Source organism: Perca fluviatilis, chromosome 10 (assembly GCF_010015445.1).
Source record: "Perca fluviatilis chromosome 10, GENO_Pfluv_1.0, whole genome shotgun sequence".
Lineage (NCBI taxonomy): Eukaryota > Metazoa > Chordata > Actinopteri > Perciformes > Percidae > Perca > Perca fluviatilis.
The window spans coordinates 31,704,407-31,776,495 of record NC_053121.1 but is presented as its reverse complement, the minus strand read 5'-3'; the positions used below and the strand labels follow the sequence as shown (position 1 = coordinate 31,776,495).

Genomic DNA, 72,089 nt, shown 5'->3' with positions numbered 1-72,089 from the left:
CAAGTAGCAAGATGTTAAAAAACTAGTAAATAGTCAACTTCCCTCTTAAAATACAAGCTTTTTTAATGTATTTCAGATGATTATAAACAAAACACAACTGCTCACCTTTAATGTGGAACACTGGTTTTTCAATCTTGACAGACAGGCGAGACATTTTGTAAAATGAGCATAAACTTATATGCAGGACATAAACAAACATTAAACATGGGATTTTGCAACAATACTAAAACTTGGGCGAATTATGTTCTGCTCGTCATCTCCTGAAATGTTTATTATTACGTTTAATGAAAACAGCCACGGCAAAGCTAAGGGTGAGATGTGATATTAGTCAAATTACGAAACAGGTTAATATGTTAAAATTATTTTGCATGAGGTAAAACCTATCCACCAGTTTACCAACCATAATACCGTAATAATACCGTTATTTTCACTTCATTTTCAGGTGTGTTTCCTACTATGTAATCACAGTGGAGCGACTTTTTTTCTTTCAGGTTTTGTGCATGGAGTTTGTATTTACATTTTACGAATTTGTGCTCAGTTTCAAACATGTCAAGAGATCAGGCTCGATATACTGAGGACCACACCAGAGTCAAAATACGTTTTTCTTCCTTTCTTTTTTGTCTCTGTAAACCTACATATTAAAATGAATACCACATTACAATGTATGTAACAACATATGATAGGCTGCATACTGTACTATAGTGGGTACTTGAATAGGACAGGGGGTGTAAACATGAAGAGGTTGGCAGGGACCTTCATTTGATTTTTGCCCAGAGTCTGCACAAAGGTCAAAGAGATAGAAAACAACACACATAGCATGGCCTGCCTACAGCAAGATGGCAAAGAAGAGACAACTGCATTATTCCACAGGCCAAACTCAGACCATTTGGTCCTTCTGTCGGGTTAAAACTAATGCAAAGAAGTACTGGGGGCTCTCTGGGTCAGACAGAGAGGAGGAAGAACAGTAGGAAGTAAGAGCAAAAGAAGAAGAAAAAACACTCATGTAGACCTGAGGTCAAAACACAGGGTCTCTGCTGCTAATCTGACATATGTTTTCATGAGCCAAGACAAGCAACCCTGCCATGGTGGCCGCTCTCAAAAACTAATGATGTCAAGTGATTCCCTCTCACAGAATCCCTTTTAAAACAGAATGAAAGAGGCAGAGAGCGAGGGAAGTGCGGGGGCTCTGGGGATTCAGCGAGGGGATGGAGTTGAAGAGGAGGAAGGGGGGACAGGTTGGAGCAAAGAAGAAGCCTGAGACCACATTGTCAAAAAACCCAACATGGTGCCGCTCAAAGACCCTACCATGCTACTTCCTGTGCCAAATCTTACCCCTCGCCACTATCATATCATTGTACAAAGAGAAAAGGGCTCACTTTTTATTTACGCCGTTGTTATTGCCAGAATATTGCTTTTAATTGCTGTCCTGGATTCCCCGCTGCGGTATAGGACGAGTCTGAGACGATTACTCAAAGTAATGGAGCATAATGATGTCTCGGAACGGCCCCTGAAGCTCAGGTCAGGGGTTGGACAATGTGAACATTCAGCTACTTAGCTTCCTTTGCAACTTTGTGACAAAATCTGTTTGCCCAACACCAATTAAGATGCCTCTCTGTGCGCTTTGGTCAATGGGTTTGACGGAGGGGGTCGTCCAACGAGTTGACATGTCCCTGAGCACGAACAAGCTGGCCTGTGTCCTCGCCTCAATAATTGGTGTCCCTTGCAACGTGCCGCTTCCCAGGGCTGTCCTTTGTGTCCCCATGGCAGTCCTAAATGAGGGGAGTCAGGGCTTTAATGAAACTCCTGTTAGTTTTAAACAAACACAGGGTGACCCCCTACTGTTCAGCATGTTGCATAGAACAGCTGGGAGTCCACAGGGCTCTCACTCGGGAGCCGGCGACCCCCACGGGGGGCCCAAGGGCTCGCTGCCTACTCCCTATTGTGCCTCTGATGACGTCCTCTCAGGAGCTCGACACTAATTCTTTTCAGACACTTTTCAGTGGCCTGATTGCTAGGTGTGGTGCCAACACAGTCACAGAGAGAGGCAGGACATCATGCAGTACTGGAACGTGATTGGCTGCCAGAGGGTAATGTCTACCAAGAGTTTACTGTCATACAAGGAAAAGGATGCATGTAGTGAGCATGAGCTGTGGCTCGTCCTGCAATAGTAGGATGAATTTTAGCTGGAGTGAAGTTACAGGAACCAATTTCTTACAGCTTTTTCTGTCCTTCCTCTGCCACCACACATAGACAAATATGGAGGCACATACATGGCTTTTGACCTTGAGGCAGGAAGTGTATTGTCAACTCCTCCTTGGTCAAGTTCGGCTTTTAAACAACATCTTAGGCTGTGCAAACCTGCAACTGTGAGGCCAGCAGAGGTAGCGGACAGACAGCAAACATGACAACGCACAAAAACACCTTAAAGAACCCTTTTAAACATGCCTTATCTACTGTTTTGATCTTATGTCTTGTCCTACCAGCGGAAAGCTAAGTTCAATCACGTGATGAGTTTATACATCAAAAACACTCACTGACTGATGATATAAGCATCTTATTCAGTTATTGTTTGTTTTAAGATTATAAATTCTGCCCACTGTAGCTTAAATCGTTCTTCACAGCATCTTGAAATACAACATTTGAGCTCCTTGATTTGCTGGGAAAGGAACATCGTGGCTCCTCGCCTGAATTTCATTGAGAAAGCAGGGAGGATTTGTCAATGGGGCTCTTGAGTGCAGTGTTGATGTTGTGTGGCTAATGTGTTTGCGCTGGCTGTGATAGAGGGGATTAGCTCCTTTGTGGTGGTCTGCTGGGACCGCAGACTACTGGACTTTGAAAGCATACTTGCCAACTTACTCACAGACAAATCAAAGCCTGTGAAAAATTGTTCCCTCAGCACCTAGTTCACTGGTTGACCTCTGTGTCAGAAAAGGTACAAGCGTAAACACACACACACACACACACACACACACACACACACACACACACACACACACACACACACACACACACACACACATACACACCGCCTCATTAGAGTCTGCACCTCATAGTGTTTGTGGAACGACGGCTGAGGATCAAGGTGACAAATGGCAAACACCAAATATATCTTCTCAGAGGTGACCACCGGCTAACTAGTCAGCCAAAAATTAACCTGCCTCCCCTGATAGGTCACTGATAGCTGACAACAGTTTTTTCTCCTATTGCTATTTGTACCACTACCATACATCTGAAACCAATATTTAGACACAGTTTCAAGCGTTTTTACAACTGTTGTTTTATGCCATTTCCAAATGCTACAAAAACGTGCATGTTGAATTCTGTCTTCTGCCTTGACTATACGTGTAGGTGCACAGCTCCTGTATACAGTGACACATTTCCAATGTTAAAAGGTAGAGCACAGCAGTTAGCCTCTGTAGTTGCTGCTGGAAGCAACAGACCCTATTCACAGCAGACATTTTCATAGTAGGAAAAGCACAGGTGTAATTGATGACATTAAAATGACCGCATTCCATTTAGGTGAGCTAGTTCCAGGGTGCTTGTATTGTGCATGCTGGCTCACTGTCATGGCCTATTGGGACACTATGGAACTGAGCAAATGTTTAAGGAATTAGTTTCACCTATGTTTTTCTGACAATGACAAGTCACAATGTCTGTCAGTATCTGATAAAACACAACAGATTCAATGAGATTGAATCAGAAAAAAGAGGTACCATAAACAAGTGTTTGACCATACATATTGTCAAAATTAATAAGTTTAGTAACAAAGAAATTGGATTCACAAAATTGTCCCTGATGAAAAATAAAGAATGACATTAGGTCCTTCTATATATACACATACATATATTCAGTATATATGTGTATATATACATATATATATATATATATATATATATGTGTATATATATATATATATACAGTATATACATATATACATATACGATTCCACAAAAGCCTAATCATGTACTATACTTTATACAAATTGGAAATTCCCAAATAATCCCCATAATATTTTAGTCTAGTCCAGTAGTCTAGTCTAAACACTACATGGAAAAAGTAGAAATATCACTATTTCTTTCAAATATCAAAATACTAAAAATAAGATCAGAAATTATATATTACTTTAAATAATACATTTATACACTAATACATTAATAATACATTCTCCAGTTTCCAAAGAGTTCTTTTCCCCATCTTTTCATCCTCCATCACCAACTGCCGCTTAACTCTATGAAAGCACCGTGACAAAAGGCTCCACACCCACACACAAACACTCATATGTGACCTCTGCTGTGGCCCTGCCAGTGTGTTTACAGTAAACTGAACCAGTCCTAAGTGTACCCACAAAGTATCCTGCAGCCTTTGTTTCCTAGCATGCTCCCCGGAGACTCTGTGAGGATGAAACAGAGATATGAGCAGCTAGAGTTACCTCTTAAAGAAACGTATCAACACCACCAATCACAGCAATGACTGCCAATAGCACTTCTTCGCCACGACTGGACGAACAATGCAAGGGCGAGAATGAAGAACGTCAGCAACACAACAGAGGAGGTATTTATCTACTGTGATCAGTCCAGAGTAAAAAGGTGTTTTAGAATTGAGAAAACATTTTTTTATGCTGTGTTGTCTAAATATGCATATTGCTGTGTATCGAGTACAATTACTTTATGCACACTGGCTGCTGTAACTTGGTGGCTCCATACAAGGAAACAAGGATTTTATTTGGCTAAACTAGCATGAATCCACAGCATCTCATCTGGTGGGGATGGACGTCTTCTTTGTTGCAGCCCCACTTTGTGTTTCAAGATTTTGATTTTTAATTTAAGCTGAAGTTGACAGCCTTTTTCAGCAAAAAATCTCTGATGAAAAAAACGATATGCTCGCTGCCCAGCACCAAACAGCAGACAGACAGTTAGCGGCTAACTACAACATAATGGGGGTATTTAGTATCTATTTCCCTTTCCTCAGGAGTTAGGTGGTGACAAAAAGAGCTACAAAGAAAAGTGCTGGATGTGCAAAAAGGCAATTTTTACCAAGACTATTTGTTAGCCACAACAACTTTATGAGGTGATAATTTATCAGTGTTGTGTTTAAAGCTTGTTCTGCTGCCCTCAAGTGGCCACAAAAAGCAGTTAATGCTGCTTTTGTTATATCAGTGTAGTATTTAAGATCAGGGATCTCTTTTTTGGGAGGGTCTACTTTTTAACATTTACAGACAATATTTATAAAAGCACAGGTGTTACTAATAACACTAATGATAACTCTGTGTGTTTCGTAATGTCAAAATATCTTCCATAAAAAAAGGCCAAGAACTGTATTTACCAGCTGAGCCAGCTTCCTGAAAAGGATATACATTAAAGCAGGTGTAGGTTTTTATCTACAACAGTTAATCCTTATTGAGAGCCATTTTAAATTTAGATCAGTGATGTCATCAGTGATGTCTTCAACCCTGGTCTACTTTTAACGAGACCCGTCACCTGTGTTAGTCCTCGTTAGTGAGGGCATGTGCTGACAGCACAGCTTGAGGCTGCTCACCTAAGCTCCAACAGATCACTAAAATCCTACTGGTTAACCAAATGATTTTAGTTCCCTTACCTTGATCATATCTTTACTGTGTTTTAGTTGCCATGAGCGAAATTAAAAAGTGATCACTAAATGTTTTGCAGCAATCTTCAATAAAGCATTTTTAACATTTTGTTTGCATGCATGAACACATAAGGCGAATTCTTTAGTGTGTTTTTTGTAACTTCTGTCCGGAGAGCAAGGGTCAAGGACACAATGTCCTCGCAAGATATGTAACAAATATTCTGGTGTATAATCATACATAGCCTAAGAAAAAAACACCTTGCTGATTTTGGCAGCTTATGTGAAACATTAGATAGTGAGATAAAGAAAGGAACGCAAGTGTTTATTACTATAGCAGCTAAATCATCTGAAAAAAAGTTGTCTCTACCTTTACCAAAGACTTCATGAATTCTTGCGGCTTAATAATATTCTGCAAGATTCCTTTGGGAAATTCCCAAACAATGCTGAAATCACACAGTCTGTTGTAATGGGACAAGAGTTATTACAGCCATTTTGCAGCTGTGGGACAAAAACCACAAAGAAAAGAATGAGAAGAATGCTTATTTTGTTATTGACATTCAGGAGGTTTTGAAATAAATACAGCAGCGTTTGAACAGGTTACAAGGCCATGAGGATCACAAAATTTCCTCAGTACATAAGACCTTGTGAATTTCCCCTCAATATTAAGATTGAGAAAAGCAGATTAAAAAACAGAAGTTTTCCATATGACCTGACATAAAAAATGCAATTGGCCTAAACCCCTCCGAGGGTGTACTCCTGCTATGACTGTTATAAATTTGTTTATTTGTCAGTCTTTCTTCACTGGCGTGTGACTCATTTTGTATGAATATATATTTGTCATGCATGCAAGGAGTTTAAAAAAATATATGTTTTTTATGGATGCTGGCATGTCAGCTGTTACGTGACTTCATTGTAACCCTTCAACTGAATAGCTACGCCTTGACAGTACTAAATACACTCCTGAACATTACACAACACATACTTTAAATCGCCAAGAAAGTGTTATTTACTGATGGGTGCAACAATAATGCAGAATTTTTTTTTCAGGAGAGTTGTACATTTTCTTCTGACTTTTAAACGTTGTTGCTCATAGTTATCACAGCAAGCTGGTTACTAAGTTACATTTTTGATAAAGTACAGCAATTCAGTGCATTGTGAGAATTACCGTTGGATGTTGCATAATAAGCTGTGTGGTCTGTGTGGTCTGACTGAGCATATTAGGATTCATACGGGAGGAAAATGGCTCTGAAAGTATGACAGGTATGATAAACCTTTTTGCTAAATGTAGTCCAGTTGGAATGCACGTCTAAATAAAACACAGACGAACATGTTGCTACAGGTGACAAATAAAATAAACCAGTGAGAGTTTAGCCAATATGAAGAGGTTGTTTCCAAACAGCTCTGTAAGAAGTCATGGTTACTATCACAGGCGCCGACTCCAGAAATACCAGCGACTTTTTATAGTTGAAGATGATGATTTCATATTTAACTGCTGTAACTCTTCAACGGTAAAACATCCACCGAGCGTTAAAACAGGTCCTCCCTGTGTGGTGAAGCTCTGAAACAATAGTGTATGCCTACTGGAAGTGTCAATATATAGATGACTAATTGAGCATGTTGTGGCTTTTATAAGAACAGCTTTAAAGTTAATTTTTAGGTTCACATAAGGGAACGGCCTGTTTGCATGTCACCCAGCCAACCTGTGTTTAACGCCAGGACACACATGAAGAGGCTTTTCTTTACTGCTCCAGTGCTAAACAGAAATCTCCAAACCTGTCTATGTGGGACTTTCCACCATGACTATAGCTACACTCATTAATCAGCCCCATAAAGCAATGTCAAACCATATTTGTCACATTTTTATGATTCATTGCCTTGCGAGAGGAGGAGAAAAACTCACCCCTGAAGCTGGTATTTCACCCGTAACAAGCAATTCAAAGGTGTGTTGTTCCTTTGTCATGTATAGGTTGCACAGATAGTGACGGATTACCCGTCAAAGGGTTTTAGTTTGCACAGTTGTACTAAAAGTTGGAGGAGACTGTTTTCATACAGCTGTGATGTATGAGCCCGCAGATTATCTATGATCAGATTACAGCAGCTCCTGCTGACCTATCAGCTGCTATAGATGGTAGACCAGACTGCCTCAGTCCAGGATGATTTGACCAAGCTGTGAGGAAAATGATGTATGACTGCAGTAGAAAAAAATAGTAATAAATAGGATCTTTCCTTTAATAAGTAATTATTTGACTCAGTTCCTCAGTGTATCCAGATACAATTTTACAGTTAGTTTTATTAAAAACACTATCTGTACAATGTTATATGGTGTGACAACCCTGTGGTTTTCTCTTTGCTGTTCTGTTTTGGTGTGTGTGTGTGTGTGTGTGTGTGTGCCTTTGACTTGTGTGTGCCTGTAGGTCACACACAAGTCAAGTCCAGGGTCGCCACAGGAGATGTGGCACACCTATATGGCCTAGCTCACCTGTATTTAAGATGGCTGCAGACTGTTCTCTTTTGTCTCTTCACCATGCACCACCCCGGGGACATATTCCAGCTCTTCCCATATCCATTATATTTAGATTTTTACTTTTATTTACACCCCACAATACACTCACCCATACACTCATGGCACTACTAATATTATTGATTTCCATGTTTTCCTTGATGTTTATATTCATTTGTACTTTGGCTGAATAAAGCCCTTTTAATTGATGTTTGGGTGAGCTTCTCTTTTTTTGTAAGAAGGAGCCAACTTGTGGTTATAAAATTATTAAAATTATTTTGATGCCAGTTTTGTTTGGAGAAATATTAAACAGTTGCTGTGGAAATTGGTGCAGTGTATGTGTCATCTCAGAGTTGAATTCACAGTTGTCTACCACAGTGTTTTTTTTATACTATCATGGGGTATTGACTAAATGTTTAAGCCCCTTTGAAATGATTCTTAGTCAGCTTCTTACTATAATGTGACCCAAATTGAACAACTACTGGCTGGCAACTACATACATATATCGGAGAAAAGACGTATCTACACCTTCACCAACAGTGCAACAATAGGAGTTAGCAGTGACCACAATGCACTGTGGGAAAACAGCAATCCTTATAGCACAATAAGCATGGATGTATTACGCTTCCCTCAAAGCATAATTATATTACATACTGTAATGTATTAATGTAATGGAGCTGCAGATAGAGTGGTGAGAGCCTTGCAGTTTGTCACAGTGACTAACTGTGGTACTGCACAAAAACCTGGTTCAAAAACAGCATCTTCACTGTAGACTGCCATCGCAAGACAGGGGCACGAAAGTAGATACTATTACTTTTGGGCAGTGAAAAATGCATGTAGTCTGGTATCCAGTTCTCATAATATGTCCTAATATGAACACTCAAAGTGAAGAAGAGTTTAAAAGTTTAACACTGAATCAAATGACTCCATGTAGTGTGACATTATTGTTAGTAGATATGTAGGCTGACAACCTCCAATTAAAAATTGTGATGATGTGGCAGAGATATCCTGAAATACTGACTTTTTATAAAAAAAAAATCTTTAGACAGATGGAAAGACAATAAATTTTACTCTATCTTATCCACAATATAAAATCATGGTCACATTACATATCCTCCTACTATCTTGAGAATGCATGTTCAAATACTTTCTCACAGATTCTTAAGCATAAATATAAGGATAACCATAACAATGTTTAAAAAGTATCACTTGACAGTGTCAGAAAAGCATTGCAGATGTGTGCATGTGTTAACTCCTTCTGTCTGGTGAGGGAAAATATAATATAAATGCGTTCACAGATTTGTGACCCTTTGTTTTGAATGTGGCCTTCTTTTTTCCCACAGATCTTTGTGTGTGAAGTGTCTGGTTTACATTGAAGAGTGCACCATACATGTAAAAATAAAGGGGCTAAATAAGATATTTAGTTGCTTCCAAAGTGTTTTGGTCTGGTTATTTTATCAGATTTTTATGGATGAGAGGAGGAGGGACAAAACAAGTGGAATGTTTTAAAAGTGCCAAGAGTTAATAAAAGAAAATGTCTTGGTCTTAAACAAAGCTTATCCTGTAGATGATAAAAAAATTGGTCTGTCATCAGCCCCAGTGGAGTTGTGGTGCTGAGTGTCTACTGAAAATGAAGCTCCATTCGAAGTGAAGTGGTGTTCTCAGTCAGCAGTTGCCCCCAGGTATCGCTCAGGAAAAGCTCATCCATTTTAAAGTCACTAAAATCTAATACCTAAAACTTGTCATTTAATTTAGAGAACATGTTGGCATGATGAGTTCCACTAACTAACTAAGTTAGCGTACTGATTTGATTTAGGGGAAAACGCAATAAAGTTACAGTACAGCAGTGTGTTCAACTTTTGTGATTTCAGTATTGCTGCATGTAGTCATTTTGTACCACCACAATCATTAAGAAATCAATCTAAAAGTCCCATTGGAGTTCGTCCTTTGCTTTCCGTTAAAGAGCCACAAAGGGGAACACTGAGACCCCAGAGACAAAGCATCAGATTCCTCCATCTAATAACTTGTGGACAATTGCCAGTAACAGCTTATAGGGTGGGTGATGCAATGTTTATACAATATAGGAATATTTCACATCTCCTGTCAAAGCAGTAACTCACCTGCGTTTATTCAATCCCCAAAGAATCCTTGGCTGCTGCAGAGGTGGAGAGACAATGATCGGCCTGTCACCGAGCAGGACGGTGGGCGGGGCGATCCACCCAGCTGAGGCCTTGATTTGAGCTGGGATGGATCTTCAGTCGCTGACAGTGGGGTTAATGGAGCATGGTAACCACTTAACCAAACCTGGCTTCAGCTAAACTGAGCTGAATTAAACCAAGATCTGTCTGCAGTTAGAGGTACTGAGACAAACAAATCGTAGGTAGTTCAGATATAAGGTAACCACAAATAAAAACACTCAACCCTCTGGTCCTTGTACATGCGGATCATACATTGTTTCATCAAACAAGAGTTCTTTTGTGAAAGGTAAGTATCTGTGGAATCTATAGATGCTTCAATCACACACACACAATTGTTATGGTCACTAAAGCTACCTACACATGATCCGCGGCAAAACCGCAAAGGTAGGTGCAGAGCAGAGGCAAAGTGCAGCTCAGGATTCTGGAATTGGTTGCGCCTTGAAAGGTCAGTGGCAACAAGGTCAAAGTTGAAATAATTTGGACTTTGAGCACAGTTTTAGTTGAGCGGCACCACTCTCCCTATGAGAAATCAATGAAACGGCCAGCGCAGAGCAGTTTTACCATGGATCATGTGTAGGCGGCTTTTGAAGGACATTGCATTGACTTACATTCATTATGTGAAAGTTTGAGAGGGCAATCCACAGAATGTTTTTTGCATCTGTCAATACGCACATACTCTGAGACACTTGCATGTGATGCAAGGGGACCACCCACATTTTTTACTCTTCGATCTTTTTTCATCTGGCGTGCTTAGCAAATTGCAGAAATCTCTCGCTGTTTTTATGTTATGAACTTTAAAAAATTTATCTGTTATAATGAATCAAGACCGCCTCTTTCAAAATGAGCTATCTGGCTTTATCGTAGGCTTCAGTCCCCACAATGTGTGTAAACTGGTATGTCCCCACAGTGTGATTGATACAAGTACAGATACACATGCTCCAACCCTGTTTTCTTAAAAGATTACATATTAATACAACGAAACTGCATTCTCAGTTACGTTAAGAGAGAAACATATTCTCCAGCATCCACAGCACATTGTGAAACAAAAAATTATCATGCTTGTATTCTCCTGTTCAATACATATAATAGAGAGACAGTCGCCACAAGGAGATGGTATAATTGTCTTGTGGTGCAAGGTGCCAAAATACAAACTACAGAAAAAAATGTTGAGCCATGCAATCACTAAATGGCTCAAGTAATCTTGTCGATTTTAATTCCCTACAGGCCATAGAGAGACACTTTACACTTGAAAAGGCATTGCTAGATCAAAAAATACAAAACTCAAAACAAGAGAATCACAGAGTTTTCAACTTGGTCAGTGTTGTCATATTAACAAATACTTGCATTGGAATCATACAGGAAAAAATCACAAAGCAGTCCAAGCCACCAAACCATAGCTCTTGTGTTCACCATGTGATACTTTAATAGCACCTGTAGTCGTGACTTGTACATTTTCTGTGTGGAGGAGCATGTCAGCCGGTTGTTTAGGCTGGTAAATACTTGGCAACTCCATGTGTGTGGTTTGATTTTCAATCTTTTTGTCCTCCTTTTTATGTCTCTCAATCTTTAAAACTGCATCCCTGTGCTGTCTTGATATTTTACATATTCAGAGTGGCAGTTACAAGTGCATGGGTAACTAAAAACAATATTAAGTGATATGACTATAGCTACTTCACTTGGCTTAGCTCCATCAAAAATATGCAAAGAGTGCGGACGAGAGCGCCATCACTCTTAACAACACTAGAACCGGTGACAGCGATGAGATTTTGATATTATTTGATTCAGCAGAGCAGCGTGTTGATCTGTGATTAAATAAGTGACAGGAGGAGAGATGTGAGAGGATGTCAGAGGAAGAGTAAGATACAAAATAAATAGGATGAGAGAGATTTGAGCATACAGTATCATGAATATGGTACAAGTGTACTGCCTGTACCTGCCGTACAGAAAGTCTCAGCAGGCAGGAGTAAAAAGGGAAGCCATACTCAGAAACAACAGGATGTAGAAGTACTTCTACTAATACAACTACTGCAACCACAATTCCCAGCACATTTTGAATGCATATTTGTAAAGAATTGTTTTTACATGGTGGTATTGCTACATTTTCTTAATTCTTCTTCCACAACTGCTTGACGTTAATGAAAATCTCAAGAACATCCCTCCAAAATAATGACAGGCAACTTTAAATTTGAATACAGCTGAGCTGTTAAAGAGGAAAAAGAGAGGAAGAATATATTGAAATGGAGAGAATGAGGCATGGACAGGGTGGTTGCAGGGTGATGTGGGGTATAAGTGTAAGTGGGGTCATGGATTTAGCATTGCTCGGTCATGTTCTCATGGAGCGTTGTTACAGGCGGACAGTGCCAAGTTGAGGTGGAGTGCTGAGCTCTGCTCAGAATCAAACCCGCCTTTGTTTAACAACACACCCACTATCTGTGACGTTGGAATATTCATCTGTTTGGATGGAATCGAACGCTGTCAGGTAAACTCAATGCATCTGAAATGTTTTAACTGATTCCAGGGTTACTGAGGTATTTTGATAAGAGGCGGTGCAAAATATTTTGATAAGCAGGATGCTGTGATCTAAAATGTAAGGCACATTGTTGAGCTGGTCTTCAGCTTTCTGTTGCTGCAATGGTTTGTGAAAAAGTCATGTTTAACTGCCATTAAATCCAGGCCCATCTGTATGACATAATCATTACATCGAAGTCCACTATGTATTTAACTGAGATAGATAAATCATACTGTATGGTGTTTCTAATTGCACCTGTGCCAGCCCTGTCTCATAAACACACAACTAAACTGCAATTGTCAATCAATTTCGAGGGAAACTTATTTTCTCCCGAATTCAACACATCCTTGTACCAAGAGGCGCATGTTGTTAAATGGTCTCAGTTTTAAACACATGGTTAATGTTGTGAATTTAAACAAACCCACTTGGGTAGACTTTAAGAAAAGATGATGGTTTGAGTTAAAATAAATATTTTAATGTTTCTAATGTGTCGCTGGTACTAGGACATGTTGAATTTCCTCAGAATGTAATTGAGAATGCCGTTTAGTTGTATGGGAAAGTCATTTTTAGGAGACAGCTGGACTGCCTGTGCTGAGTCTGCATGGTTTGGCACAGAATGACACCGGTTAATGCCCTTTGGTTTTATGGTACAATTTTGAAAAAATACCCTGAAAGCATTAAAACATTAATGTAGGGTTTAGGAACAGGGCTCTATCTTGGTGGCTGTGCTGTACAAAGTTAACATCACTTTGCAAATGTAAATTTGGCCAGTAATTGGGGAATCAATTATTAGTAAATATAAAGTACAATTTCAGAAATAAGGATAATTTTGCACTTTTTTGAGGGGTCATTTTGTGAACAAGTGTATTTCTCTGATGTCCATTTGTATGGATAGTTTCCTTGTTATTTTCTAATATTTGGCCATGTTTTCTTAGTATTTTTCTGCTACCCTCTAACTAAATCAAAAGTGTCTGAAATGGCGATAAGCAAATATGTTGGCTTATTTGTGACTTACTGAACCTGCTTGCGGGGATACATGAGTATAACTTTGCCAACAAGTCCTCTAAAAAGTCATAGCCTAAATTACCCATAAAGTTTTTTTTGACCAGGCACCCCAGGATGAAATTGTTTGTCAGTGCCTTCCAAAACCGTTACAAATGATTGTTTCAGTGGTAGGTTTAGGCATTAAACTATTGAAGAAAATCAACACTGGACATTGGTAGGAGACAAGATGCAACGAGCAGTCTGCCATGTCAGAGTCAAATCCATCCACCTTGGCCTCCTCTCTAAGAGGTTTTGCAGAGGTAATAACAACATGCTATTTTTGCCTTTGGTCCTGACAGACAATAACTCAAAAGAGAAGAACTGTACTATACATAAAGTGCACTGAAACAAAAATAAATAAATAAAAAGGAAAACATATTGTGCAGGGAGAACATGTGTCCAGGATAACAAAATAGTCCAGTGGAAAAAGCCTATTTGAGCAGAGTGCTGAAAGTCCCAGTGAAGTTTAAGCACACATTCTTTATTATAGCAGTAAAATCCAAGAGAGGCTTCTTCAACATGATGTTGTGTTCAACAATGACGTGGTTTCGTACCATTTCTTTAAAACAGTCAGTGTAAATAAATTACAAATATGAGACTTACGCAGTGTGAAGCAAGACGGATTGTCTTCGAGCTCCCTCGTTAACATGAGTTAGTATCGAAACCATTTCCATTTTTCATAACATCTAGCCAGTGCATTGTGGGATTACTGGCACGGCTGGAACGCATCAGTGACCAATCAGGTGGCTTGGCTGCAACTATCTGTTGTATAAAAAGCTGTGTGGTCTCATCCTGAGAATGTGACTGAGCTTATTAGGCTTCATAAGGGAGGGAAATGACTCTAACAGAATGACAGGTATGATAAACCTTCCTCTAAATGTGGGCCAGTTGGAATGTAGGTCTAAATAAAACACAGGAGAGACAGTTGCTACAGGTGAAAAATAAAATAAACTGAAGTGCATTTCTTAAATGCCATATCTATTTTTGTAGATGAAAGTAAAAATTCATTATATGAATTTCATTATTCATAGTCTCTAAAATATGCAAGGTCCAATCTGTGAAAGTATTCAAAGCCTGAAGTCAGCTATTCTGTAATAGAATATGGTGATTTTAACATTGATATCAGTTTCTCAATGCCATTAAGAATCAAGAACTAATAACGTCATCTCTTATTTTTTTTTCCTTGTTGAAATACATGCATTGTAACATAGCAAGCCAAATCTATACTAAAATCCTGTAATCTCACCCATCAAACCTTGACAAGGTGTATGCTGCAACACTAAACTGTGTTGATAGAAAAGAACTTTATGAATGCGGCGGTACTTGTAAACCACATCCTCGGATCTTATCTGTCTGATCATTTAATTCTAATTTGTAAGTGATTCTTTTTCCTCAGACTGATTTATTCCGCTTAAGTGGTAAGTACTGTTAAAAGGCACAAAGCTGCAGAGATTTCTTTCTGATGAAGATAAATGTCATCCCATATTTCTATGTGAAATTTGTCAAGAAGGGATGTGTTCGCAGGATAAACACTGGGTGATAAAAAATGTATTAAAAAAACTCAGTCTGCAAGAATTATGCTCCTCTAAAAGCAACATAAAGCATTGAGGATTTATCATGGAGGTGGTTCTCAACAGACATAGAGGACCTGAAGACCTGAGGGAAGAAATATGGGCTAGCTTGACTGCAATTGCTCATATAATGAAAAACTGTTTAGGTGGGGGAACTTTTAGATGTTTTGGTCTCAAAGAGAGTGAAATTTGATGCTGACTTCTTGCAAAAAAGAGATAGTTGGAGGTATACCTTCATAATATCTTGTGATTATATGAAATGGTTATTACAATAACAGTGAAAAACTGTAGGAAAAGTGTCAACATACATTTCCTGGGCATTATGTTGGGCTATAGTTTTAAGACACTGACCCATGTAATTGTAATGTCATTTTAAGTGATGCCTTGACATTCATTTTGCTAAATCACATGGTACCAAGTCAGATCCATAAGTGGTTAGTTTTGATCCATTGTGTTGTTTACAGGCCGATGTTTTCTATGGGAAGCATTATTTCTGTCATTGAGGTAACTGGTTGAATTCCTCGGCACACTGGCAAACAGTATCTTTTGTGTTCACTGTGCTAGATCACTGAGCAAGGAGAGGAAGGGAGAAAATGTATTCTCTCCTCTCCCCAGTTCGTCTTTTTAGCCTGTGTGGCATTCTCCTCGCTACCTCATGTATGGAACCTTTTCAGAAACGAGGCTGCCTTTGCTTTGGGAAAAGACACAGACTTGTTTTGCATATTGCACAGCTATTACCAGACACAAAGACTTTTCACTGGCTCTTTGTGCTCTTTGCTGTACGAAGAACACTGAATGTTTCAGATTTCTGGATTTCCATAAAAACTGATCTCAGTTCAACTTTAAAATCATCACTGTAAAAAAAACAAGTTGTAATCCTCACAAACCTGTGAAGAAGGGATGATGGGCTGTTATAGATATTTTCTGAAGTTTCTTCACTCTTAAACTTAAATTGGTCCTTTCAAAGTAAACCACCTCCATGCACACACAATGTAAAAATGTACACAGTTTCATAGATCATTGAGTGACTTTGTGTACCAGGTGCTTTCATGACAATATCATTTAAGGGGTGTTATTTATGATATAAATGAACTAGCTAGAGAGAGGATAGATGCTTGCTAAAAATATATATTGTATTCTTATTGTATTTGATGGAGAAACTGAGAGTAGGCAGTACATGATGTCATAAAGTAGCGACCAGCGACCCACCTTAGGTCATCGCTATGCGCACGGTGGGCGTAGTGAAGACGTAACTACTAATTTTGTAATTTTTTACATGAATAGCGTACGTGAGGATAAGTGCATAGATAATCTACACACGGACCTACATTCGCCACTAGGCATGGTTTAATTTTGGAGCAAACTTTCAAAATTCTGGCACCTCTTTGTGTCCAACAGCTGAGGGCCCTGAGTGATTCCTCCAGCGACAAAAAAACTGTATGTTGAGTGGAAGCCTCTAATCTTGTTGGTCACGGATTAGAAAAGGCTTCAGTTTCTTGATTCCAGCTTTAGTTAATTTGGTGACCTTATCACTGCATGGTGTTATTCAGTGGACACTGTGTCTCCAAGCAGGGCAGTTCCTGATTAGCTGAGAATGTGTGGAACACGGCAGTGAACGCCCTTTTGTTTTGCTTCACAACATCGTCCACCTCCCTTCCAAGTCTGGGTCGAACGTGATCTGACGGCAAGTGGAGCACATCGGCGATCTCAAAATGGGCATATGTGCAGTGTCACTGTCAAATAGTCAGGAGCTGCCCAGCAGCTCAACGCTTCAACTCTGCAACCGCCCTCAAACACACACTTACAGATGATGATGTCTTTTTCAAACAGCAAAGTGTCCATGAAAGTTTGTCATGTAATTATCTGTTTTAACACAAGGAGTCTGCCAGAAGGTTAGTCTTTTTAGGAGTGGTATAATGTTCCGCCTTATTGAAACCTCCTGGAGAAAACTAAATAGGTCACACCAAAACAGCTTCGTCCTACCTAGTTTAGTGTATTTGCTTTGTTGGGATCATGACATATCATCACTGGTCTCAGAAGGTCCTGCTTTTGGAGAAGAAATTTAAAGGAAGAAATATCTATATGTTTCTATAGTACTTTTGCTTAAGCTGATTTAGATTAGAACACCAAATAGACAAAAACAAATGAATAAATGAAAAATGAATGACTTTCATGAAGTAAAATGAGATAAGATGATATGCAATGATAAAATAAGCTGGATGACAGAACTAACAAACAAAATCTGTCTGTTAACAGTTGGAAGTATTGCATGTGACTGGTTTTCAGATTTTGAATGCAGGGTATAGAGCAAATATTTTTTGCAATGTGCAAGTCATTTACAGCAAAATACATGAAATTACACATTATTAGTTGCTGGCTGTGTGATGATGATGAGCAGGAGAAATTATATAAACAGGGCATTGCTACATGTTTCCCTAAGCATGGGGAAAATTCATAGTGTTTTCAGCTCTGCTCATAGTGTAGCAATTTTCTGATATACAACAGGAGGGTGTGTACATATTGTGTGTCCAAATGGGTGGTGGTCATCAAAAGCGAACAAAGTAAGTTATGCATAAAGTCAAAATTATGCCTTTTATTGTCCTCTATCTGTATCCATTTGAAACTGTAATAGTTGTCACAGTTTAGGATGGTTTCTGCATGACACAAACAGTAAAGTCACCTTTATATCACATAGACGAGTCACACAGGAAGACTGCTGCTCTCTGCAAACCTTTATTAGTTCTCGTCACTGGCATTATCTTTAGAAAAGCTTTACTTTGCAGTTTTGGATCCAGAACACACTGCAGCACCATGGTTGCGTACATTCTTTTAAAGGGGTGGCCCCAGAAGGAGTTAAACTCCTAATCTTGGCAGTGTTATGCTCCCTCTCGTTGATTTATATGTGTCATACAGCTTAAGATAACTTCTTAGGGTATAAGGGTGTACTGTAGGTATTAGACTGGTTATCTTGTGTAAAAATATGTATTTATCCTTCATGGTTACACCTCTCAGACTTGCCTTAAATAGCATTTAGTTTAAGCAACTGGGGAGCGATACATCAAAGATTGATATCACTATAGATATGCATCGACAACTTACTTTACATGAGATAAACTGTTTTTCTTTTTAAATACCACCTATAGTAACACGTTACACAGAAAACAGACTCCTGCAGCTTCTTTTTACTCTTTCTCCCCCTGAAGCACACTGACTGTGATTGATTGTTGGGAAATAGTGGTAATGTTGCTGCGCTGGAATGCCCATTACAGCAAGATTCTCACACCCCTACGAAATTCCACCACGCCGGTGAGTCAAGGCGTCAAAGACAGACTTAAAATACGCTTGGAATCTACATTAATTCATGTTTAAAAGCACAGGGAGGACTTGTTGCTTATTGTTGATCTTCAACGAATCAGTTGCATCTGTTTTACTCCATTTCTCTTCTTTCATTTCTTCTTCTCTCCACTGCTCTGTAATGGGTCCATTTAAAGGCAGCAAAGCAAACATGCTCTCTTTTATGTACAAGCTTTTAGGCCTCTGTTCTGAGCCCGTCCATCTCATAAAGGTTGATGACACTTCACGGACCGCTGGGTCACATGAGAGAGGAGCCTGGAGTGCAGCGCTGCAGTGTAATCAGCTGAGGAGACAGGGATACTGGGATGTAGCAGACGGTGAAACCTCCTACACTAAGTTTACCCACCTTTTTATTTGTTAATTTATATATCCCTTGGGTTTTCTTTCCTCTAATTTGCACAATCTGTTATTATTCTCTCTTCTACATCTGCAAATAAACAAACTAAGCTGCTCAGTGATGAATGGTAATGCCCTGAGCTTTGTCCATGATCCTTCTGTCTGGTTTTAATTAGCACTCAGGGGCTGAGGTTGACCATGACGTGATACTGGGTCTGATGTCATGGAGTCCAGCGACCTCGCAGGTCAGACGCCACATTGCACACTGCGGCTTTGATGCTCAGAATTATTGAGTCATTTGTTAAGTCCTTGGGTGGCATTGGATATCATCTTCCCAGGCGTTGTGCAAATGTTTGTTCTCTGGGATGACGATGGAGACGCGAGACCGTTACCCTTCGTTTGGCTTTGCCAGGTTGCAGGAGTGTGATTCCCCCAAAACAGACAACAGATTTTATTTGTTTTCCCATCTGAGCGGAGAACAACAGGGCGGCCGTAGTCACAACAGAGCTGGGAAACAGTTCTTCATCGTCTTGTAGCGTTTAATTAGAAGACAGAACTTACTTAATTATGACATTGTTGGGTCAGTTATTTAATTTGTGTAACAGACAAAGCTGGACACAGCTAAGAAATAAAACAAGTAAACTTCCCCAAATTAATCAATTAAATACATAATTCAAAATCTGAGTCAATCAAGTAAAGCACTCAATCACCAGTTTTCATTTGCATTAAATGAAAGGAGCGAGAGAATACATTGTATTGCTGTACACCTACAAAAGGATAAATTTCAACATTTTATAATAATAAAAAAAAAAGTGCGGAATTCTTCTTCATACAATAAATACATTTAATATCCTCCTTTTCTGTTAAGAATCATGAGATGTCTCAGACACACACATGCATTTGTGTACACATTTTCTTGTGAAACACATTTCTCAGTCTACCTTTGCATGGAAGCCTTTCACTCTCCCTGCGTCTCCACACTCCCTGGAATCAGTTGCCTCTTGTTGACCCACAAAAGCCCTGCGACTCTGCCAACGAGCCAGCACATATCTGCTTGCAGACTATTTGCAACATTTTTTAATCAGGTGTCTGCAGTGACAGCACCACTGTCTCTGCTGGCAAGTCGGCTTCAACGTGTATCAGGGAGCAAGCATGAGCATGTGCAAAGGTACCTGATCAGCGTACCAGTCAACTGATGTGTCAGTTGTACAGAAAAGGATAAAAACAATTTGAAAGAACGCAAAAGTGGTGTCAGCTTGCCATGTAGGAGTAAGGTTACACGTTGGACAAGATGATTGACTGAAACATGGCATATGCATTTGACTGTGACAACTCATTTGGACATTTGTATTGTTTGTCTCAGAGAACATTTGTACTGTCAAAAAGCAATGCAGGAACAGAAAACTTACAGAGAATTGTCAAACATTTGCCAGCATTTGTTTGGTAGCAGCCAGGTATATTTCACCAAGGAGAAGTGCTTACAAAAACACAGTGAGTAACAGAAGAGTTCAGGGCCTCAGACATAATAAACTATAACTACTTTGTCTATCTTTTATTTCTTTGTAAGTGACATGAAATAGCTGTGAAATCATAATTCTTATTCATAGTTGTGTTTCTGCATGAAATCCTGGCTGCATATTGACATGTGACTTGACTTTTGGAGAGACTTGGTTTGAAAGGCTGGCCAAAAACTGCAAAATGGTAACCGACATAAGTCAATGAGGATCTCCATCACCCTTACTTACAGACAAGATGGAGAAAAAAAGAAGATGAGGAAAATGTTTTATTGCTGGGGATCAGGATGTATGTTTTAGCCTTTGCACATGTGAAAAAATGTCCGATGTCGTTGCCAACTGGCAAATACCACACACATTTGACCCATATTGATGCTGCTAGTAAGCAAGTTATTTCAGCAATAACAGATTTTGGGTTTTATAAGAGGGGAAAGATTGTCTGAATTGCCCCAAAATTATCAATATTATTTGCATTTGGCCTGAGTACAAAATGAGTAATTGGTTTTTGCACAGTAATGTTTTGACAGACTGCACTGCATTATCATGGAGCAGTAACATAACCTTGCCAAAATTGTATTCAAAGACTTTATGTCCATACTGTACTGAAATGAATGCAAATGTATGATGTCTGATAAAGCAAAAAAAAAAAATATATAAAAAATCCTAAATCTAATGATTTGGAAAATAGTTGGCAGTAATTTTAAGTCTTAAAACATTTGGAAACTAGAACTTTATACTTGTCTGGAAATGTGAGACTGTTTGCAAAATATGATGCTGATTCTAATTTAGTTACATTACAGTACAATACATGTCATTTAACTGACGCTTTTATCAAAAGCGAATTACAATTGCTATTTCTCCCACACCAAAGGCATGTGTCTTATCCACTGCGCCATCACCACTATCCTTAACTAAGAGCTAACTTAGTTAAGGATGAACTCTTCTCAATATGCAACTCAGTGTTTTGGAAGGGAGAATGAAGGTAAAGTTGAGAGTTCACTGTGCATATCAACTAAGAGCTGCTGAGTTAAACACAGAGCTCATGCAGTCTACAATCCCTTGTCAATGTCTGCCTTTTATAATACTTTATTGATCATTTTTGTGCAGACAACTTCTCCAACATGTTTTTTCATTCAGGTAAAGTTCCAGTATGGGCTGCATTAGCTGTCTCTACACGCTAACACAAACTTTTGACATCAAAGAGCACCGCGAGGACATTAGATTCAACGTCATCCAAACAAACTGAGAGTTTCTATTTTTCCCTGATGAGCATAAGAGCCACGGACAGAAATATGTTAATATTTTCTTTAGCAAAGGTCAAATATTTAATCTATCCCCACCCATTTTTGTATATGACAGTTGAGGTATGGTTTCAAGTTTGCACAGTAAAGATAAATGAAAGCATACTATGTTTGACAGGCTTTTACATTGTTGGGTCAAATTCTGTCAGAGGACAGTTTTGATACAATGACACTGTAAGAGACGAACAATGAAGCAGTAATGAGAAGGACAAAATATTTTGAATGTCAAAACTGTTTTATCAGTGCTTGATGGTGGGTTGCTGCAATGAATGATTCTGAATTATGACTTAGAGTAAATTTGCTGTGGTGAAGAATAAAAAGAACCAGCTGATGACGGGAAAAAGAAGTAGAGGAGTAGAAGAATGAGAAGAACAACAAGAGGTGGAGAGTTATCAGGTTGAGACATTTCCCGTTCTGTCTTGTGTTTGTTAGAACGGTGGATGTATTCAGAGAAGCTATCTTCAAAAATGGCACCTCATTCAGTACAATAAAAGTTGCCCAAAAAGCTTCTGCGTTATTGTGTTCATAGAGCATGTGCATCACAGTCCTTCCCCGCATCCTGGTAGCCATGGTACAAGAACAGGAGAGTAAAGTTTAGGAAAAGATCATGGGTGGAGTTCTGTGACACGTGGGACAAGAACGGGACACAAACCCCAGTCTCCTGTATGCTGGTCCTAGCAGACTCTCGTACATTTCATTTGTACAGAGAGTCTGGCCACTCTCCATTGACAAGTGTTTACTTCCTTGAAGGCGGGTACATTTAAAAGTACAGTTTAAAACTATTGGATCTGCCCAGAGCCACTCTGGTAGCCTGGTTCCGCCCTCCTACGTACTGTCTGGTAGGACCAGGCTAATAAGAGGGTTGATGACACACAACAACTATCGGCTTAGCATCGCTAGCCTTAGCCAACTCCTTCACCACTAACGGAGCGAGCTGGAAAATCTAACTTTTCCTGAACCCCGTGGGGAGGAGGTACACAACATCATGGCCACCAACACAACTCAGCAAATACTGTTCTTGCTCGGGCTTTAACTTTTGGATATTCGGCATAATGGCTTCGCTCGCATCTTTCTCCGCCGCCATTACGGAACTACAACTCAAATTAGCGCACAACCTCAACGTCATCATTCTCAGTCACTCCCTCTGTTCGATGATTGGACCGGTAAAGATTTGGTCGCAGAAAACCCGCGAATATTCCGCAAACCCAGATGGTGTACTGAAGGAAAATAGAGTGGAGTACGTAGGAGGGCGGAGCCAGACTAGGTCTCCTGGGTGACAGTCCTGTGTTGTTAGACCCATCCGCCACCCCAACTAACCTCCTTACGCTGCATTTTGGTCTTTCATACTGCTCGCGACCGTTGTCTCTCTTAATACTACATCATCTTACAGCACCGCGGTCGAGCTGCTGCTCTGCCCGGTGCGTTCCATACAGACGCAGAAGGGTGATTTTTGCTTCGGTTATGTTGTCTTGTGAAAAAGGGTTTTGATTTCCTTGCAGTTTTTTGCCTGCCTTAATGCTAACACATTCTTGTCAGCTCTTAAAATTACATGTTTGGAGGAAATCTGCTTCTTTATGACCAACCAAACATTTCCATCAATTGCTTATGTCTTTGTTGTTGTGTTTCTATTTAAAATGATTTTCTTAACCCCCTAAAACCTCATGCACCCCCACTGCTATGGAGTTTGAATTAATAAAACTATATAAACATTTGCTTTTAATTGTGTTTTTGTTGTGGGCAAGCAGACTGACGTCGTCATACTCAGATTCTAGTCAGAATATGAGTCTGATACTGCTCCATTGGGCTGTGATTATGGGGCGTGTTTCAACCGAACCAGGAAAGAAAATGTCTCTGAAATCAATTGGATAGACCTACAACCAATCAGAGCAACGGAGACGGACGTCACAGAAGCTACAAGTCAAAGGCAAGCTTCGACAGAGCAAAGACAGTTTTCCGTGTCGTGCGGACGGGTGTGGCAATGTGTATACATACATGATCACGGTTCTCTGTTCCTCCTTTAAGACTGCTGTCGATGCGCCGTCGATATCTTCTATAACAGACGTGATGGCAGAATCTACACATCTCAATTCTCCAGTGGCAGACATCTTTCTTGTAAACAAATTCAACCCAAGCGCTCTTTGGTGACGTGGTTGATTATGTTACTGTTGATCATCTGTCCATCATCATATAAAGCCTGCCCTGACAATTTGATTGGTCCGAACAGCTCTGGTTCGAGCATAGTTGTTTCCCCACGGATCAAGTCCAGACCGAACTTCCCGACCTCAAATGTTGTGGGCGGGGCTAAGTTCGGCTGGCATCCAGGCTAGTGGGCAAGGAAAAGCCATGAGTATATCATTGACTTTCCTTTCATCTACCCTACAAGAACCTTTTTAAAAGCTCATAATTTAAGAGAATATTGACTTAAAAATACGGTGTATATATCTCCACTTTGAAATACCTGGAAAAACACAGATCAAAGATCAAACAGGGCACACAGTCAAATACATATAAAACTGAGAAATTGAAATAAATCATAAAATAATCTCAGAAGGTGTTTTTCTTCTCTCCCTTCTCCTGTTTGAAACAACAGGTGATATAACTGTTGATTTAAAACCCCTGACTGTTGCGGCACCAATTAGTTTGGTGTACATTTACATGTGTCTGGGGCTCATGGACACTCGTAGATCATACTGACTCAAGTGGGAGCTTTTTGGCCTGGAGCAGAACGGATGAATTATAACAGTTTCCAGCTCTAGCTTGGAGGGCCCCCGTGTTTTGGGGATGAATCAAGTTCCTACATCGCCAAACTGTCCATCTTAGCAAATCACCTTGTAGTCAGCTCTAAAATCATATATTTCTGCAAACAAGACGTGGCTGTAGTGACACTTGCAAATTTAGTTTCAGCATAACAAAAACGGAGTGATCATTATTTTAAGATGACAATACTGATGGATATTGTGATTTAAGCAATTTTGTACATTATTCTTGATTTCGCTCTCTGAAAATATTGTTTTGTTTTAATTAATGCCACCAATAGGCAGCATCAAATTGAAACGTTAAGATGATGATAGCACCATAATTTAATTTAGGGATCACCAAAGTTATTACAGTTTATCATGTGGCGGAGATGAAGGTTTGCACCAACTCGGCTTAAAGATAAGAAACACACAATGGTGTAGTTGTCCTGTATCTGACCTCCAAGATGCCAGGTGCATACTGTCTTTTAAAAGAGTCTGCGTGTGTGTGTGTATGTGTGTGTGTTTGTGTTTGTCTTTGTGTGTGAGTGTATGCGCAACAAGTTAAGGAGAAATATGAGCCTCCTAATTGGATGCATTTGTAGCATGTTTTCAGAGTTGTAGATTCATTGCAATATGAGGTAACATTTCAGCAAGTCCCTAATTTTGAAGGAATCTAAGAAAGAAAGAAAGAAAGAAAAAAATATGCAGTAGGCGATTAGAAGTATAACTCTTAGAAGTTAAGACCCCAAAATAGCTAAGAACTTAAATGCACTACTTTAAAAAAGTTTGACTTTCATGTCTGCAAATCGATTCCTAATGGTGGGTGGGTTTTATTTAAATAGCAGAAATCTTTTTTTGGAATCAGTCTATTTGTCAAAAGCTCAAACTGGCTTCTTGTGAGGGATGTGGCACCATGACCCCCACTTTACTGTAAGTGCTCTCATCGTCAGACGTCCAGCACATGTTGCAGAACCCAAGACTTACTAATCAGACGGGGATGTTGAGAAGAAGCCTCAAGACATGATGTGAGATAAAGACAAGGGATAGAAAAACTCTCTCTGAACTAAACATCCTGCTCTTCACAAACCAAGTGATCTTTTTTTCCACCTCCACACTATTTGCTAATGAGGACTTGGGGTCAGTGTAATTGTTGCAGGAAACACCGCGCTGATCAGAGGTGCAATTTGAGGGAAAATTTGGTTCTGTCGGATGACCTCATCTCTTTGGTCGGGCAGGCCGAGCCCCAAGGCTTTTCTGATTTGTCTTCTTGGGTCAGCACCACCACATATGTGGGATGTGTGTGTTTGTGTGTTTCAGAGACTCAAGTGAATTCATGATGAAGAAATGCCAGTGAAGATGAGTGTTGGTGAGGAGCTGAGATGAATAGACCACCTACAGATGATTCAGCGCCCAGTCGAGGAGATTTACTGGGTTCTCAGCGAACTTGCTGGTCTTATCAAAGTTCTGGCAGCAGAAGTGCTGATTATGGATCTTATTAAACAGGAATGTAACATGATTTAAGTTTAGTGATAAAGTTTTGAGTTATTGTATAATTCTTGTTGTCTGTGAAGACTCGTAATTTGGAGTACGACCAACTACCCAGTGCTAGAAATCAGAGATAAATGCTTAATCATAAGGCATGAAACCAGGGAACTATGACTTATACGCATGGCATCATCAAAATTTAACTGGAAACTCTGTCTACAAACATGAGTACAGTAACTGTAGCGTGAGTTTCATTTAAGTGAGTATTTTGTGGGATCACAAGATGCCCTGCTCACTTTCTGAGGAGCAGATTCACATGTGAAATTGCATATCAATATTCACTGATAAAATAACAAAAAAACATATGCATGGTATGTTAAGACAGGTTAGGTAGTGAGGCAAACCAGGAACACTATGTAATCAGAAACATAGAAAAATAGTATGTATGTGTATGCTGTTTCTTAATAGTTATCTTATACAAGAGTATGTTGATCATTATCTATGTTGACGTTTCTCTCATTTCTGCTTTTCTCTTGTGAAATACTAAATATCTTTACGGATCCTGAAAATTATTCAAATGACACAATTGAAAGCTTGAGTGCATAACTTTTTTTATATTAATGAAGGTCCATTACATTCAAATCATGGAAGGTTTGTATGATGTGGACGTGCCGACAGTTTGGTTGTCATTACTGTCATTACTCCTCACGGGGGCGTCAGAAACTACGCACTGTAGCTTTAAGAAAGAAAAATCACTCTTTGGTTAAACTGCTCACCAATCACGTCCACACTATGGCAATAATCCGTGATTGTCACAATTAAGCATTGATTCACTTTAGTTTCACAAGCCAAAAGGTTTGGGAACCACTGGCCTAAAAACTGGCAACTGTACAGTATTTCTGATAGCTTGATGTAACATTGGTTAATTGCCTCTTATTGATCTTATTACACCCAAATAGCTGTCACTATCTCAGGACTCACATTTGTTTAGCTCTATTAAAGGTGCCATGACATGGTGCTCTTGGATGCTTTTATATAGGCCTTAGTGGGTCCCCTAATACTGTATCTGAAGTCTCTTTCCCGAAATTCAGCCTTGGTGCAGAATTAAAGCCACTAGAGCCAGGTGGAGGGTGGGGGTGTGGCCTTGACCAACTGCCACTTTGCTCGTTTGAAAGCCATGATGTCTCTCTCTCATGGGTGGGCCAAATTCTCTGGGCGGGCAAAGCAGAGAAAGGGGAGGTAACCTTGCTCCTTATGACCTCATAAGGAGAAGATTCCAGATCGGCCCATCTGAGCTTTCATTTTCTCAAAGGCAGAGCAGGATACCCAGGGCTCGGTTTACACCTATCGCCATTTCTGGCCACTGGGGGACCATAGGCAGGCTGGGGGAACGCATATTAATGTTAAAAAACCTCATAAAGTGATATTTTCATACCATGGGACCTTTAACAACCGAATACAATGATGTTTATATAAAAATAAAAGAATACATTTCAATAACTGATTAAAACCACTGAAAAAAGCACTTTTTGCTATAATCTCACTTGTTTCAATATGAGCCAGTCCTCAGTACATAAAACAAAACAAGTAATGGAAGCTTCTGAAAGAATCCCTTGTCCACACATTTCACATGGATCAGCGTGCGTTTGTTCTTCTTTAATCATATCATATCTTTGATCCACCCACCAATCGGAAAATTAAAGACAAATTCTCCATTAGTTGGGAAATGTGTGCACTGGACTGGTTGTCCTCGCCAAACCTCCACCATTACCATCTGTGGCCAAGCCTTACAGCGGAGGAATACGACCAGACAATAGGTACGCTCAGTCTGACTCCAGGTCAGAGGCTTGGTTCAAATCTGGCGTCTTTTGATCTCTGTATCATTCCGTGACAAACACAGTTTTATATCAAATAAAGGAAAGAGTTTATTTGATCATTTAAAGAGACACAGATGACATGCAAGAAGGATCAGAGACTAGATCTGAACACAGGATGTTGTGATTATATGGTTGCATTTAAGACAATGTGTTCTTTTTAAGATGTTTTTTATGGAATTTCAACTCCCAGAGACAGATAAGAGATGGGAATGACGTGACAAAGATCCAAGTCCCCCAGGGCTTAAAGACACTTCAACAAGATACAAAGGTAAAAGGTAATTGTGACTTCTATGAAAGGACAGTATAATGGTTAGCTTACCACCTGATGTACTGTACTTCTTAGTTACAGTCAAACTGTTAGAAAAAGAAAAAAGTTGAACAAATTCCAGTTGGACATTTTGACTCTATTCAAAAACTGTATATTTGGTTAACTACTCTAACTTAATGGCACATCTTAAGTGATAATGTAACTGGTGAAACTGTATCCATGTGGATTGCACAACATGTTATCCATGTCCAAATTAACCACAGGTAACCCAAGTGCATATAGGGAGGAAAACCACTTTGTTAGGGTTATGGAAAGATTATGATTGGGGTTTAGATTGCTGCTTTTTCAAGGTTAAGGAGCCCTTTACTGTCAGTTTAAAACAAAAGTGAACAAGGAACCTCCCAACCCGAACGGCTATTTCAGTGGACGTTTTCGCACTATAACGTCACACTACTTCCTTCTATGCTCCCGACGAACAAAAGGTCTTTATCACCTGAACATGAAGATAACTCGTTAGTGAGCATTTGCTGAAACAACTGTTGCTTTCGATTAGAAAGCATAAAAAGAGAAGAAGAAAAAAGAGATTATGATTGAATTTGAGTATTTCAGTAAATTGCGCAAAAATCCCAATTTTACACAAAAAAACACATTACAGTTTAATGCTAACATCCCAGTTATCGACTGCTCCTTTTTCATGTGCATTGCACCGATGGAAATCGTGCAGCCGGTTGTGCAGCCGCTGCAGCCAGTTGATAGACAGGAACATGTCAGTTTCCACATCTCAACACTGAACAAACATACAAAACCTGAGAGCCGCCAAAACTCTATCCCTCTTAATCTCTCAGCCTACATCACAGACCAGGAAGCAGCCAGACAACCCCCAAACCAAAGCCAAGGGCAAGCAAGAGAGCACACCTTAGGCTGTGGAGAGCAAACAGGGGAGAAGGGAGATCTATATTTCACAAAGCGGGCCTCCGCACTCAGGGCTTGGCAAAAGTAAACAACAGCACTAGCAAGCCCATAATTGATGGCACCGTTCCTTTTTATACAGTAAATAGATGTCAAACAGTGGTGGAACGCAGCAACCAGATTACAAAAGATTTGCAACACCCCAGGATTACAGAAGAATGCCTTCCTTTGATCTTACACCACTTAGTCTTTGATTCCCTGTAATTACTCGAAGCAGCCGCTTTCTTAGCAGAGCCTGACAAATAATGTATGTAGGAATTAATGACTGGGCTCTGGTTTGTGCACATTATGGTGTCCTAGAACTAAGGTAAGACATATGTTAGCTGGTTTTAAATGTGGACATTTAAACCCATTATTGAAAAATAGCATGTATCTTCAATATTGTTTTTTATCTCAGGTTACACTTTATGTTTTGTTGCTTTGATGTTGTTGAATGAAAAACAAAACATTAAAGTCCCCCTCAGGATGATTTGTAATTACTTCAGTGATTCCTTGACTTTCACTTGTGGCACCATCAGGTCAAAATTATTTTTGTTTGTCCAATACTTGGATTTAATGGCAAATACTTGCAAAACTAATGTCCCATCAGCCTCAGCTCTATTTTGCGTTTATTGCTGATATGCAAATGTTAGCATGCTATCACGCAACACTATGATTGTGAACATACATGGTAAACATTATACCTGCTTAACTTTAAAATTGTCATTGTGTCATTTGGCTCAAAGCAGCGCTGTTGTAACACACACATCAGCTCCCATCCTGTGTGTGTCACTGAGAGTGAGCGCTGAGCGTCATCAAGGCGACTTGTGCAGATACGGTAGCTCTGCTTCCTCCAAGAGGTGGCGACGTGGGTTGGCCGATCTCAGTAGTTGCATGCTACGAAAGAAGATAGCAAAGATAGATGAAAGACTGCCTGCATGTGAGGCTGGAAGGCAAGAAGATGAGACGGGGGTGAAGTCTCCAAAACAATTCCATTATTGACACAGTAAGTGCAGGCAATAAGGGCCTTCTCTTCTGGTTCCTCATCAAAGCTCTTTACAGAAGGCCAAAAGAGGAATAATGCACCAGAGAGCTTGAACCAAATCACCCTTGGGCATCAAAGGATTACCATTATCTCACACAAATACACACACACACACACACACACACACACACACACACACACACACACACACACACACACATAGGCTCACGGCATATTCAGAGGCATCTTGGATCACCACAATGCTTTGATGTACATTTATCTGGATGTTGCAAACTGGTATTACAGAGCCTTGTTTTAAGCAGTCGACCGAGTTACAGTTGAAGAAGACCGATATTTGTGTAGACAGCATAAAAAAGACAACCTTGTGCAGAGCAATATAGACATGCTCATCAGAACTTGCATACCGGTATAAAATTGTGTCCTTAGGGGGAAACAATATCCTTTTACAGATTGTCTTGGTCTTGGGCATGTGGATGCAGCTAGCTGGCATTGTCTTTTGTATGAATATATCCACCGGTTCGAGTCCAACTGGCGACCTTTGTTGCATGTCATCCCCTCATCTCCTGTTCACTCTCAACTGTCTTTTACTGTATCTTTTAAAATTCTGAAACCTTGATACCTGAGACCAGTCTTCTTTTTCACTGCATTTGGCTGGTCCAGAACTATGTTTCTACCACCACCAGTGAGTGGAATGTGTATCGTGGCGTTTGAAACAGTTAATAAAATATGACTAAACAATCAAGACAATTATATTACTTGTTTATCTTGTTGTCAAGAGGGAATATTCATCATACTTTATAACTGGCAAATAATGTCAGATTTATTACAAGTTTAATTCTGACAAAAAACAACATATCGGTCTAACCCTGGCCTAGACAGCCTGTAACGGTGGCACTCGCCTAGCCTGCATCCTTCATTGGGATTTAGGCGACGCTTCCTCTCTGCTGAGTTTGTTATCCCTTTACCCTTATTCTCTTAAATGGCCATGAAGATAAGATGGCTGTGTGATAAGCGAGCGTGCACCTCCCTGCACTGAGCAGATACAGCAGATGACAAGACGAGCAAGTGTGCCTGTCCTCTTTGTGGGTCTTACATTTCAAAGAGGGATCAGTGTGGGCAGGTTGAGTTGGGAATCTTGCATGAATGGACTCAGAAAGCCCTGTAACATTTTGGTCACATCACGTGAGAGATGAGCAATCATGATAATCTGAATTATATGGTTTATTGTAAATTATATCCTTACAAAAGCTACTGAAATTCTCTGTTATGCAACATACCCTGATCCATAAATAACATGATTTGCTTTTTGTTATGCGTAGGTGGATTATGAGCATACGTAACAAATCACCTTATCTTAGTATGACTGTGTGTGTGTGTGTGTGTGCGTGCGTGCATGCGATAGAGAAAGAACGAGAGAGAGTCTACACCACCATATTTTTGGGAGGTTGAGAAAATTCAGGGATGTATAATAGAAACAGATCTGTGTCTTGCTCAATGGCTCGGCCTTGGGATTCACTTAACAATTCCACAGACCATCATCCTAAAATGTTTTCCTATTGTTTTACAATAAAAGGCTCATGTTTCATGCCCCTTGTTGAGAAAAGTCCTCAGATAATCCTAACATAACTGAGACACTTGAAAGTTATCATGGATCACTGCATCTTGTGTGTGCATTTGTGTGCACATGACGCACACTAGTCACACAGGCATGAGCACACAGATACCCAGAACTCCACTAAGCTGCACACACGCACGTGATTAATGAAAATTCAATAGATGACAGACAAAGCTCTATTGTGCCACATTAACAAGATTTAATACGGAGCTTTCTTTTCTTTGACACAGGCAGGCCAACTTGTTCTTGCTGGCAAACTCGTCTTATCTCAGCATCTTCCAATCATGTCATTCATTATTTGGCCTCTAGCTTATCTAAACTGAGGACTACAATTTTCTAGGCATCCTTACTCCAACTGACAAGGAAATGTGAACATTACAGCTCTATTTTAAGAGTAAAATGAAATGCATTTCATTTGCAAGAGGTTCTATTAAAACAACACAAAAAGAGTAATTGTTGAAGCAAGTGCCAGATCTCTATGAGCATGAACTGTTTTCATTATTTGCATGTTTACTCCAGTGCAAAAGATGCGTGCAACAACTGCTGATGTCAAAGCCCTGATATCTCTAAAGTTTCATAGATTCCAACAAGCAGGATAGCTATATCTGTCACACACACACACACACACACACACACACACACACACACACACACACACACACACACACACACACACACACACACACACACACACACACACACACACACACAGGCACACACACACAACAACTATCTTGTGTATTTTGTTCTTTTACTCTGTATTTGACCCCTTTATACATTATATATACATAGTGCATGCTATGCAATTCTGTGACTCTGTCAGTAATTGCTGGCATCATGTTATCACCGAGACAAATTCCTGTGCGTGTATTTTATCCTGCATTTGAAGTCATTCAGATTGTTATATTGGGATTTGGGGTTTTGTGCCAGGGGGAGGCCTAAGGGCTTGCCCTACATCATTCATTATGCCCTTGCCCATCAAGAAGCGCAAGCTGTACTGCTCTGGAGTCATTCCAAGAGGGCTCTCGTCATTAGCTTGCCACTTGGCGGCCAATTGCTTGCGCAAAAGAGACAAAAGCTGCAGTCCACCCCTGCATGCTCTGATTGCTCTGAGAGAGGGAGGGAGAGAGAGAGAGAGAGAGAGAGAGAGGGAGCGCAAGAGAGAGGGATGGTGGCCTCCTTTTTGGCATGGCGGACCGTAGATTCTAGTAGCAGGGTGGTTGTGTAGTTGTTTTGGCACAGGATGTCCAGGACAGAGGTAAATGGGGTCTCTATCAGCTCAGTGAGTTTTCTGTTGATTCAGACCCTTGTGGTTTAAAGGAGTTTCCTCATGCATGATTTCATAACACAGATTTTTTGTTCACAGAGCAATAGTTAACGTCCAACCCAAGGACAGACACAGAGAAGAGGTTTGTAATTTCTCAATGAAAAATATCCTCAATAATCCTCAAATTCTTCATAATAGCGCTGTCTTTGTAGTCCTGGCAGGTGTTTGATCCATCAGATAAACTAATCATTCCCAATAAAAGTTGAAGGACAGGAGAAATAACTGGCAGATTTGCAGACTCTCCAAGAAAAAATGGGTTCTATTGTCCATGATTTTGACATGAAGTAATGACAACAAATGAAAGGCTTGGATTCGTCTTGATCCTCTCCCTCCTAGTCGGCTCTTTTACCTCTTCACTCACTCTCTCCTGACCGTTGGATTTTGCCATGCTGTGATCCTCCTGCGCCTCCAGGCCCTCAGGTTATTTGGATATTGCGTGGAGTCAAATCCCTGTCAATCAGATAAGCAGTGACCTCGCAGGCCCAGCAGATAAGACGTTACATGGCAAGAGGAAATGGCAGATAGCAGGGGACACAAGGCCTGACTATTAAGGCTCGGTGAAGCGAGACTGATCACAACGGCTCTTCAAACTAAAAAAGGCTGCCAAGAATGAAAATATATTGCTTGTGCCTTTTCTTTTTTCCAATTTAGATTGACTGAATCTGATTTGGACTTTATTGGCAAATGCTCCCTTTTCATCTGAAGAAAACAAATCCCAAGGGGTTACAAGTTTTCTCTCACAAAAGGATGAATGGAAAAGGGAACATTTTCAAGAATGAATGATCATTTCTAGAATGCTGTATTGCACATACTCATATAAAGCATAGTTTAAGGCAGTGGTTAAAGTTCTTAGTCATTTAAGTAATTTTTTTTTAGAAATTATGATACTTAATTATCAATGATAGACACCCATACACAAAGCATTCATGCCAGATTTAACAGTCTCAATAAATGGCTTTCACATAGCCATTTTGGCTGCTACAGACTCACTGAGGTGGTTGGAATAAGACAAACTTGTCAGTCATTCCGTTACACTGGGAAATTACAAAAGAATGAATGAAGGGCGAGTCTTTGTTTAGGACGGCAGCTTTTGGGTGGTCCACAGGTTGGGAGCCCTCTGGGAGGGATCAGGGAGACCTCCACATATAATACCAATACGACGCCCTGTTGAAACAGGGTAGAAACTAATTCAGATGCGACCCAGACACAACCAAGAATAAATTTTCTTCCCCATTTGAAAATGAATTTTTCCACAAAGTTTTACTTTTTATTCTTCCCATGATTGAATAATTGTAAGTAATTTGGGGGAAAATAAACTGGTTCTAGACCACGTCTGAGTAAAAACCTCATATGAAGGCGATAAAAGTACAAGACATCTCACCGCTGCAAGAGCCTGAATAAAAACCAAAAATACAGTACAACACAATACAAACTGTTGATTTAAATATTGTCCCACATAAGCCACATAATTATCTAGGGTAATGCTTGCGGAGCACACACTATTTCATTTCAACACCCTACTTCATATTCACACATATTTAAACATAGGTCTGAGAGCTGCCCAGGACAACCACAGGCCTATACTGCTGGCCACTGAGCCAATGGTTTAATTCTTTTCTCAAGAGCCCCTCTGTGGTTGTTGTTCGTGGAGGGAAGAGAAGTACTCATTCAACTCCCAAACAGTATGGGGGGGAGGGGGAGGGGGGTTTCAAACACTTCAGTCACTAGCTCTTCTTGAAAAGGTTACTGCTGCAAAGATTAGATACGTAAAGCCAATTACACTCAGTTTAGCTTTATTGTTTTATTTATGAAACAAATACATTTCAACATAATTTAGCTGATATTAATCCTTAATGTGCATTTTGTTAAATATGAGCACACTTTTTAAGAAAGTCAAATACATGTGTATATTTACGCCTTCTTTTTTTCTTGTTATGTGGTTTTGTGGTTGTTGTTTCAATATCTTACTGAAGATTTTTGTTTTAGCACCTTTTGATTTATCTTTTGAAACTATACGTACATTGCTTAATAGATATTAATGAGATCCAAATCACAGTGTCTGACATTACTTACCAGACTTGGGATTGTGTGCAGTAGGCCACCCTCCATGATGCCTGAGTACTGTAGGTCTCAAGATGTCAGAGGATTCGGTTACAAGACCCACTGTGTTCTGAGTTCAGTGTTCAGAGTGTTGCTGAGGATTGTGGTAGAACAGTGTTTTTCCCACACTTTACCTTTTATCTTGGAACACCTTCAGGTATGGTACTATCTTAGCACTCTTTTCCCAATGATATGTGGTTTGAACACCAGCGGTGGTACAACATCATTGCCAACATAATTAAAATCTGGGCCAGTGCCAAATAGCCTACATTGGTGTATCTTTTCAGCAGGCTTCTAACATGTCAATACAGTACGGTATACAACTGCCTACATCATCCATGAGTAGGTTTGGATTGGTAATGGAAAAAAAAAGAAAAATAATTACCAATATAATGCCACAGTCCGCACTGGTTTAGGCTAAGACATGGAGCAGGTGCGTGCACATACTGTGTAAAGACTCAAAGGCCTGGCCCACTGAACAAGAGGTTGGTAGTAGAATTACGAAATTTTAATTACATTTTCTTTTCAACAATTACAGCCTACATTAAACCCCTGAGTACATGAATGACATTGCTTTACTTGATGCAACATAAATATCAGCAGATGCCTAAGGCTGCAACCGATTGACTGAAGTGTGTGCCTGCAGTGCCCTCTATTGCCAAGAGGAGAGACTAACAAGTAGATGAACACAGCTAATCCTAAAGCTGCTCTCTTCTCTCTGGAAAATGAATTGTTATATATTTAAGGACGTTTTTTTACCTCTTTTAAGCAGTAATCAGTTTTTAATTAATAACTATTTGGTACATTGTAGAGTGTTGTTTTCTTGCCTACCATTAATAGGAAAGATGAGATTGGCTCAAATTCAAAGTCAGAAGTTGTTGAGGGTTTAAAAAGAACTTGAAAAGGAGGGGATAACCAATCTAAACCTTTTAATAGGCTATATTGTAATACACATATAAATTACTTTTTCCTGTCCTTTTAAAGTAGGACCCCCCACCCCACTTGACACAAGTTTCTCTTTTGAATGTAGAAAGTGTAGCATTTTGTGTTTCTTTTTAGGAAATAGACTCAAGGAAATATGTAGGCCTGCATACAGTGAGCGTGACTAATATGCCTATATTTAAAATAAAAAACTGTTTTCTTTTTGGTGGCTTCTTATTCATCTCTAATTTGTATTCATTTATTTTTCTTTATTTGTCGTTTATATTTGACCCATCTATGATTTTACCATAGACAGTTAAATACATTTTACCCGCCTCCTAAGCTTGCAGAAAATGCCACGTCCGGTTTACCCGGAAGTAAGCACAATTCCCAAAGATGGCGGAGCAAGGTCCAATGGCAATAGCGATGCGGCTACGAAATCAGCTCCAGTCCGTCTACAAACTGGACCCACTACGAAACGAGGTGAGTGGGCATGTTATTCGAGCTTGTCCGCACTGGGGTAGAAACGTGCGGGGAGTAAAACTGCTGCAGAGACGAGTTGAACACGCGCATTAACGGGAGAGCGTTGTCGTCTCCGCAGCGCTGATGGAGAGAGACGGGGAGCAACGCTGAAGCGCTGTGAACGGAGCCCCGTTTGAGCATGCGTGAACAGCGGGAGTCCACCCGTGTTGTTCTACCTCAACAGTGGAACAGCGTGCCGAAATACTACGAAGTAACTGTTATTTCGCTAATTTTAGGCGACATATTCAGCTGTATTCACCAGCTCGACTTGAAGTTTACTTGTAGTTCGAGTGATATGCGTGTGAACTGGGACGGTAAGGCCGCTGCACTCCGCGGGTTCTCTCCTATTGAATAATGAAGTTGGTTTGTGTAACAGGAACACTCGTTAATACCGTTCACTTTGTTTTTTGTCATTAAATTTTGTGCGTTAGGTAACGTTTTTTTTTTTTTTTTTTTTTGTGCCGTTGGCGTGAACGCCCCATCAGTACCAAAACATTAATTTCGAACCATTTCTGTCGAAAATTAGCTTTGTTTTAGTTTGTATATTCATTGGCCCTCCTGGTAACAACATTTCTCATTTCTTAACGTTTTTACTGCCTTCCTTACACACGGAGGTCAAAGGTCAGGGTCAGCTGTCTTGGCTGGTCATCATTTGGCAGATAACGTTACAGGACTACAACCTAACGTCAGGTTATTTACCCCAACTGGAAGCAGATTCCGATGGAGATCAGTTCTATATGTTCTATATTTTGGGATTGGAGTTTGCAATCAAGTAGCTATGTAGTGCTGAATGCTTGGTGCAGTTTGATGCTCATTCTCTAGCCGACATAACAATAATAATAATAATGCATTGTATATAGAAAAAAGAAAGAAACCTATACTACAAATACACACACATTAATCAAACATTCAAAGCAGCTCAACACGACTTTAAGTTCAAACACAGTGAGATATATATATATATATACATACATACATACATACATACATACATACATACATACATACATACATACATATATATACATATACACACATACATACATACATACATACTGTCAAATGTTTAGTTTTTTATATCACAAAATAGAGGTGATGCTCATCCAAATTGCTTTAGGTATATGTCCACAAAGTAAGTCAGCTTTCGCTTTTACTGAAAAAGAGAGCATTGACCCAAAACATATGCAAGTTGTAGAGTTACTGTTCAGTGGGTTCATTGTTGTCGAGCTATCTTGATCGCACAGAATATATATCTTTTGCTTTCAGGTGAGATGTTTGCGTTGAGTTTAAAGCTTGCCAGTGCAGAGGAACTGCATTGTTTTGGGGGATAATTACATGTTTATACCAAAATTTAAGAACGTGTAAAACACAGTTTGTTTCTTGACAGGAGGAGGTGAAGTTGAAGATCAAGGACCTGAACGAACACATCGTCTGCTACCTTTGTGCGGGTTACTTCATCGATGCCACAACTATTACAGAGTGTTTGCACACCTGTGAGTTTAAACAGAGCTACATAAAATAATTATTGTTACTAACTTGTAAAAGTCTTTCTGCCTTTTCACAAGAATACATGTTTAGCTGGATTAAGTCATCAGAGGGAAAATTAAATGTCTCTTTCTTTCTGGTTTACAGTCTGTAAAAGTTGTATTGTGAAATACCTGCAAACGAGCAAATATTGCCCAATGTGCAACATCAAAATCCATGAAACACAGCCTTTACTCAACCTCAAACTGGATCGAGTGATGCAGGACATTGTCTTCAAACTGGTGCCTGGACTACAAGAAAGTACGTAATAAAAAAAACCACGGCTGTCTGTATCAGTGTTACTAACATGTTGTGACCTAAAGCATAATAATATTTAGAGTGTGGCGCTTGTGAAATCTAAAATAATAGCTTAAGAGAAAATGTTTAAAATAGAATTCAGTGTTGCTTTAGACTAGTTCATTATTAGGGGTGGGAAAAATAATAGTAAAATAAAAAATAATCGATTCTTAGATGCATCGCAATTGTTTCTAGAACGATTTGATTCTCGATTCAGATAGTTAATAATCGATTTTTTTTTTTTATTAAATGTGTTGATTTTTATTTAAAAGTTACTGTCTCCAGACAATTACAAATCAGAAAACAGAGTGACTGAAAGAGGATGGGGTAATGGACAACAACTTAGAGTTTAGGCAAGAGTGCAGAAAAAAAACACAAAAATGGCCAGAAGGAAGAACATTTTTTTATTTTGTATATATACACATAATCTAATGAGACATACATAAAATAATTAGGAAAAACCCATATAGGCTTTTCATCTACTTTATCACATTACATCTGACACTTTCATGTTCTGAGAAGCCAATTATCCCCCTTTAAACATGACTGAGCCTCTGACATGGAAGATTACTAAAAAATCACGCATGGAAATGTACATAAAAAATTGTTTCATTGATAATCGGTTTAGAATCGAATCGTTAGCCTCGGAATCGAACCGTGAGGTGCCAAGAGATTCCCACCCCTATTGATTATTGACAGTTTTAAACACTGTGAATACTACATGTTTTTAGCATATTTGATAAGTATTATCACAATATCTGTCATGTTTGACTAATATCCACATTCATGTTGGAACAGGTGAAGACAAAAGAATAAAGGAATTTTATCAGTCACGTGGTTTAGAGAGAGTCATCCAACCGACTGGAGATGGTAAGTCTTCGATTTAGTAATGTCTCTGATTAAGTTTGTTAGTAACCTGCTTCTGTATCTGACCTGCAGTTAGCAGCTAGTTGCCGTTCTGTTTGGCTACATTGCAACAACCCTTCCCCTGTCAAAGACATGGTAATTACTGTGTACTTTGATTTGTAAATTTAAAAGCATATTTTCCTTCTCACTAGATGCTGTACCAGATGCTGCAGGTTTACCGTACACAAGCTTCGACCATTCAAAAGCCCACTTTTACAGATATGATGAGCAGGTTTCGCTGTGTTTAGAAAGGCTAAGGTGAGCCTTTGTCTTTGGATTGTGTGTATTTTTTTCCCTATAAGATAAGACTGATAGAATTTAAGTAATATATGCTGCTAAATGTGTCGTATATAAAAGTTATAACTTGTCTAACATACATTTTTACACATTTACATTTTTGTCTTTACAGTTCGTCGCTTACTGGAAAAGATAAAACAAAACTTACTCTCCAGGTATGTCACATATACCAATAAATGATCCCAGATAGTTTTAGCATTGCATTTCAATAAAGTCTGTGTAAATTGTTGAGCTGGTTATGGATGCTTTCAAAGCGACTTGGCTCACAGGTTTTCACAACTGTGCAAAACACGTCTTATGGGGCACATTTTTGAAGCCTGAACAAGTCATTTTCTACCCTTAACTGCTAAGCAAATACATGGCACAATGACATCTGCAGCAACAGCAGAAATCAGCCCTCAAAGCGTGTTACTCTGGCGGCCTCATACTCGCACAGAGACAGGGATAAGTGGAACAAATACACCAGACATATAATTTGTATCGCTGTTTACCAACCAAACATTTTAAGAAAAGTGTTGTGGTGTTTTCGACTAACCGCTTGAGGCTAGATGTCCAAGATGTTGACTCAGTGTTGGGTTTACTAGTGCTGACTGGTAGGACTTAAGAAGATCAAAAAAATGTTATAATCCAAACATCACACAACAATGTATTTATGTCCAACAAATACCTTTTTTATAGCCTTTGCTTCAAATTGACCAGGGCACCAGACAATTAAAATGCCCCTTATTTTTCCTTAGTTGCGAATGTGGCATAAAAGAACAATAATGCAAGATAAATGTTGAATACTATTTAGCATACAGCAGAATCTGATTTGAACACGATTGAAGTTCTACAATCGTCTTTACATTGATTGTTTAATGGCTGCATGAGTGTCATAGTATGCTCATTCTTACAGCGTTTCCTCGTGCCTCTTCATACAAATTTATAACATGGCAATTTAAACACAGCTTGTTAAACAGTTTCAAACCCACTAAACTGAAAAAAATGCCTACCTTGTCAGTTATAACTGGGGTTTTCCCCTATGTGGCTGGATCCTCTTGACAGGCCCATTTGTCGAGGGACGTGTGTGTATAACAAGGGAATTGGGATTGTATAATGCTTGGATTATACTGAATCAAGATTTGAACAAAGATCTTTGGGGGAGCAATTTAACTAAAACGCATAAAATGTGTCATTCCATTGTGCTTATTATCCACACTGCCCAGCCAACGTTGTTATATACACTGCAAAGACTTTAGTCAGCCAGCAGAGGGCACCCTTGTTTAACACATGCCTGTTTGGTACAGTCTCTCATCCAAGTTTGGGCTCAAATCAAGATTTTAAATGTTCTTTGTTTTAAATATGTTTTCACTATAGCAGATTTTCTGTAGAAGATTCTTGACAGGCTAGGCTATCAGTCAGTTCCCTACGTTTCCATGGAAGGGTGGTCCAGATGTCTAGTTATAACAGACCAGGGTCTTGTTTTGGGCTTTTAATCTGGTTGTACAGTATGAGAAGAATATTCAAAACTTGAACAAAGTTACATGCCGGATGTGAGTTTCAGTGAAGTGATCTGGTGACTGCTGCAAGCGTTTGGGCATTATCATCATCCAGCCATGTCCTCTTTGACCACTGTGTGAAATTGAAATGTTTATTGTTGTGGCTAATGTTACCTTATGTAATGCAGCTTCATTGGTTCCATTCCTGACTCTTGGCGTATGCAGTTGTGTTTCACTCTAACCTCTTTGTGAACTTGTAAAATAGGCTGGCAATTTTTGAATTGAATTTCACTCGTAACCTTTGTTACATGCTGTTCTCTCTCCCCTGCACGTCCAATCATAATGCACTGTTTTTACTGAGGTGGACATTCAGTAAAATACATTTCTTCCTCTTCTTTTAAAGAAATACTGTCTTTCACTGCATTCAGGTGGAAAAAGGAAGTTAAGCTCTAAGGCTTAAGAGTGTGTAATAAGTCTGTTGGGACCGGAAAACGTCCTGCAGTAAGCTGGGTTTTTCCTTCACTGTAAATCTAAATTTAACAGGAGTATGCCACACCCTGTCGATACGCGGTTACCTTGTTATTAGTTTACTCTTCTTGCGTGCTGGAAATGTGTGTTGTCACCCGGTTACAGTTTGTGACATTGATATTTGGATGGAAATTAAAAAACTCAAATGTTTGAATGCCAAAATGAATAACGGCAGCCGAGAGACAGCAGCCTGTACTTCTAGTGTTACAGGCAAAACTTAAGAGACATTTATAACCGACACGCTTTTTACATCATCTGAACAACAAAACCAAAAATATCTTTCTACTCTCTGAGCAGGAACTCATTTCCGGCACAGGTGGTTCCACTTACCCTGGGAAACAAATCCAAACATAAAAAGGGTGATATGTTTCCATGGTACAGTTGCATATTAAACACTGCAGTAAATCGGACATTTTAACCAGCCTTATAAACAAGAAATCAAGAGAACAAGAAAGCTTTCTAGCTTACCGCGGGATGGTCACACGAGTTGGAGTAATAAACGCCAGTGTACAGCTGGTCGTGATTTATTGGAATTGCCTTCTTGATTTCAACCTTGTCGTGGACTGATCATATTTCTCATCTGAAGTTTGACAGTGTATCTGTTTGACCTTGTCTCCGCAGCAGAAGTTTGTTCGCTGTTCTGTCCGAGCGGAGGTGAGACACCTACGGAAAGTGCTTTGTCATCGACTAAACGTGGAAAAACACCAGGTCAGTCAATAATCGTCACTGATTCCATTAAAGAAGACATTATGATATACAGGACACTACATTAAAGGCTTGTCAATATGTATTTGACCTATGATAATGAAGTCAAATGTGTGAAATGTCTATTGATCTGCGTTATAAACTCTGCAAAAGGCAAACTACAGCTGTTATGTTATGGAAGAAAAAGATTTCTTGGATAATTATATATTTGTCAGTGCACATGTAAACATACTCTTTTTACTTTTTGCACATTGACTGTTGCTAAATCAGTGGTTGGTTTAGGAACAACAGTGCGTTGTTTCTGCCATGTCTTTCTTAAGACATTCAAGGCTCCTTTGTCATTTATCAATTATTTATTGAGGCCTTGTTGGCTAAAACTTTGCAAATTCCTGGATTTGTGTGAAATCAAATGTCCCCCCCCCTTCCTCTCACTGTTCACACAAGGTAAGACGCTATGGAAATTAGTTGATGTTTTGTAAACTTGTACAATGGTACTCCCTGTCATCAGTGCTAAGATGCAGTATATTAACCATAGGTAACCATATTAACATTGCATATGCTCATTGCTACATAACCAACTCGCTCACTGGTGAAATTTACCGGACCATGGGTTAAACTGACAATCTACGAACACTTGAAATAAAATCGTGAAAATGATTTGAAGACTGAGTGCCAAGTGCCGATCATACAATCCGAGGCAGTGTTGTTGCTTTCATAAAACTGGCTAGAGATTACAGGGCGACCTCTAGCTCACCCACTAAGAGCGTGCGCCCCATGTGGGCTGAGTCCTTTGCAGCGGCCCAGATTCGAATCCGACCTGCAGCCCTTTCTTGTCTATGCACTGTCCCTATCAAATCAAGGGGGGGAAGCCATTAAAACAACTGGCTAGAGATTACCATAACTCCAAACAAACGGTGAGTAACCACTGTGTTAGCCTTGTTTTGGAGATTTGAATGTCTCTTGTCTTGAAAAGGTGGTTCATTAAACAAAATTATAAAGAAACACGTGAAATTTGACTGGCTTTTGAGCCTTAATGGCTCTATCCTTGTCCAGATTTCTTCAGCCAACAAACTTGTCATGTTTCCCTGGTCACTCAGCTTTGTCGGGATGAATGGATTTCCTGTGACTTGCTCTCGGTGGGGAGGCTCTGTCAAGGGGGCGTCGGCTAAATCCTCCATTATAGAACCGTTTTTTATAATTGTGATTAAGCCACGCTTAACAATTTGTTTGTCTTGATGACACTGTTGCGGTCATGAACTCAAAAGTGTTTTCTGTGTGTGTGTGTGTGGGGTGTTTCTGCTTCCTCGTCACATCTTTTACCAGCAGCAAAGAGGTTTCTCATATAAAATATAATCGCAGATGCTCCTTTCAGATTCCCATTCACATCTGTTTGTGTGGTCTCCCTGTAGGTCCAGATGTTGTTCAATAACGAGTCTCTGCCAGATCATATGACCATGAAACGGTTATGGCTCTCACACTGGTTTGGCAAGGTACGGTACAGCCACTGTTAACTAGTGCCAACAATACATTCCTTCACACTTGGACACCTTTTCTTTGTACTGTTGTTCATCTGGAAAATCTGGATAAAGCTCACTGAAGATGTGTAACAGCGAATAGAAAATTTCAATTATAACTTGGGGGGGAGGAAACGAAATCATTGTATTCCACTTTCAAATCCAACTTTACATAATTTCAAATTAAAGTAAACCTTTTCGATCCAGTGGTATAGTGACCAGATGTAGCCCAACGTTGGATTTGACACATTATGAAAAATGTACTTTTAGTTTTTCATCTATTTAGAAGATGTTAATAGTTACATATACCTCCCTTTTTAAATGTTTTCATCCCACACATAATATTTTAAATCTTTTCTCCCCTAGGCCCAACCATTAGTCCTGCACTACACCATCAAGGACAAACGGACCAGATAGGACATGTTTTCACTCTGAGGACAGCTGTACATATTTTGTACAATACATATTCTATTTTAATAGTGTTTGTGTACATATACTTATTTTCCTTGTTTTGTATTTTTGAAAATAAATTTGAAATGAGAAAAATAAGTTTGTATGACTTGGTTTCAGTATGCTTTCATCTGCATATAGATACACCGAAAAGCCTCGACACCTAAACAACACTTAGCGAGTGTGCATATCTGTATCTGTCTAGGTGGAGTGGTCCTCCCTGTTGGGAAGAAGGTTTATAATATAACAAAAATGAAATATCTTTTTAATTGTTGCAGTTTAATTTAATTTGAACTTAAATTGTAATGCCTCCGTAGTTTCTTGTACTTCGAATGTCACATAAGCTTTACAAGGAATGATAAAGTGAATGGGTTTTGGTGATAACCATTACGTCACAAAGTGTGATTAATGATACAGTAACAATTATGTGTTGCATTTTTACGTTAATATTAAGGGTAAAAGAAGTATGAACCACCAGCATGTTACAACTAGAGATGGTTACATTTACATTATCTTGTTTGGAAACCGTATTTAACACGAGTAAGGAAAATGATACGTCAACTTTACCCTGCAATTTTTTAAAATCATATGAAGCATACACACTATATATGCTCCAACATGATGTTGTCTTGCATTCACCTTTTGACACTTAAAATAAATCAATGTTTTGGATAGTTTCTAATTATAAAAGTGTACTGATGTGCAGTGACACCAGTCGTTTTCCATTGTGGAGTTCTTGGAAGTTTTTCATTATTGTTTTACAACTTTGAATCTCAGTAGATGTGATTGTAGTTTCATCACAATCATCAAAGAAAGTGGAAACCAATCTCTTAATTGCCCAACTAAAGAAACCGTAGCAAGAGCACTTCATCTGGACACTGCGTTTTCCCCCATTCTTTATATCGGCTCCAGCTCTGTCAGGTTTCATAGGGACTAGGACTGAACAGTAATTCTAAAGTCCTTTTACAAATTCTGGACTCTGACTTGGCCAGCCATTGTTATTTTGAAGTCAATCCTGTGTAGCTTTGGCTTTATGTTTGAGGTTATTAAAAAAATGAAATGAAAATACATCTTCACCCAAATTGCAGTTCTTTTGCAGACCGTTTTTTAAATTTTTTTTTCGGTTTTCTCTACTGATTTTGGTGTGTACGTTCCCAGGGTTTAAGAGAAGTATCTCCACAGCAAGCTGCTGTCACCACCACCAGGTTTTTTACTACAGTGTATAGTGTATGTTTCTGTTGATGGTGCAGTTTTTATAGAGTACTATGATGGTGAAAAAGGCCACTTTTCATCAGATCATAGAATCTTTGTTTTCAGTCTGCTTCCTGCCCTCTGGCAAATACTAAGCATGTCATGAGTCATAGCCATAAAGCTGCAACATGGTGTATCTGAGCAGCAGTAGTTGTATGTCTGTTATCTCGACCGTGTAACTCGCAGCTCCTTTGGTGTCCAGATCTCTGCGGCCTCCCTTGCCAGTACTCTCAGCCTGCCCGAGGCAGATTTACAGCTGTGTCATGTTCTTACCATATTTATAATTGACCTTACTGTAATCTGAACGATTGTAAGTCAATGTGTCACATATTTGTTTGTGCTGTGTTCATGATTAATGCAGGTGTACTTAATATTACCTGTCACACTTTGATGATATACAGCTGATCCTAATTCAGCTCATGAGCAACTTCTATATCTGTACTAGTGATGATTTAGATATATTATGTCCAAGCAAATTAATTTAAATCCATATTTAGTTTTTACTTAGACATTAGAAAGGCCTTTTTTTTTGTTCCAACAGTGCCAAAAAATCCTATTGCCTTGGCACTCTATCTTTCATGACCTACTCAAAATCCGTTGGTATTAAAGGCCTGTTTATAGTTGTTTTTTGTTGACTTAAAGAGGATTAATAATCAAAGTGCTTTATTATTGTTTCCATTAACTTGGGGGACTTGCAAGAGACAGATTTTAATAAGAACGATTCAAATTGCTGCAACAGAGGCAGAGTTATTTGTGGTCTGAGATAACTCTTATCGGGGTACTTGGGTTGCGGGGTAATGTTTTTTACTTTAGAAAGCTCCCTCCCCAGCCACAGAAGACATACACATGTTTTCACAGGCGCTATTGCACTTATGGTGAGCAAACTTAGCTTCATGTGTAAAATCAGTGGGATTGAGTGCTACTTTAAGCAGCATATTTGCCATCGCAAAATGTAAAAGCAGCTTAGCCAACTGGCATTCCACCTCATCTTTTAAATGTTTATGTGACACTAACTGTGGTGATATTTTATTGCACATTTTAAAAGCTTGCAGACAAAAAGGTTTGTTGGATTAAAGCAGTCTGCACTGATGTAGGCTTGACAGTGATGACCCTGTTCAAGATGTATTTCAAACAAAAACCTCTTTATCTTTTGCACAATTTCACTGACCACCGTTTCTCTCCGTAACCAACTCTGTTTTGCACTGACTGTGAAGACAATGCAGTTTAACACTAGGTGGCACACTTGGTGCTCTTCTGACATCAGGCAGGAGGGAAGCTTTGATGTGTGTGATCTTGTCCAGAGTGAAAGGAAAGACTCTGATAACCTGACACGGGCGGATAATATATACAAGCCTTGTATCTTATTCTGTCTTTACTCTTTCTAAGTAGACTGTGCCGCAGCAGCCAGAACATTTCAGCAACACTTTACTAAGTTGCACTAGTGGCATCTCAGATGTCATATTGAGACATTGCTCTGAAGTACAAAATAGTACGTGCTTAATGAGTTGGTAACATTGGGATAACATTTTGTAGGTAACCGCTAGTTTATACATTTGTTCCACTGTACAATGTGCTTGGTGTTTATGTGTCTAAAAGGTCAAAGGCTTGAAATGGAGTTTAGATTTCATATAAAAGAAGACCATGTGTTCATCAAGGGCGGGACAGTCTTCCATGCAGAGGTCAATAACATGGAGTAAGGCAGGTATGGAATAAAGACTTGTTGTTGTCACAACTAAAGGCTATACCATAAACAAAGGTTAAAAGGACAGTTTGGGGGCTGACATTTTTAAAGTCTCATTTTCCAAAACACATTTGACTTTTTTTTTATATATATATATTTTTCAGATAACCTTATTAACATCTTGAGGTTAATTTGAACCTTTGGTTGTTTCAAATCAGGCCCCTGTGGCCATGTTTTCAAATTATTAATACAATGAACTCCCTGTAAACCTCCATACAGCACAACACACACCCAGGCACACACACATACAAAGCATATTATTTCCCCCCAGCCATGCACTCTTATTAAGCCTGAGCAAGTCCCTTCAGGGCACTGTATGTTGAAAAAACAACAACCCCCTAAAGCTGTGACCTTTTAGGCCAAAAATAAGAATTTCAGGTTCCTGTTGAACCGCTCTGTGAGATTGCAGAAGTTAGATTGCAGGATGTCTGTTTTTGGCACCTCTGGGCTTTGATTTTTCTGATCATAATACACCGGAAAAATGCGCATCTAAATGTGGGCCCCCAAGGAAAGGGGACTGACGATTTTGGAGAGACCGCTTGTGTGTATAATTCAACTGCGATTTTATTGCAATTTTAAGGAAGACAGCAATATAGCTATGATGATGAAAAATGAATCTGCTATTGATACAACCATTCAGTGTGGAAATTGTTAAAAAGATTTGCTAAGGGGCTAAGTTGTTGTATATCCTTCAGTTTTAAATGCAGTAATAAAAGAATAAGATGAAACCAATATGGAAAGTATAGGAATGCCACTGAGATAATTGGAATAAAATGATCATTATTAGGCTTAGTACAATTTACAAGGGATTCCCTATAAAGTCTGTAGGTCTCTGTTCTTTTCGTGTTTAGTTGTATATCGAATCAGGACTACCACTGACTTTTATTTAAAGCTCCATCCTCTGTGTTGTTCCTGCTGCCAGTGCAGAGTGGCTCCATAATAAAAGGCCTACTTGACTTTTCAACCTCCACGATTCCAGTCGATTACTTCTGTTGTGTGCGACAGCCTGCTCTGTTTCTCTAACCACCCAAAAGAAAGACAAAAAAAATCTGTCCTAACAAGCCCTTTAGTTTCCTTTTTAGTCCCAAAGTCTGTCTTGAGATGGCCTGATTTAATTAGTATCCATTGCGAAAATGATTTGATCTGATTGATTGATTTGGTTGATCCGCCTTCCAAATAAGTGGGCCTATCATTATCATTTTTATTTTTTTACGATTTTAAGAGTTTGTATTTTAGGGAAAAGAGAGATCCCACTGAACTTAAAATAAAAAAATAAAAAGGAACACGATTTTTTTTTTTTTCTCTCTCTCGGATATCCACATACTCAGTTACTAACAATACCATTTATACCCCAAATAATAAATACTGTGTTTGGGTCTCACAGTGAAGAATACAATTAACTTAGAAGGTAGCATCCCAACATATATCTTGCAAGCCGGTTTGTATTGGACACTAGTTACATAACCCCGCTTGTTTTAGGATAAATAGCAATTGTATCATCGACAGAGCCTCACACGCACACACAAACACACACACACACACACCAAACTCAAATGGTCGGCCAACCGCAGCAGCACGCCGCTTCATTTCCACTGCCTCCCATCGAGGTGTATTCATTAGGATCCTCACACTAACCCATTTGCTATTCATGGGAGACTTTTTTTTTTCTTCTCTTTTTCCAAACAAACCCGAGTCAAGAGTGGCAGATGCGTGCCATTATTGCCCACGGCTCGGTGGAAGCTGTTTTATGTAAGCCAAAGGCGGGTTAACCTAATCAATCATGTCGACTAGTTGTGTTAAAGTCGACCCATAGAAGGAGGAAGAAAACATATGGCGCAAGCTTTTCTTAACACCGCAGCCAGACCGGGACCTTCTTGTGACAAGATGTATTCAACGCGGGGCGAAAGAATGGGAATAAAGGCAGTGGACGGCAGCTAATTGAAGTCATGGCACTTCTAGGCTGAAAGCACAGGTCAATTATTCAAAAGGGCCGATTTTTACCAAGCAGGGCAGATTTTTTTTTTATTTTATTTTTTTTTTGTGTGGAGGGGTGACTATTTTATGTATTTGTTTAATCTCCCAGTACAAATGTTATTATATTCTTATAAAAGTCACATATGAGTGTGACTTCATCTCCTATAGCATTCCTATCGAGTGCCTGCGGCGCTCAGTACTGATATTATAGGTCACCCTAACACTTCTAGTATTCTTATAATATTCCTTGATTTAGCATCGTTCTCCATAATTTTGTGACCTTCTAATATAGTAACTGCCCTTTAAAATCACGTTCCTTCTGGTGTAATAATAATATTCTTACAGGGACATATTCCAACATGTCATTACTTTAGATTTTTGATTTAGGGTTATTCTTTTCTATTTTATCGTATTATTTAATGCACAATCACACACCCAATCGCGCCGAGAGCTTCTTGAAATATCATATAACCTTTATTTACATAGATGCTGATTAAATAGAATGTTACAATAAAATTATCGCATAGGATGTTTGATCTATATACAGAACTCAGAGCGTGTAAAAGCTTGCAATCGCTACTAATACTGATGCGTCCTTTGCGCTTCCAACAGGCCTGCATGCTTGCAGAAACGCTTTTCGCTCAGAGGAAAGAAAAAAAAACTACACTTAAGGAGGGATGAACTGACACATCGACCCTGGGCTGTGCATGTAAAAAAAAAAAAAAAAAGGTGATATAAATATTTGGCAGAGCCGATTCCTTTAACAGAACAATGTGAATAAATGACAAACAAAAGTAATTGCACAACTTTCCACCCCCCTTTAAAAACAACCGTGAAGAATTCACGTTTACACACTTTTCAGTCTTACTGTACCATAACAGTTAGGTGTCTTAAAGGAAACCAGATATTCCTCAAATATTGTGGTGGAACTCAAACGACAGACTTGGAAGCTTTACAAGTCCGATTAATAAATTAAAATGAAGGAAAAAAAGAGGAAAAAAAAAACGTTCCTGAAATGTTTTTTTAATGTATAGCCTATATTCTCCTTTTTTTCTTTTTTTTGTCAATATCCGTGCAAAAGTTTGGGAAGAAAAAAAAATGCCCCCTTTTTAATATTCTTTTTTGTTGTTGCTTATGAAAACCACAGCCCCCCTGACTGTCAATCGTCCACCTCGATTTCCTCGTCGTCCTCCGAGAATTCATCCGTGGTTTGGTCTCTGGATGAGGAGGGGGACTGTGGGAAGGCCCGGTGTCCTTGCGAGGTGGGGGAGACACTGGGCGACCTGGCCTCGGGGCCCCCACCCTGCGACTCCTCTATGCTGTCCATGCTGACGAGCTTTTGCAGGGTCTGTGGGTTGATTTTCTTTAGCGACTCCACGTCCGCTTTCATCTCCTCCAGGTCCCGCTTGAGTTTGGCCCTGCGGTTCTGAAACCAGGTGATCACCTGCGCGTTGGAGAGCCCCAGCTGCTGCGCGATCTGGTCGCGGTCGGCCGGAGAAAGGTACTTCTGGTACAAAAACCTCTTCTCCAGCTCGTAAATCTGGTGGTTTGTGAAGGCTGTCCGCGACTTTCTCCTCTTTTTCGACGTCTGCCTCTGTCCGAAAGCGTTGACATGCTCACGACCTTGGAGGGGGTGGAAGAAGCAAACATACAAGACGAATGAAACAACCGCAAGGGTCACACACTTTCCCCCTCCTAAACTACAGCATCAACAGTCGGCACTGCTTAACAGGCCTGTCCTCTGTTTACATGCTTGGTTTTGTCTTTTTCCTTGAAGCAAAAATATTATATTCATTTTTCACTTGATTCCAGTAACGACGAGACAAATTCTAAGAACTTCGCTGAATCGCTGGCCCCTGTCTGGATACCACTGAGCGGATCATTTTTAAATGTCTGCCAACATTGTCAAAACAAATGGCACAGAAAAAATGTGTAACAATTCATCCAAATGGCGAACCCCTCACCATGTTTTGGGCCAAACAACAATTTAACCAAATATTACAATTGTCTGGTTTATTAATGTTGCAGTGTAACGGTGTTTACATAGTGAGTGTGTCATTTACGTTTATAATTTAAAGTTAAACCAACATAGCATGGAGTAGGCCATAATGGCTGATTGACTTTTTGACAGCACGCTGTTTATTAGCCAATTTTTTTATCAATTTATTGGATCCTAGGCATGCACATTTAATGTGTAAAAGTGGCATTTTCCATTTCTTATCTTCTACTGTTACGCATTCCTATACAGCGGTCTTAGCGTGTCCACATTTAAAGTCAAAACAAACCAGCTAGCACTAATGTCAGCTGTGAGTCAGCTGTGTTATGGCGCTTGCTTTCCTTCAAACAGTTGTTCAATCTATCCGAAAATTAACTCACATAATAAGGATTAAAGATACATACAGTCTTTACCTTCTGCTGCCTGGATAACGCTGACTTCTAGACCCTTAAACGTTTTGCTGGCGAGCTCCTCCAGTGCGCACAGCGGCGAGGAGGGAGTGGTGATCCCGTTCCTCGCAGAGTTAGAGCCCGTTACTTTCTCCAGCACTCTCGGCGGACAGATACTGGCGACTGACTTCTTTACCGAGGGTTTGTTAAGGATATCCTCAATGCTGAACGGCGTCAAAGGCTTGTTGGAGTTGGCCGGTGGTGGCAGCTGGTCCAAGGGAGCCCGTCTCCTCTCCTCGCCGCTTGACTGTAACACTGAGCCTGCCTTCATGTCTTTACTGGAGGTCATCGCAGTCCCGAAGAATCGCTGCTTCCAGGAAAGTTGATTATTTCATTCAAATGGCAGTTTTAAGCGTCCACAAGTGTTTCCTCTGGTGCTCGGCGTTCTCGTATATAAAATATAGAGGGGTCCTCTATATTTTGACACTTAATGCCGAATGCCGCAACTTAGCTCGCCTGAGAGCTTTCCTCCAAAATAACCATGCTTCGGGCGTAGTTGTAAAGGCAGTCGGACTGTATTCCCCCTCAGAGAGTCGCAACTCCTCTGCCAAGCTCCATGTAGATCTTTAGGAAGTAACAGACTGGAGGGGGTGAATCCCTGCAAGGGGGAGAAAGCTGTCTCAAGCAGCAAGAAAAAGAAAGCGACTGCTAACGAGTTATTGTTGATTGGGCGAAGTTCAATTAGAGAAACACTACACCACTTGCTGACCCGCTGCTGCGTCTTAAAGGGCCGGACCATAATAACTAATTGGACGTGGGGGATAGGAGGAGTCTGCTGCTGCCGAGGAGAACGATGCCCTGAATGTTTATGCATCTGTTTCCCTCTGCTGGTGTATTCTGTTAGAAAGGGAGAGTTGATGGCCATTGAAATTCTGCCACCAGCATCTTTGCATTATGGAAAAGTTTAGAGGAACACCGAGCCAACAATGGTCTCCAGCCGCGATATGCATTTAGTCAGTTTCGTGCGTAATTACGCATATAGAGCGTTATGCGTAATGTGCGCATTAAACACTGTGTTGCACGGGAACATGGCTTAAAATAGCCACAAAGAACACATCTACGGACCTGATTGTGAAGTCTATTAAAATGATTTGCCTACAACTAAACAGAAGCTGTTCAGGTTAACCTATCAACACGACAGGTGATGGATTTTTTATTTATGACCACAGATATCTATCTAGCCTGCTTTTAATTTGAAACTAAAATAGCTCTTTATATACATATATATATTTTTAAATGATGTTCATATTTATTTTCAATGTCAGTCTAATAGCCGCCTGGATATTTTAGAAATATTTCATCTCAGAGTCTAAAGCCAAACATTGCAATTTAAGATTTTAAAAATATAAAGAAAAAAGGCAGAAAATCACATTTTAGAGTTGATTTTTTTTTTATCCATTTATGTTCATGCTGTTTATTTATGTTATATTATGTTCCCTTGGTATTCCTTTGTGTCAATATGACCCTGCAGGTAAAATCCAGAGTTACAGTGTAATTTAATGCGTAGCGTGAAATGCGGATTACAAAGGTGACGCCATGCTGTTGAGCAGAGTCTGAGCACGGAATTTTACTGATAGGGGGTTAGGATGGAAAGAGAGAAACGGATTAGAGACTCAAAACGGGGACGAGGTGGACGCCGAGAAGAGCAGCAGGTACGTCTGCTCCGAGGAAACACATGCACCTTTTTTAAGGCTTGTCAAATTCAACACATTTAGGTCATTTATTCGTTTAATTGCATTTAATAGATTGCATATAACCTGTAGGCAGAACGAAATATACATTTTGCAGTTATAAGAAAAGTGCAGAGGAAGCAAAGCAACATTTATCCGAGAAATGGAACAAACCCTTATTCTGACAAGATCTACCTTTAGTTTATATTTTAGCATCTGGATTATAATCTATGTTCCAATTTCTGATACAAGCCACAGGCTGAATTAAACAAATGGCAATTACTAGTTGTTGGGTTTTTTTTTCTTCAAAAAATACTATCAGATTATTTCGACCCATTTGGATGAAGCCTGCCGCCCAGGAAGCCACTGCGGAGAGTCTTGTGCCAACAGGAGCATATGGTGACATTGGTTTAGGGACAGAGTTATAAAACAGCAGGAAATTCTATTAGCTACCTCGGAGGTCCACCCTTTGTGGCTGCTTTGAATATATATTTCTCCATAACGAGCACGAGTTTGTGGAGATAAATTAAATTTGGGAATTTGGACGGAACGTGCATCGTTTTGATAAAAAGTGCAGGTAGCTGAACATTTCGGCTGCAGGTCTGACTGGATATTAATATCACAATGATTGTGATTTACCTTGGCACATGAATTCAAAATGAGTTTGGAATATAAAGGGTATTTATGGTGCAACCCATAATGATCACGCAGTGCTTTTTTATTGCACATTTGTCACAGTCAAAAGTCAAAATATGAAAATGAAAAGACTTATTTAACAGAAAGAGCGTTCGTTTGTTTGAATTAGAAATTATAGTAGTCTTTTTCAAAGACTATTTCATAGTCTTTCGACTAGATTTGTGTAGTTTCACATTATCCCTGCAGGCCTCTGTGCTCCACACTGGGGTCATGTCTGATCATGAGAGGGAAGAAAACCTGCTGATTTTATTTTACTCTTTAATTCTACACATTTGATGTCCAGGACGATAAAAGTGGACCGGACACTGTAGACCATCTGGCCCCACTCTGCTGTAGATTATTAACCTCAAATTTAGTTTAATGGTGAATAGCCCTCAGACCTCCCCAAACAGCAGGCCAATGGGCATTAAGGTCTGAAGTGAACCAGCGATGGTGAGAAAGTTCCTTTTTTTTTTCTTTGACTTAATTTAAACGTTAATTAGAAGCAGAGCGGCTGACACCATCAATCACCAGCTTTTGAGGGATTTAATTGGATGATTCGCTTCGCTTTTACCTCCTATCAGTAGCCGGCTCCATCACTCCAAAAAGTAGTGCGTTACATTTAGCCACTTTAAGTGAATGTTATTAGAGGTATCCCTTTGTGAGGTGCAATTTATCAAACAGCACCACGCGTATTGCATTTCGGCCTCTCTTACATTTAAAAATCACTGGTCCTATTAATAACCAGGGGGGCAAATGTGCAGTGTTCGTGTCATCCTTTAGCTCGATCAAATCAAAGCAGTGGAAAAAAAATTCCCATCCGGTGAAGGTCAGTCGTTCAGTCATTAATCACCAAATTAATTCAGAGCAGTCCGGGAATCTCAGGGAAAGGATCCAATTCAGCCTCCATCGGAGACTCGAAGAAGGTGGTGACAAATGCAACTACTGCTATCATTATCCTGAAAATGTAATTTGTTACAGGGCTGTAACGCGTTACAGCTCATCTCTCCATGCGACGGTCTGTGAAGCGTCCTATCGCCGCGACTCAGGTGTGTTTTGCACAGAAAAAAGCGGAGGGAAAATTATTTCTAATGCATTTTTTTTTCTTCAATTTCGATGAGTTGCAACACTGTCAAGTACAAGACAAATGCACAAGGCAATACAATCAAAATCTGCAGGGGAGAGATTATAGGTGCAAATATTTTTATTTAAGACTCACCTTCTGTCTTTCTTTCATCGATAATTCCTATCTAAATTAAAATAAAAAAATCCTGACGAAAGGAGCCAACTTATACAAATCTTATAGTACAAACGTTCTTATTAGGAAAAATAGTACAGCACATTTTACAGGGGACAGAATAAAATAAAATAGCCTTCAATGTCACCGTAGAACACCATAAATAAATCTCCATAACAATATTATATACCACAGTTTCACTGAAGACAAAAATAGCATAGAGTTTAATAAGGTCTTAATACCGTAAATTCTGTCAGTCCCGTTCAGATTTTTGGAGAGACAAAAATACTCTAAAACCAGTAATTTATTTTGGGGTCCATTATTATAGTTAATCTGTAATGGCTGCGTTTTTGTCTCCACTGCTGTTGTAAAGAGGCAGCTTTCACAGCGCAGCGTGTCGTCCTGTATTATGAAACAAAACAGCTGTAAACGCCTCTCGGTAGAACATGATACAGGAGAAGGCTTCTCGTGGCGCTGTGGGTGTGTTTGTTTCCGTTCTTAACCGGCTCCTTTCTACTGTAAAAGACACTGTGTGGCGGACTGAAGGGCCTGATCAAGGTGGACATTGATAAGGCTCCACGGCACTTCTTTTTCTTTTTCTTTTTTTTGCAGCACAAGTGTTTCTAGTCAAAACGTGAACATCTCTAAATGGAATATTGGATTAAACAGGATAAAAATAATGTTAATTCAAGTGATAGGCTGGCTGAATGCCTAATAACAAAAACAACAATATGAAAAATAAATAATACAAATGAATATTTAGGAGACTATATGTTTTACTAAAAAAAGAAGAAAAAATAGATATACCCATTTGCTGTTTAATGTGCGTAAAGGTGAGGAGCCCTCTTATCCCACCTGCTCTGTCGTGTGTGTGTGTGTGTGTGTGTGTGTGTGTGTACGCGCGCGCGCGTGCGCATCCCTGCGTCTATCAAATTAGAGAGCGTCAGTGTTGGTACTGGGTGTCACTCGTTGAGAATATTCTTTCCAAGCTGTCCTCGAACGCACCGTTACAGTTTTTACGTCGCACCATCGGTTGCGACGCACAGGTGTTCATCTTCACAGCAGCTTTACTCTGTTTGGAGGTGACGCCGGTGACGTTGTCAGTTCTCATTGGCTAAAGTCTCCATCCAATGCATTCCATTACATCATTTCTCCTCAGTGCTCTTTTGTTTCAGTACACTCACTAATGCTCTTTATATGTTGCTGTTGTTGATTGGATTTCTGAAGGGAGAGTGTGGAGCAATTACTGTTGATTGACAGGACGTTATTGATCTGTAACAGACATAAAGCCCAAACTTGAACTTAAAAAGAATGTTGGTGCAGGAGCTGCTGCTGATGTACATTTTAGATACATTTCTCTTCTTTTTATATTTAATTTTTGTTAAAACAATAAGAATTATTCACTCAATTTGGACTCACAGCGTTGTCTCAGATACCCTCTCCAAATGATGCCAACTATATTTTCCTTATCGATTTATCTGCAGATTATTTTCTTGTTTAATCCATTTTTGTCAATATAATGTCAATAAATAGTGACTATCATATTCAAATCACTTCATATGTCAGAGCAGCAATCTGAAACTCAAAGATGTTCAATTTACTATCACCTATGACGAAAATAAAGGAAGCAAATCCTCACATTTGAGAAGCTGGAACCAGAGAACTTTTGGCATATTTGCTTGGAAAATGCCGGCATTGAATAATGGATTATCAGAATTGTTTTAATAAATGGCTTATCAAACCTGCCAAATATCATTCTTTTGGTTGATTATTGATTAACTGACCAATCACTTCAGCTCTAAATAACACCCTTGACCGTCTTGCATATATACAGTATATCAAAGACTATACTATACCCTAATATGCAGTACTGGTACACGTCTAATATAAAAAAACCAAGAGCACTTAAAAATAGAAGCCTGCATACTAAAATCACTGTTGGTGCACATTGCTCCCCCCGAAATGCAAATGAGGAAGGTGCAGTCATTACTGCAAAAAATGTAAACATTGACAGCTCTTAAGAATTGCAAGTGGAACAGCAGTTCAGGTACAATCAAGTATGAAGTCCTTGATTTTAACTTGCAACCTTTCACAGCTTGACTGACATCTGTTGGCACACAACTTGTATCCTTTTCTGACTAAAACATAGTAACCTATTGGCATTCCTGTATCCATAACTGCCAACATCAGTGGATATTTGCAGGGTTAATAAATGGGTCACAGGCATTGTGAACAGTGTGATGCTGTTATAGTAACAGCTGATACAGAGATCAGAGCATGCACCATAAACCCACACATCTGCTTCCATCATATACAGATGAAGTGAATAAACTGAGGTTCTGTAGTGCACACGTTTTATTGTGTTGTTTTACCTCCGCCCACTCATCTCCTCTGACATACACCGAACCATTTGGATTCCCAGAAAGGCTGCAGAGATCCCAAAATAAACAAGACCAAACCGCTTCCAAGCCCTTACACCTCTGAATACAGTTACAGTAGACCTCTGTGGCTTCATTTTGTTCCGTGGCCTGAGTTCACACACACTCCACTCACCACCCGCCCCCCGTCTCCAGGGAGAGGGCCATAGTCGTCCTCGTTGCTCTCTAATGGCCCACTGGGACCCATTTAAGATCATAAAGAAGGATATGTGGAGGCTTTAAGCAGGATTACAGCAGCATTAAGGCTGAATGGTTCTCCTGTTTAACTCTTGATTAGCTTCATTACTGTGTAATTAGCCCAGTGACTGGAGGTACACATCATGGAATGTGATACCAGACATTAGATTTATATGGTTGGTGTGTGTGTGTGTGTGTGTGTGTGTGTGTGTGTGTGTGGCCCTTTTATTCTAATTAGTAAATAATGACCTTATACATTTCAGATATATCTGTATACAGAAGGGGTTAAGTTGTTTAGCATTTTGTGTGTTTCTCAAGTGATCATAGTAAAAAAGGCCCTTTTACTCCGAGTGAACATGGCGAGATGTATTTATATAAATGATGATGAGAGTTGCTCTGTGATTAGGAGCGACCACAACATGAACGCCCCAACAGGCCAAAGTGCAGAGCAAAGACCTTCATAACCACTGATCAAAACGACTCAAAAACTAGTGCTGTTGTTGTTTGAGAAAACTCACACTTCTGGTGCTTGAAATTCCCCATATTAGGCTTATAATATGTAGAAAAGTTTCACTTTGTTATACAATTCAAGGTCCAACAAATGAAATGTATGATAATTAATATGTTTGTGTATTGTTGCAGATAAAACAAGTTTTCTTATACACTTAGTAGACTAGACAGTGAACGAAGCCACAAAACAACCAACTGTAAACATATTAACAATTGTCATTTACATGCGAAACATAATCTCTCCCAGTCCACCTACACTCACATTCACAAGCTCTCCTCCTCTTACTCCTTCTGAGTCACTAACAAACTTGTATCACTATGTTGCAGTTATACCAGTGAAATATAGCACTGACTGTTCACTGGCTTCTGTGCAGACAACAAAACAAAATGTATGTACTAGCATTATGACACTCATTATTTGTCCATTCGTTCCACATTTTATCTGTTAAATGAACCGAGAAAAGGTTTTTGTTTTTCAGCAGCATGCGAATGTATGAGCAACAAACTCAACCAGCCTTCTAAGGTTTTCTAAAATGAGAGAAAAAACCCACTCAGGGCTCCTAAGGCCCATCTTCTCATGTCACTGTACATATCTTGGCAAATGAAGACAAATGCTTGTGCGAGCACACCACGTTCCAGGGGAGCTTTCAACAAATGAATCACTTGCAATTCTATCCTCGTCCACTTGGGCGCCCGGCAGGTCCCTGATGCAGCGTTCGAACGTACGTAATGAGGGTCTCATCGTCCAACGCTCTTTACGAGCCCCTCCAAACAAGAAACACATAAATGAATAAGTGAAGCCACCTCTCTGGAGGGGCGTCGTTTTCTTTAGATGGTGTGGCGCCTCGACCTCCAAGTCTTCCTCTCCCTCTTCACATCAGGATTTCATTATGTGGTGAGCAGAACCAACCCCTTCCCCTCCCTCGCCCCCCCAATCCACTCCACTCTGTCACCACCACCACCACCACCACCCCCTCCTCCCCCTTTGCTCTCTCCTGCGCCACTTTGCTCCCAAACCAAATGAGGAAATAGCTCGTCTGGTCGCTGACAGACCTCGGGTTTGGCCGTAAAAGATAAATGACCCAAAGTATTAAAGTTTAACACGTTGACAAAACCCACCTGATCTGTGGGATTAATGCTACAAAAAAAAATCCATCTGTGGAAAAAAAAAAAAAAAAAAAAAAAAAGAGAGGGGAGGAGGAAGAGGGAGGTTGGGAGAAGGTGATGGGGACTCACAGGAGAGTAATAGCCAGGCACTGGGAAGGTCAAACAATATTTAGGATAAGTACACATCCAGTGCTGAGAGACAGAACTTTGCAGAGACGTGGGTTATATCTCAAGCTTTTGTGCATCATGTTCAGCAATTCCACAAAAGGTAAAAACGCACACAACTCGTACACAGTAAGACTTCTGATGCTTAATTGGGTCACATGAAGAACACCAGGAATGCTTTTACTTAAATTCACATTAATAATCTGATGTCATTGGAGCAGAGTTTTTTTTTTCTTCTTTTTCTGAGTATTCCAACCACAACAAAGTGTTTTAGAAGAAACTTGCAGAAAAATAAGATGATTAATACATGATACGTGATTAATACCCATATCTTATTGCATTTACTTTCCGGCATTATTGAATATTAGGTGTTTGTTTTGATGTACTTTTAGGATGTTTCCTTCTGACCACAGCTGCAGAAATTCACCTACTGTACACCTTTTGGTCAACTAGTCCTTCACATTTAAAAGGTGTTGTGGATCGACTCCGTACATTTAATAAGTCTGGAGAATTGTCTGAATGCTGTTTCAATTAATTTTTTTAATTGCCTAAGGAAATGTTGTTTGTTAGATTTAAAGATACTTAATATAGGCATACAACTTTGGCTATAGGTAGCTTTAATACAAAACTATCAGTATCGATGTACAGCATTTACCGCTGGTTATCTAAGTCTGTGGTGGATCTGGAGCATAATATGGCTTTTCAAGCATTCAGGAAAATGTATGATCCAGATCTAAATATACACACAATCTTATATGATCTTTGTTCAGGATATGAGGTCATTTCCAGAGTACATTATAGATGTGAATGTGGTCGTTGCATCATCCTTTTGTCCTTGATTATTACTGAATGATCCCCATGGGGACTGTGGTGATTGAGTTTGTGTTATCTTCTGTTTAAAGTTGAGGTGAAAGGTGAAAGGAAAGTATATACTTTACCTGTCAATATTCAGAGGACAGAGCTGTGGTGGGAAACTTCCAGAATTCACTTCGTTCTTGTCCGCTTGAAGGAATGTTGGTTTGCTTGCATGTGGACCTTTATTTTGTAGCATATGTTTTTACCAAATTACAGTAGAAACAGAGGATAATGTGCAGCTCAGTATCAGGAGATGAATGAATGAAAATCATACATAAATGATACATATTTCTAAGTCCAACACATGTATTGTAGTTGCACTCACGTTGTGGTTTTAGCAGCCTAGGATTGGCCTTGGTTGGTGCAATAAATCGTACTGTCACAGTCATGCTATTTATGCATGTCTCTCTGTATATGAGCTAACAATTCTGCTCACTCTTTATTTAGCCTACATTGTGTTGTATTATATATGTATAGGTTTTACATTTTCTTTTTTTTCAATAAATCATTCATAAATTGTCCTGAGCATGGAATAAAAAATGCCTTTTGACTATAATTATAAAAAGTACTGCATAAATACTATTTGATACCAAATATGTGCTTAATTATGTTGTCCACCACATGGCAATGTGTGTTTGATGTACTCACTGTATGTATGATGCTATTAATAGACACTGAGTTGAAAAATAAAACTCAGAATCATTGTTCATTCCAGACTAAAGATTAGTTCACATCAGAGCTTGTTTCGCTTTGCCAGACCCTCCTCCAAAGTGTGCTGAAGGAGGTTCTGGCTACTCCACATAGCATTAGGGGATGGGAGGAAAACGTGCTCTGGTTTATTGGCATTTCTTTAAACCAATCAGAATCGTCATGTGTGGCACTAAGCTCCATACGGAGCCGTTGCAAAAATACTTGTGCGAGAGAAAACTCAGATTGGACAGATAGTCTAGCTAGCTGCCTCAATTTACCATACAGAGATCTGAGGAGCAGTCAACAATAGTCCTCATAAATCCACCAAATTTAAAATTCCAACACAAAGAAAGCGGAAGGAAACGGAAAATACATGCAGCCGGCGGAATTTCCTGCTACACCGGAGCAATCCCTGGAGTTGAACGTCAAGGATATACTGTAGACTACCTCAGATTAGACGTCCAGCAGAGAGCAACAGGTGTAAAAATGATTAGTTGTAATTCCCAGTGTTTGTTTTGCCTACTTGGACGACCAGATGGATGGAGATAGTCACATAGGACAACATGACTGCCAAAGGTTTTAATCATTTTGAAAGTAAATGTATATACCTTTCTGTGATAGAGACCTAAAGTGAAATATGGATTGTCACGATGCAGAAACCACCTCTCACCTCCGCAGGATAAAACAAACACTAAGAATTATTGGCAAACACACTGCTATTTGGCCCAATTACAATGAACTTCATGAAATAAGGAATGTGTCCACATATATGCTATTAAACTTGCATCACAGCTGAGGAGCCGTGCAGCACTTACTGGAACATGTTTGGATGCTTTAAGCCAGCTGTTAAATCATTATTATTTCCTTCTAGATTCAGATTGGACTTGTTCCTCTGGGAAAAGATTCCTTTCTTTCTGAAATATTTAAATAGTGCGAATAATGCGAAGGAATATCAAAAGAAATACCAATTATCCAATTATATCTTTTCTTAGTCACGCTGATGTCAGAAGCTTTCGGGGGAAAACTGCTCAGATTTAAACGCTGGAGTTCCTGCAGTGATACTTATGACCAATTTCTTGTGAAACAGTCAAATAGTTACAGGAGCAAAAACAATAACCAGAAATCGTAATGCTTTCAAGAGATCCATCTCAGCAAAGTCCATTCTGACATTTGCATCGTTTTACAACAAATTAAACCTTAAAAGAAAAGGTATAACACATCATTACTTACCAGTGGAAAAACTATGATATTTAATGATTTAAAAAAAATAAAAAATTCATAAACCTTTTTTTGTTTGACAAAACTCTTCCCCCATCAGACAAAACTTTTATACTTCTCCCATAAGACAAACCTTTCTTTTGGCTTCATTCATTTCTCAGTTTGAGATATTTTAATGGGACAGGAAAACAGGAAAAATAGCAATAGGAAAAAAAACGATGAAAAATGATGTCAGGGAAGCATAAATATTAAGGGAGTGAAAATACTAAGCAAGGTCTTGGCCGGATCTGGGTCCATAACTTACTCTGTCGCGGTAGTTCATAAATATTAAGAATAAGCTCATACTCCATCACAACCATGAGCAATGAATCCACGGAGAAAAACTTAAAGCCTTTTGTGTCTGTGTTTTATTTTTATTTTCCAAATCAGCATCACGACAGTTTGACTCTAAAATTAACAGCCAAACCATTTTCTGTTATGTTCTAGGTACTGAGCGAGAATCTGCAGTGTGAATAGTTTACTGCCGAGATCATGCACAACATTGACTGTAATCATGAATCAATATCTGTTTTTGTACTGTCAATTTCCAATAAAGTCTATAGATTTTGCTGGCTGTATGATGAACTGACCGATTTTGTTCCACAGCAGTAACTGTCAAAAGTTCACTCCCCTCCGTGTTCCACTTAACACTGTCTGCCTGCATAAATACAAATTGTAGAGAGACAGACATGCATGCATTCACCCTCCCACTCACACCCAGTCACTTCCTCTATGATTTTATTTACTGCAGCAGAGCCATTTCAATAAATTTCTCCATTTCCTCAGTTTCATTTTATGCATTTTATTATATAGTCTTACCATATTTTCCATGTTGGTGGTGTCATCACTTTGATACTTATGTGCATCCCAGTTGTGGAATTGCTGGTCATATTGGTTTTGTTGTAGTTTATATAATAGTTTTGATGGTTCGGTCCTTTTTGACTCACCCAATTAACTAGGTGATTGTGGATCACCTAAGTTTCTTTTCTTTTTATTTGGGAGTATTTCTGTAGGTGGAGGCATTTTGGGGGGCAGAAAAATACTTGTTGGTTGGGTGAAACATTAATCAGCGGAGCCAAACGATCTTCACTTTTTATTTTAAACTGAATCCAAGTGGAAGAGGCAAGGGGGAGAGGAGGAAACTAGAATAACATTATGACTCCTAATGCTCTTGTTAAAATGTGGAAACAAAGTTTGCTGGCCTATAGCTCATATTGCATATATAAAGTAGATGTGTTTGTTAGGTAGCCTGCAGACCTACTATCATCACACATGAATGGCAATATATGATAATCATGATTCATTTATTCATTATTATGTTTTTCTTTGACTACTTCCCACTTTACAGTGCATGTCTGCCATTAATTGTTTTCTGTGCAGTTTGTTTCCAGATGTGGCTATATCTGTTTCAAGTCAGCACTTTTAGTCAGGCTTTAGCTTCCCTAGTTTGATTTATGAAAATGCTATTTAACAGCAAAAGTGCACAGCCTCAGCCTTTCAGCAAATTGTGCTGGTTTGGTATTTTTCTCACCTATCTGTGTATTACTCTGTACTTAAATAACATACATTATAACATAACTTAGAGTGATTTCAACCATTTCTTCTATGAATTCCATTTAGTGTGTGATGCCCGCCTGGATCTTCATATAGCACTATTAAACATAAGGATGTGGAGGTTATGGAAGACTTAATGTCAATCAAACCTTAATCAACATGTAGTTGCTATATTGAGGGAATACACAATAGGAAAAAGCTGGTGATTCACAGTTAATATTCTACATCAGATACATAAAAGTAAAAGGCAGTTGATATATAGAACCCAAATATATTTGTTTTTTGCCCACTTCATGCTGTACCTCCAAAGGGGGCTTAGTGAGTGTTTGAATCCTGGGTGCTCTATTTATTTTGGGCGGTTGTAATCTGTATTCAATGGCTGTTCACTTGTGATCTCATCACCTCAGATACATTTTAGTGTCAAGTGTGAACAGGGCCTAAGAAATGTTAATAGAGGCCGAAACTCCAATCGGTATTTTCCAAAGACTCTCAGTGACTTCGAAAACAATAAGAAAAAAAAAAAAAACGGGAACACATCAGTCAACTTTGTGTCCTATTTTTACTTCCAGAGGTTCGACAGTCTGTGTGCAGCAGCCATGGCACACCCCTCAGTGACCACATCCGCCATAAGCAGCCGGAGATGAAGCAATATGGAGATTATCGGGACAAAAAGCCTCCCAGCTTGTCACGGGATGCAGAGCGTATTGTACATCCACATGTATTGAACACAAACCTGTCACCGTCTGTGACAGCCCCATTCATCACACACAAAGCCAATCCTGTCAGCAGCACAATGCGCTCTATCTGTCCCTCCTCCCTTCTAAGTGACAGCATTGAAATGAACATTAGGACACCCGGGTATGTATTCAAATGATTTGTTTTTCCACCTCCCACTGAAGCCAATTTCCAGAGGCTAATAAACCTGGGAATTATTTCATCTCAGAAAAGGGATGGGCTTTCTCTCACTGAAACATCATGAGGTCCTGTGGGTGGTTGCCATGGAAGTTGATAAATCTGTCATTTCAAATCCAAAAGATTATCACCAAAGAAATTAAGAATTTGTTAAAAACAAACATTTTTCACAGACAGAGCACGTGAGGAAGAAGAACTAGTGTTTTCATCTGAGTTAAATGTTAATCAGTGAAGTCAGAGGTAGGAAGAGTTATTACTCAAAATAGGCAATGAGGAATTATAAAGTGTTTAAAGTATGTATTCAGACTAGTCGGCCGAGTTTCAAATGACCTACCACAAGCAGTTTGCACCTTTATGGCATTATTAATCTGCCGAATGCAGACTGGGCACTTAGGCTGTGGCTGCCAAAATGACACACGAAAGATCCCCATTAGGGCAGACATATCTGGATTAACGCCCTTGGCTGTTTTTGCTTGGTTTTTGTTTGCAGAATTTTGGCATGGTCACTTCAGTCAGTTATTTTCAGGATAGGTTGGGCTGCTTAGAGGTGCCATCCTTTGGCATGTGAATTGTATTATACAGTACAGGTGATCAGACACGGTGACTACATGGCTGTTGTGCACAAATTGTTAGGGTTCCTTATCTTGTATTTCCAAAGGTTTTGGAAAAACACAAATAGAGGGGTTCCAGGGATATAAAATGTTTGTTGGACATTCCGAGCTTAAGATTTGTCAAACATGTTTTGATATTTGACTCATTGGCGTGAGCAAGCAATTTGTAATCTTAAAGTTGTTTACATTTTGATGAATCTGCACCATGAAAAGTAATTTTAGCAGTTCCTGTTGGAGCAGATGATTTACTTCAGCAGATTACTTTATATGTATACTATAAGTAAAAATGCACCTTTTCTTACATGATTTTTCAACAGATTTGTGGATGTTTATGTTAAACAGCTATCATCAAAAAGAGTAACCTCTTTTGATTCCCTTACTAACTCGATTTTGACTAAACTTAATTAACTCTGGAGAGGAAAGCATCGGGTGCTCAAGGTTAAATAAGGACTTAAAAAAAGTAGTTTTGACATCCAAAGCAAAAATTATCACCTCATCTATACGTTGCTCTATAGTGAAGCCAATTAGCTGGCCGTTTAACCTTCCATGATCATTGCATTTTGAGTTGCCTTATTGCTAGTTTTTTCTTTTGTTTTGTTTATTCATTTAGATAACTTTGGCTTCAAATAATGCATGTTTTTTTTGGGCCAGGTCTTTTGTGGTTTAACTCAACTAACAAGATTAACTCTGCCATTGATAACTATCCTGTCTATAAATCCTACCTGCAGTCTGTGTCGGAGCAATACAATCCGTCCTGGTGGCAGTGTGTGTGAGATTTGGCGTAGGTGTGTCCAGGGGCGGACTGGGATAAAAATTCGGCCCTGGCAATTTCGTCCCTTACCGGCCCAGTTTCAGATGGGGACATTATTTGCTTTATAATTGCAAAAACCAGGCTCACGTGAGATTATGGCACCAGCAACATGAGTCGCATTTATAGGCTTTCATAATTAAATAATACACACAATTCATAAAACCTTCAATTAAACTACCATGCCACCATCTTAGAATAGAATGGAAATGCTTGCATATTTAAAACATATTATTACATACTTAAACACCCAAAACACCAAAGTATGAAGACGGAGCGGACCAGACGCAAGCTTTTATTTTGAAAAGTAGAAGCCTGATTGCACCAGACGGGAGGCTCCAGGCCGCAGCCATACAGTCTTGCATATTTTTGTCAAATGCCAGTGCTGCCGCATTTTTTTCTTTTTTCCAGCGGCCCAAATCGGCCCAAGAGTGCATCGGTCCTTCTGGCATTTGCCAGAACTGCCAGATTGCCAGTGCGCCTATGGGTGTGTCTGTGTTCATATGTGAGCTGTTTTTCATGCATGTAGGGTTTTTGTTGTGTTCATATGGGTTTGTGTGTGTCCTGAGTCAGCAGAATCCCAGTAATTACCCATAGATCCAGAGGCAGAGGGGCTTTGCAGCGCTGACAGGGGGAGCATCATTTCCCGAGTGTTCCCAGGTACCGCAGACTGCAATAACACCACTCAACAGGCCTATCAAGTTGATCCACATCACATTTTCACACAATCGCAAACACCTAACCTATTTATGCTGTAAACAACCGCAGCAAGCTAATAAAACAACTCATTGCTCTGTGTGGATGTAATCCAATGAAGTGCCTTCTTAAATAATGTCTCTTGTACTGTAAGCAATATTGGGTAAAGAATCGTTGGTCCCAATATGTGTTTGATGAACATAATGAGACTTTTCAATAACAAATTCATAAAGAATGTATGAATTCAGGCAGAACTCGAGCTATCGCTGTCGACAAGGTCTGCCAAAATGTTTGGTTCACTTTGTGTCACTGTCCCGTGAAGCTGAAATAGTGCAAAATTTCTCAGCACCGGCCTTATCGATGGCGACTCACAAACCTCATCACACAGGCTGATCTGACATGTTATTGACATTTAAACATCAGCCTCTGTTTGTCTTGAAGCTGTCACACCTACTGGGAACTGACAGAAACTGAAGGTCTCTCAGCTGAATGGCATTTCATTCATTCAACGTCTGGCCATGTTATTGCTTGAATTTTGAAGTCATTGTACGTGTAGACATTAGGATGATTTTGTTTTTATCTACTGTGTAGAACACTGGAGTTTATAATCTGAGCGCCACTTACAGAAACTCATCAAATACGAGCGTAAATACTGTAAATGTTGGTCCCATACTGGAAATTAAAAGTCCACAGAATATTGCAATACGTTTTACACAGTCCAACCCTTTGTAATTTAACGTTTTAAACACGCTTCTTTGACGTATCTACTCTCCATTATCTTGCATGCTAGTTAGCCTTACGTGATGTGGCAGATAGGAGTGTGTGCTTTGTAGCTTCCAAAGATGAAGAAGCTGAGGGAGATTATTGGCCGTTGCTTGGCTTGGACAACTGAGTGAGCCATGGCATTCAGGTAAAGTTGCCTATCAAGCCAGTTGGGCCAGCAGCTGTAGTTTAACCTGAGCACATACAATGTAGATATAAGGTCGGATCATGCTGCAGAGTATCTGCTCTGTGCTTGGGTGATTCAAGAATGTTTTAAAGGTGCACTAGGAATGCTTTGAAAAATGTTCCAGTATCATGAGTTACTATTTGTAAGACTAGTTATGTTAGATAAGTAGGGATGATGGCTGGACAACTGAGCGGGCCAGGGCATTAAGAAAATACTTTCTATCAATCCAGTGGGGCCAACCACGACAGTTTAGCCTAAGCAGAAACAAAGTAGATACAAGGCCGGGTCAAGCCTCCGAGTGCTCTCTGCACGGGTGAGAGTAAGAGTTAAAGGCAGCTTAAAGGTAAGTTAGAGAATGGTGTTGTCTGTCATGGGGCCCAGTAGATTTATGACAGCACAGCCTGATACCCACTGCAGGGCCTGGTTATAGGCTAAAACATCATTTGTCATGAAACTTTTGGTACATTTGACTGTGTATATTATCTCGTATAATTTCCATCTGTTGTTTATAACTGGAAGGAAAAAAAAGCAGCTTCAACCTGTGTGGCTGGGTTGGCTCAGTGGGTAGAGCAGGCGCACATATACCGAGAGGTTTATGCCTTGACGCAGAGGTCCAGGGTTTGGATCCAACCTGTGTCAATTTTCTGCATGTCTTCCCTCTCTCTCTCCCCTTTCTCTCCTAGCTGTTCTGTCAAATTAAAGGCGGAAAACCCCCAAAAAATAATCTTTAAAGCAGCTTCAACCTGGGATCACCTGGTTGATTTGTTTCATGAAGAAAAAGAAAAACAGTTACTCCTTGTATTCTATTGCACGCTAAGCTATTGGAGTGAGCTCATTTGGAAGTCAGTGCACTTTTCCCTGGTGAATACACCCCTGCCCTTCCCCCTTGTGCTTTTCTTTTTAATTAACCTCTCAAAGATACTCTGTTGTTGCTTCCTGTGTCTGTGCCAGCGAGGTTAATGATTTCACCAGTCCAGCGAGACGCTGCAGAGGACAGATCAATGCACCTCAATTCCCTGCGCCTCATGTTCAGTCTCACTTGCCGGACCACAGTGAAAAGGAGCAGGGGCAGATACTGATTGTGTAGCAGTGGATACCTTCCCTCTGACACATATGCAGCACTCTGCATGTCAACAAATTGACAAGCACACAAACATGTATATGGCTAATTCAAGGCATGCACACAAACATCCACACTTAAAGCATAAATACCTGCAGAGTGCACAGGGACCAAAACACTGTGCATCTAAACACAAGCATCAAAAACGGAGTCTAAATTCACAAAACTCAACTAAAAAAGCTAAATTAAGCTACCGCTGCTCATAGTGAATACTTATATTGTGGTTATGTTAAAGGTGAAAAACAACCTGTATAAAAATGTAGGTCACTGAAGTAAGTGTGTGACCTTTAGGAATAAGTTTAGGACATTTAAAAGGATTGAAGAAGCAATAGATCAGAATTTAGGACAAAACTAAAACTGTCTCCATCCATCCAGCTACAGACCTCCGTTGTATCAACAGTAGTTGGTGGTTCAGTTACCCGAAAATAGGTGACTTTGAGCCGGCTACAAAACACCGCAAGCTGGCAGTCGTTTCACCGGACATTACGGTTAAATTTAGTCCACAAAATATGACTGTTTTGCCATGACAAAAATTAAGATTAGGCACCAAAACCTAAACCAGTTAAGATTTGGAAAAATATCGTGGTTTGGATAAAAACCCTCCTAAGGAACGCACATTTCCTGGGTGAAAGACTTTAGTTTTCCCCGGGAAGCGAACTCTGCTCTCTGGCTTGAAAGTCCTGTATGTTAACGCCCACTCATCCACCCTGACCTCCTCCCAGCGAGGCCAGCTGCTTTCTTACAGCGGCCGTCAATGTAGTGAATACAGCAAAAAAAAACGTGGAATGCTTACGAATTAGAGTGCTTAACTTTTCGTAGCTTTTTCAACAAATGGTTCATGAGAACAGGCTGTTTAATCATATATAACATAAGACTTTGGTAAACTCTATTCAAGCACCAAAACAATTCGTACAACACATCATAAGTTAAGGTTCGTTTTCAAAAGAGATTTGAGGACTTTCAAAAAGCCAACATCAACGTTTCAGCTTTAGCGCTAAATTATCTCTTTACACTATAGAAAAAAATCTGGGTGTCACTATACGGAAAGCTGAGTTTGTTCTGAACATTTTGATGTGAAACACATGGGGATCGGTTTTATGCAAATACCTTAAAAAGGTAAATTTAAGAAGATATTTGAAAATGCCGTTAGACCTCAGAGTGAAGACAATATGAAGTTAAAGATTTCAGCATCTCAAGTTGTAACATGCTGCTAATTTGATTGCCGACTGCCTCCTCATATGGCATTTTCAAAGAATTGAAGGTGATGCCCTAAGCAAAATATTGTATTCACACTCTTATTACTTTTAATAACGTTGTAACTTGTCACTCATTACTTCTCAAAGTAACCTTTTCCGACCATGATGGGGAAGTATACTACTGTTGTGTAAATGCTGGTGTTGGTGTCTTCTCAAAGAGACGAGCCGTTAGATATTGCATCAACTACCAAATACAAAACTATTTGAGTGTAGATTATATAGACTGTATATGTGGATGCAAACTGACCACATGTGCTACTAAGACAATGTCAACATTGGCTGTTTGGGAACAGATGGTGAACAAAAAGGTACCATACATTCTGATGTTACACTAGACCAACTGGGCCAATCAGTCAGAAGCACATTTAAGTTTTGAATAAACACCGTTTTACATCCTGTGTAACCGTTTGATGAAGAGAACAGAAAACAGGCTCTTATTAATTGTGAATCTGTCGATACTGAGTTGAAAAGCGTGAGGTTGCGTTTACTCATTTACACATTCAGTGAAGGATCATTGACTTTTTTGTCAACGTGGATGTTTATTTTTCACTATTGGTACCATGGTAATAATGACCACCTCTGGGAAACACTGCATTTAAGGGTCACATTGGTGAGGAGTTGAACTGCTTTTTCTTAAAGGTTTTAGCAAAATATGACAGTGTTCAAATCCATAAGGAGGAATAACACATTATGATGTGTTTTGCAGGGGAACTTCATTTTTTCCATACACTGAGTCAGACAAACTGGATGTCTGCAGCTCCACACAGGATCGAGCAATGAGGGTGTGATTTTTTTGTATTTGGCATGTTCACTAATGGTTTCTATTTATGTTTATGTTCTGCACTCCCTGCTACTTTCCACTCCACATTTACATGCATGAATAAAACATAAGAATTGAAAAAAATGCTATGCCTCTGTATCTTAAAATAACTGAACACACATGAAACTGAACAATTTGAAGACTGGAAAACATTGTATCTCAGCTGTATCTCCCTTTGAACGCGAATAACTAAACGTCATGAAACAGCATATGATAGAGCCGTTAAAGCACCAGAACTAACTTGGCCTGCTGACAAGAGGACGGGGGCTCCCCGTTGAGTTCATCTCAGCACGTCTCTGTGACTATCTGCGAAACACTTACTCTTCCACTCACAATAACCCCTTCCATCTCTCGACTCCCTCCCTCCTTCCCTCTTCCTTGATGTGTAACAGAACTCAGAGGGAAGATGGAGTAGACGTACATAATCAGAGCCGGGCCTTTTCCCCCCATTGCGTCTCCATCAAACTACCGCCAGCAAGACCATCACCACTATCCCCTGCTCGTGAACACCTTTGAAACATCAAAACTGACCGACCGTAGGGAGCCTGGACTCTGCAGGTATGCAGCGTATTGGCCTGAGCTCTGAACCGACCCCACGCTGGGCTACGTTCACATTTGGATGTCTCTATCTGTGGAAAATGTAGCCCTTCCCCACCTCAATCTCCTATCCCCACTCCCCCGCCTCCTGCTTGTGCAGAGCTGGCAGCCAGGGTGCATCAATCACTGGACGCCAGGGGGATGACATCATGGCA

The 72,089-nt window shown here is 39.6% G+C and overlaps 2 protein-coding genes across 5 annotated transcripts; one reads left to right on the top strand and one right to left on the bottom strand.

Moving 5' to 3' along the window:
• The first annotated feature begins 36,551 nt into the window (after positions 1-36,551).
• pcgf1 (polycomb group ring finger 1) lies at positions 36,552-44,519 on the top strand. Of its 3 annotated transcripts, none has more exons than XM_039814429.1 (9): positions 36,552-36,681; positions 38,111-38,213; positions 38,353-38,505; positions 39,340-39,411; positions 39,600-39,705; positions 39,857-39,899; positions 42,372-42,458; positions 43,865-43,945; positions 44,336-44,519. In XM_039814429.1, exons 1-9 carry the CDS (start codon positions 36,595-36,597, stop codon positions 44,384-44,386), a joined length of 783 nt encoding a protein of 260 aa, XP_039670363.1. In that variant the 5' UTR covers positions 36,552-36,594; the 3' UTR covers positions 44,387-44,519. The 3 variants fall into 3 exon arrangements, with proteins under 3 accessions (XP_039670363.1, XP_039670364.1, XP_039670362.1); XM_039814430.1 differs by having other exon boundaries at positions 38,108-38,213; positions 42,375-42,458; XM_039814428.1 differs by having other exon boundaries at positions 38,108-38,213.
• Positions 44,520-49,840: 5,321 nt separating this feature from the next.
• Positions 49,841-52,513, bottom strand: lbx2 (ladybird homeobox 2). Of its 2 annotated transcripts, none has more exons than XM_039812739.1 (2): positions 51,786-52,513; positions 49,841-51,008 (listed from the first exon to the last, which is right to left on the bottom strand). In XM_039812739.1, the coding sequence occupies exons 1-2, from the start codon at positions 52,117-52,119 to the stop codon at positions 50,545-50,547; spliced, it is 798 nt and encodes a 265-aa protein (XP_039668673.1). In that variant the 5' UTR covers positions 52,120-52,513; the 3' UTR covers positions 49,841-50,544. The 2 variants fall into 2 exon arrangements, with proteins under 2 accessions (XP_039668673.1, XP_039668674.1); XM_039812740.1 differs by having other exon boundaries at positions 51,795-52,513.
• Positions 52,514-72,089: the final 19,576 nt, after the last annotated feature.

Bases quoted from the DNA above. Each gene is read 5' to 3' on its own strand.
- pcgf1 (XM_039814428.1), top strand. From the start codon at position 36,595: ATGGCGGAGCAAGGTCCAATGGCAATAGCGATGCGGCTACGAAATCAG. The intron at 38,506-39,339 runs GTACGTAATAAA...ATGTTGGAACAG, and splicing joins GGTGCCTGGACTACAAGAAA to GTGAAGACAAAAGAATAAAG. The intron at 39,900-42,371 runs GTATGTCACATA...TTGTCTCCGCAG, and splicing joins AAACAAAACTTACTCTCCAG to CAGAAGTTTGTTCGCTGTTC.
- lbx2 (XM_039812739.1), bottom strand. From the start codon at position 52,119: ATGACCTCCAGTAAAGACATGAAGGCAGGCTCAGTGTTACAGTCAAGC. The intron at 51,009-51,785 runs GTATGTATCTTT...ACCCCCTCCAAG, and splicing joins GGCAGCAGAAGGTAAAGACT to GTCGTGAGCATGTCAACGCT.